Genomic DNA, 72,089 nt, shown 5'->3' on the forward strand with positions numbered 1-72,089 from the left:
AGGTGAGTCAGAGGGAGGCGTACAAGATCATCAAGGCTCTGGATAAGGATGTGTACGTGGACTTTGAGCATAGGAAGTACAGGAGAAGCGGAACTATGGGTTCCCTTGGCAACCCTGATAACCCTAGAGTCCACTTCCTTAAGGTCAAGGTCGCAGAGAGAGAATGAAATAATTGTTTTGCATATCATTGACATGTGGTAGTTACGAGGGAATTAATTTCAAACTTTTTGAATTAATAACCGGAATGACGATGTGTTGTCGTCCTGACGAAGCTATACAATATAAGGGATGGTTATTCAGGGAGAAACGTTGTGGAGATACAGGAATGCAAAAGTCCCACTTTATTCCTTCACGGCTGTCTACAAAGCCACGACATCTACGTAAGGATAATCAGTATGAACGGTAATTCGCTCCTAACCAAGAATGTGCTTCAAATATTGTACTTGTGTTGGGAATCAAACCCAAGCCGGGCGTGAGAAGCGAACACGCTAACCACCTGCCTATCCATGCGTCTCCTTACAATGATTCTGTAGAGCTGTGTGTCGTTCTTAACCAAAAATGTGCTTCAAATATTGTACTTGTGTTGGGAATCAAACCCAAGCCGGGCGTGAGAAGCGAACACGCTAACCACCTGCCTATCCATGCGTCTCCTTACAATGATTCTGTAGAGCTGTGTGTCGTTCTTAACCAAAAATGTGCTTCGAATATTGTATTTGTGTTGGAAATCCAAACCGAGCCGGGCGTGAGGAGCGAACGCATACCTACCTGCCTATCCATACAGTGATTCAAATAGTGTACATGTGCTCAGGAACCAAACCCATGTCGGGCGTCTCCTTACTTTGATCCAGTATGCGTGTCCAATGGATTCTGCACAGTACACAACACTGTAACTGGTGGAGATATCAATGCTATATGGATTCCTTCTACGCAGTATTATAGAACACTCAATGTCGCCGACGCATTGTCGGTGATTCCAAAGATAATAATGTGCAATCAGACTTGTTATTCTGGAAGGTCATTACAAAGCCGTAGACTAAGGACTTATTCTCTATCCACTTCAAAAATAGTGGCTGTGATGTGGTCTTTTCAAACGTTTCTATTGTAGTTCAATGAACGAAAGTTAACGCCACTTTGACTTTTACAAACATGCTTTTAAACCTCACACTAATTTAATCAAATGAAGCATTTTTGTTAAAAGCAGAATTTTATGAATTATTTTATATATATATAAATAAATTTATAATCATTTTTAGTAAAAGTCTTCTATTGGATTAGGGTCCGTGTTTGTCCAGTATACTCACGTCCTATGTAAATAATGAAATGATCAAAGAGAAATAGAAAGAAAGATGCCGTATTTAGCTTAGCCTATTGTATACGGGAGGCTAATCGAATGAAGCACGTTAATCATTATTTCGTGTTTCAATGACGTGATGACTTTTTTTAAATTTAATTTTCAAACTGATTCATTAGTGGGTGTCATGAATCAGTTACAATAAATTAAACTATTTTATTAAGTAATTGAACCATACCATGAGTAAATTGCCCATTTTATCACATGAGGTTAAATATATATTAATGTGATCTGAAAAGATCCTCCCAGTTGTATTGGAGCAGGAGTTTCTTTGAAGATCTGTGTACCTACTAAACGACTCCTATTTCAAAGCCGATGTGATTATAACTCAATATTTACAGGCTAATATGGCGGCAGCCCTTGACTAGGAGTACAACAAATTACTATGAACAATGACAGTAGCACGAGAGCAAGGTGCTTGTGCTGGTAATGATTCTAAAACAAATCAATGACAGCATTTAGAGACAAACTAAGTTTATAACTTAGTTCGCACAAAAATAAATTATCGTTTAGGTCTCCTGTAAGATTTTCGATTTAAACTAAGTGTGCATTACTGTCATGTTTGGCTTGTTGTTACCAGCAGTGGAATATCCAACTGTAACCGCGGAATAACCCAGGGACCTAAGTCTTTATTGTATAAGGGATCATAAACTCAAGCAGCGCAAAGCCAACAATGCAGAATGTATATGCGTCTAACGGGGATTTAGACGTGAGAGTCAACGTGTACATTCTAGTCCTATTCAACTATTTATGTCTACTATTATAATCATAGTCATGTACAGGTAAACACCTTTCAGGTAGCGTGAAGGTCGTGCGTCTGTATACATCACTTTGTTAACAAAAGCGTTTAATCTCCACGCACATCGACCTATTGCCAGTTTTCTCATTGACGGAGCGGAATTACATTACATTGCTTCGCAAAAAGAAATACCCATGAAAACGGTACTTGTATGTCTCTTTTCTCTCCCGCTTATCTATAGATACAAGGGGGCTTTATTCCAGACATATAGATTTCTCAGATATGTTTTCCCTGAAATGAAACCTATGTCTCTTAAATGTTCTGGCGTAGGACCAGCGACAGCTTGACAGGTGCCCCCTCTGGACATATATCTTGGAGTTACTGCCTATTGGGTTGTGCAAAGACCTATTGCATCAAAGCCGGGTATTAAATTTCCCATGTTGTCGTGTGCGGCCATATCAGTTAGGATTTACTTGGACGGATTGAGGGACAGATTATGTTGGTTGTCGGAGTTAAACAGCCATTTAGTGCGGCACAGATAGGTCGTACCGACTGAACGCTATGCTGAGATTAATTGCTCTCTTAGTTCTTTCATTCCTACTTGGTTGGTAACGTAGCAATACATGCTCTTACACAACACACATGTGTGTGGGTGCGTGCGTCCATGTATGTGAGGTGAGGTGAAATGGGATTTAACGTCGCGTCCAAGATAATTGCACTTATATAGCGACGTGCATGTACGTGTGTGTGTTTGCGTGGCTGCTTGTACTAGTCCGGACTGATGCCGTTTTATAGTGCTAGCTCACTGAGATACCATGCCGCTGTTTAACATGAATACCCCACTCAGACACAGTATACTGACTCTGAGCCGACCAGTCCTTGTTTTAGCCCTTTAATGCCGAGCGCCAGACAGGGTAACAACAAGTGCCATCTTTTAACGTCTTTTGGTATGACGCGGCCGGGGATCGAATCCCGGACCTTCCGCTATCCGGGTGGACGCTCTACCACTGTCCATGTATGTGTTGCCTTTCCAGCATTAACTGTATTACCCTTAAGAAAACATCAATCAAGTTATAACATTTGAAGTATTCTTGAACCTGGTTGTTTTGGCCTGTTTGTCCAAATATAACAGTTCTGTTCCGAAATTGGACACATGGTTCATGTGCTGAACATGATATCAGTTTCTGAACATTGTCTGAATTCAAAATGTCACAGTCTGAATCTAGTCTGGACACCTGCTATCAGAATCTGAACGAAGACTAGAATATGATATCCGTTTGTTGACATTGTTTGTTGTTGTTGACGCCGCACTCACCAATATTCCAGTTAAATGACGGTGGTCTGTGATGTCAGAGTATGTATCAAGATTGGTCATATGATATCAGAGTTTGTACTAAGACAGGATATAGGATATCAGAGTTTGTACTAAGACAGGATATATGATATCAGAGTTTGTACGAAGACAGGACATATAATATCAGAGTTTGTACTAAGACAGGATATATGATATCAGGGTTTGTACTAAGACAGGACATATGATATCAGGGTTTGTACTAAGACAAGACATATAATATCAGAGTTTGTACTAAGACAGGATATATGATATCAGGGTTTGTACTAAGACAGGACATATGATATCAGGGTTTGTACTAAGACAAGACATATAATATCAGAGTTTGTACTAAGACAGGACATATGATATCAGGGTTTGTACTAAGACAGGACATATAATATCAGAGTTTGTACTAAGACAGGACATATGATATCAGGGTTTGTACTAAGACAAGACATATGATACCAGAGTTTGAACTGGACTCATCTTTATAAGGACACAAATGCCGGAAGTTATTAACTGCAAGGTGTAATCCACAACCTTGCATTGCGTACAGGAAAGACCCGGTCTGTCTGAGAAGAAAGTAATGAAGTGTACAATTCAAGTACATATTTGATAGGGAAAACAGGTCAAGATCTGTCTTTGTAACGTTGCCTCAATCATTACTCAGGGACATTGACATGTTGAACGGTTGCTATAACAAAGCCACGTCTTGCCATGGAGTGGTTCCCCGGATCTCGTGTTCTGGTAGACCCTTTGTCACTGCTGCCCGGAGAGGCCCCTGGGGATATAGAGAAGCCAGTCCCCTCACACTAACCTTGGGTACACTGGGGATATAGAGAAGCCAGTCCCCTCACGTGAACCTTGGATACACTGGGGATATAGAGAAGCCAGTCCCCTCACACTAACCTTGGGTACACTGGGGATATAGAGAAGCCAGTCCCCTCACACTAACCTTGGGTACACTGGGGATATAGAGAAGCCAGTCCCCTCACGTGAACCTTGGATACACTGGGGATATAGAGAAGCCAGTCCCCTCGCGTGAACCTTGGATATACTGGGGATATAGAGAAGCCAGTCCCCTCACGTGAACCTTGGATATACTGGGGATATAGAGAAGCCAGTCCCTTCACGTGAACCTTGGATATACTGGGGATATAGAGAAGCCAGTCCCCTCACGTGAACCTTGGATATACTGGGGATATAGAGAAGCCAGTCCCCTCACGTGAACCTTGGGTATACTGGGGATATAGAGAAGCCAGTCCCCTCACATGGACCTTGGATATACTGGGGATATAGAGAAGCCAGTCCCCTCACGTGAACCTTGGATATACTGGGGATATAGAGAAGCCAGTCCCCTCACGAGAACCTTGGATATATACGTTGTACAGATATAGGTTCAATGCAATGGAGCCCTTTCGTGATTTTACATGTATAGATTTGTACAACAACGCATATGAATTGCATAAAGTTTAGACATTTAACTTTCAAAAGATCAAATATAATACTAACCCCCACTCCATGTATTGAACAATGCATGGCATGCACGATTTTTAAAGTTGCTGTCAGAGGGCAGTGTTCACATCCGAGGTCAATAATATAGATAACTGAAAATTAGTTACTGTAATAATCATGAGTGAGTTGGGTTTAAAGCCGCTTTTAACAGTATTCCAGTTATATCACGGCGTGTCAGCTTAATGTGGGAGGAAAGCCCCAAGTGATGCAGGTCTCAGGCGTTTACCATTTCGGTGAAACCCACGAGCACAGGTATGGTGCTGGCAAACCTAGAAACATAATCGGGGCGAACCAGGATTCGAACCCACAATCATATGTTTCCGGCGTGCCCCAGGGACGAAACTTTGCACAGCGAATCGCGGCGCCTTAGACGGCTGGGCCACCCGTGCCCCCGTAATAATTATGAAACGGACTATATTTTTTTACAGACACATCCATCCGTTGTCTACTGTTATAAGACGGACCAGATTAGATAGACATTTTAAAGCATACTTAGGTGAACAAGTCACACCACACTTTCAAAGTGATGTACATCTAACGACTACTGCAAATTTTACAACAACTCTAGTGAAGAACGCAATCATTGCCTGGCAGAATGTGAATTTGAAAATTTGAATTTGGTTAAATCGTAATTAAACAGCCCCATATACATGTAGTTAAAATCACATGGCTTCCTCTTAAGACCAACACCCGCACACTTTTAACCGTTAGAAGGAGAGCCCGTGTGTTTTGACGTATGGGTCTCTAACAGAACAACAATATGACATATACTAATTTTATTAGTTTGTGCCTTAAAAGACATGTAGAACTCAACATTTGGACAAACTCAATTTGCCTCAGTGGGTAAAGTACTCTCTTTAGCGTTGACCTAGGTCTAGGTCAGACAGGATGTTGGGTCCCTGACAGCCCCCCGCATGTTCTAAGACGCTTCCACCTGACAGGTATCATGCGGCAATCTATTAGGATCCAGGTAAGCGTCTTACTTGCCCTTCATAACCAGCCACGAAAATGCAAACAACGACCTGGAAGTGGCAGGTCAAAGAATGGCAGTACAGTAACGTACGGTTATAACGAACTCAAAGGGACGACTAATTTTAGTTCGTTATAACAGTAGTTCGTTATAAGCATATATACAGCATAACTACAGCAAATAGTCGGGACCAAAAAAGTAAGTTCGTTATATCCGTCAGTTCGTTATAAGCGTGTTCGTAATAACCGTAGTTTACTGTATATAGCAGGTCATAGAACGGTAGTACATAGCAGGTCATAGAATGGCAGTACATAGCAGGTCATAGAATGGCAGTATATAGCAGGTCATAGAATTGCAGTATATAGCAGGTCATAGAACGGTAGTATATAGCAGTTCATAGAATGGCAGTACATAGCAGGTCATAGAATGGCAGTACATAGCAGGTCATAGAATGGCAGTATATAGCAGGTAATAAAATGGCAGTACAAAGCAGGTCATAGAATGGCAGTATATAGCAGGTCATAGAATGGCAGTACATAGCAGGTCATAGAATGGCAGTACATAGCAGGTCATAGAATGGCAGTACATAGCAGGTCATAGAATGGCAGTACATAGCAGGTCACAGAACGGTAGTACATAGCAGGTCATAGAATGGCAGTACATAGCAGGTCATAGAATGGCAGTACATAGCAGGTCATAGAACGGTAGTACATAGCAGGTCATAGAATGGCAGTACATAGCAGGTCATAGAATGGCAGTACAAAGCAGGTCATAGAGTGGCAGTATAAAGCAGGTCATAGAATGGCAGTATATAGCAGGTCATAGAATGGCAGTTTATAGCAGGTCATAGAATGGCAGTATATAGCAGGTCATAGAATGGCAGTATATAGCAGGTCATAGAATGGCAGTATATAGCAGGTCATAGAATGGCAGTATATAGCAGGTCAAAGAATGGCAGGTCATAGAATGGCAGTTTATAGCAGGTCATAGAATGGCAGTATATAGCAGGTCAAAGAATGGCAGGTCATAGAATGGCAGTATGTAGCAGGTCATAGAATGGCAGTATATAGCAGGTCATAGTATGGCAGTATATAGCAGGTCATAGAATGGCAGTATGAAACAGGTCATAGAATGGCAGTATGTAGCAGGGGAAACGGACTGGGCGTTATGTTTACCCGACCCTAGGTCAAAGGCTTGGCGCCAGGCTAACTCGACCCTAGGTCAAAGGCTTGGCGCCAGGCTAACTCGATCCTAGGTCAAAGGCTGGGCGCCAGGCTAACCCGACCCTAGGTCAAAGGCTGGGCGCCAGGCTAACTCAACCCTATGTCAAAGGCTGGGCGCCAGGCTAACCCGACCCTAGGTCAAAGGCTGGGCGCCAGGCTAACTCGACCCTAGGTCAAAGGCTGGGCGCCAGGCTTACTCGACCCAAGGTCAAAGGCTGGGCGCCAGGCTAACTCGACCCTAGGTCAAAGGCTGGGCGCCAGGCTAACTCGACCCAAGGTCAAAGGCTGGGCGCCAGGCTAACTCGACCCTAGGTCAAAGGCTGGGCGTTTATGATGGATAAGAGCAGAAAAGAACGACGGGATCAGTATACCCAAGCTGTCTAAATAAGGATAGGAAGAATACAGAAGAATACCACTTCAACGAATGACTGAAACAATGAACTAACGGACGACATCGTAGTGTTAGGTTCATGTACATTCAAACGAATCCACACGGTTCACACACAACACTTTTAACTCATTGTCCGTTGCGTGGATTGTCTTTAGAAGTCGGCCGGTCCAGCGCTGATACTAAATATGGATTAAGGTATATTAAAGTGGTTAAAATAAATTACAACCTCACGGATGTATCAGCCCCGTAGGGCTACCGGGTTTGAAATGGTGCCCAGCAACCTACAAGGGTTGACTGGTAAGTTCTGAACGTCACATAGAAGTAATTGCGTTATAATGAATCCTTCGTTGTGGACATAACATCATGTCATAATGTTATATTCAAAAAGCTTGAGTCACCTTGACTGTTTCGCTGCGAAAAGTCAGTAAAATAGGTTGCCCTGTGGCCTTCGGGAAATGTATAAACTTGAGGAACGTGCAGTGATCAAGTGTTTGCAGAAAAAAGGGCTTGACACCAAACGCCGTCCATCAAGTGAGTGAGTTTGGTTTGACGCCGCTTTTAGCAATATTCCAGCAATATCACGGCGGGGGACACCAGAAAATGGGCTTCGTTCATTGTACCCATGTCGGGAATGGAACCCGGGCCTTCGGCGTGACGAGCTAACGCTTTAACCACTAGGCTACCCGACCGCCCCTCCGTCCCATCAAGATAAACAACACAATGGAAGGATGCCTCTTTCTATGCCACCATTAAGAGGTGGGCAGCAGTGCTTAAGCGTGGCAGGGAGTACCTTGAAGACGACCTGGAAGGCCTGTCTCTTCAACAGCATTGGAAATGATCCAGAGATTCCACGATCCGGTGAGGATCGAACGGTGAACGACTGAGAGTCATTTTGCTAGTTCAGTAGGTATTTCCCTGGAGAGGGTTCATTCTAGTGTCACGTGTACGTCTCATTGGGTTCCAAAGCTTCGGACATCAGATCAAAAACACACCAGACAATCATGTCCAAATAACAATCAAAACAGTGGAAGCACTTGACATCACCACCTAGACGGCAAAGACTGTCCCATCAAGATCCGGGCTGAAATAGATCTTCAGCAACCCATGCCTGCCGCAAGAGGCGACTAACGGGATCGGGTGGTCAGGCTCGCTGACTTGGTTGATGCATGTCATCGTGTCCCATTTGCGTGGATCGATGCTCATGATGTCAATCACTGGACTGTCTGGTCCAGAAATGATTATTTACAGACCACCGTCATATAGCTGGAATATTGCTGAGTGCGGCGTTAAACAACAAACAAACAAAACTGTTCCATCAGCTGGAAAGGTTATGTCCTGGGATGCTAGGGTGTCATCATGGTGGACTATCTTCCAAAAAGCCAGATAATTAACGGAGTGTAGTATTGGATGAAATTAAGACAAAGAGACGTTGGAAGCTGAGAAAATGTGTACTTTTCCATCGGTGTCCACCCACTTTAAATATTTTCGGTAAAAGATAGTTACAAGTAATCAGGTGATGTTTGTCTGGATTTAGGTAATAAGGTGATACGGGTATGGAAGAACCCACACTTGAATTCTTGAGGGGTTGCCATTTTGCTGAGTAGATAAATGAGGCTGATCGTACTGATGTTTAGCACTACATGAATAGCACTTTACCACTTACATGAACAATCAGTGCACAATACAATGCCAATAGACAATCATCAAATAAAGGGGTCATGTCATTTTCCCCTAATAATTCACTTGTGATATATAGAGATTATACTAGTAACACCCAACTATGCACAACGCAGTCACAGTACTGGCGCCCCTGTGTGCTCAACAACGGACACAACCAACGTAAATCAATGCCAGTTTTTAGGTTTTGTTTGTTTGTTGTTTAAAGCCGGTCTCGGCAATATTCCAGCTATATGACCTCGGTCTGTATATAATCGAGTCTGGACCAGACAATCCAGTCATTGACATCATAAGCATCGATCCACGCAACTGGGATACAATGCCATGCATCAACCAAGTCAGCGAGCCTGGCCACCCGATCCCGTTAGTTGCCTCTAACAGCAAGCATGGCTTGCTGAAGACCTATTCTACATTTTTTAGGTGATAGGTGATCTGGGTAATAGGTGATCCGTAAGTTAGATGTGGATGGGAACCCTTCCATCAGGGCGATGCGCAAATGCACAAATCAGCCATTGCCATGGCTACAATCTACGAGTTTGGCTTTGAAGTCCTTCAGCAAGCACCTCTATATTACCTGGCTCCGTCAGACTTCCAACTGTTTCCAAACCCGAAGAAAGCTCACTACACCGCGAACGTTGACATCATATAGTAGTTGTGGAGAACGTTTGAGACAGCCAAGAGAAAGACCTTTACGAAACTGGGACAAAAATCCCCTCAACATCGTTGGCAAAAGCAATGTGGAAGGGGATTATGTTAAAAAATACGTAATTTATTTTAATGTCTCCAGGTCAAATTTTTTTCTTTTTGTGGGGCTCAGAAAACTTATCAGTCATCCCCCAGATTTGTCGTGCGAGGCGAGTTAATGGACCGGCTCATCAGTCTCGGTGACTTGGTTTATTGAGTGTAATCGAACACCAATGGTGTGGATGTTCGTCGTAACATCAATCCATGGTTTGTCTGGTCCATATTATTATTTACAGGTCGCTGTGATACAGCTTGAGTATTGATGAATGTGGCGTTTAACAACAAACAAGCTGTAATTAGTCTCCACACTACCAACATATTCTCCATCAGGGGAGGCGGTGGGGTAGCCTAGTGGTTCATAAGTTCGATCGTCACGCCAACGGTCCGCTTTGATTCCCCCACATGGGTACAATTAATGTGTGAACCCATTTATGGTGTCCTCCGCCGGGATATAGCTGGTATAGTGTTAAAAGCGGCGTAAAACCATACTCACTTACTTCAAGTGCGTGTACGTAACTATCTTACGATTTCATGTCTTCTTTTCGTCAGTTTCAGTAGGCGCCTAATTTTAATTTAGATGTGACCAAAAAATGCATTCCATATTTGTCAATGTGTCAGAAACGTTAAATATCCGGTAACTGATAGGGAAGAAACATTGGTCCTATTGATTTGCTAGTGTATGTATTAGTTTTAATACCCTTACTTTACGAGTGTTATCGGCCACTACACCACTTCCAAATCCGTCGGACTACTCATTCGTAAATGAAACTGTATGGGTAGAAACAAACTTTTCCCAGACTCCGGGCGACCAAAAGTTTTATCGACTGTTTCCACAGTCACTGAAACGGACATAAAATATTCACAAACCATTCCTGAAAACTTAAGGCACAGCGGTCATGTGAGTGGTTTGACAACCAGAAGGCTCGGAGTTCATCGACAAGTGTACTAGTCAACGAACAGTTATCGCCATTTCTTCATGTCCTTTCTGAAATATTCTGTGTACAAAGTTGACTGTACCAATAACTTTTTAATGCGCTTATTTCCGTGGAAAAAGTTTCAGTAGATTTCTGTTATAAGGATACAATAGGGAATCAAAACAGGGGAAAATGAACCAGTTGTAGCCAGTCTTAACAGCACGTGCCACGTGATCTCGCGCACCGCTTCAGATATGGTTGGTCCTCGGCGACAACTGGTCGCAAGCCAGTGAATCGTAGATCACGTCTTAAATTATAAGAACAAGTTTCGTAAATAATCTGAACATGTTAACATGACAAGACAGACGATAGAGTCATTGTGAAGCCTACACGCATCCCAAGGACCGCTACACCAGGGCCGCGACGTGGTCGGACATTCAAGTAAGTGGGTGAGTTGGGTTTAACGCCGCTTTTAACAGTATTCCACTCATATCGCGGCGTGCCAGCTTAATGTAGGAGGAAAGCCCGAAGTTATGCAGGTCTCAGACGTTTACCACTTCGGTGAAACCCACGAGCACGGGTATGGTGCTGACAAACCTAGAAACATAATCGGGGCGAACTGGGATTTGAACCAACAATCTTGGTTTCTGGCGTGCCCAAGGGACGCAACTCTGCACACCGAATCTCGGCGCTGAAGACGACTTGTATCAAATGCTCATCTTTTGGTCTACATCATACAAGAGTATGGTTTTATGCCACTTTTAGAAATATTCCAGCAATATCACAGAAGGGACACCAGAAATGGGCATCACACATTGTACCCATGTTAGGAATCCAACCCGGGTCTTCGGTGTGACAAGCAAACGTTTTAACCATAACCATAACATAGATGCAGCGATAAAATTAATTTACACCTATTTCTGTATGAGTTCTATGTGTTTCTTGAACATGATAAATACAAAACAAGGACTGACAGTTCATTATTCTGTTTATTGCTTTTGGACAACTAATAAATCAATAATAACATAACAATGTTATTCACCAAACACAACCACTTTCTTCGGACACATTCCAACAAACAATGATAGTATGTAGGTACTCTTTCACTGAGACATTATGCCAACATTCATTGAACTTTAAAATATATGTTTATGAAGAGCATTCACATGTTCACTGGGGTAAAAATACTGGGCATGGTATACATAACTCAAATAAACACATACACACTGCAAATAACAAACATAAAAAAAGACTGAATATCACATTAATTAAAAACACATTTCTCAATCCAAAATGGCCTTTGTGTATACCTTGTTAACCCACATACCTTAGTAAGGTATGAGGCTATATTTATTCCAGTTTTATCATACACCTGAATATTACTCTTCTCTGTTACTGATGTCTTTAAATGGAGGAATCATGTCCATACAACTGAAAGGACTGGGCATTCTGAAGTGGTCTGCGTTTTGATTATGTATATTATTATTACTATCATTATCATTGTGTTAGCATCAGCATGCCAAACACAAAAGGCATTACAAAAGAAACATCCAACAATAATGAATCATAAAGATTTACTGAATAGATATAAAATTCTATTAAAAGGTTTCCACATGTGGAGGCCACACTGCAATCCAGTCAGCAAATTCTGATTGAGCAAACAGTTACTTGTGCCTTGAATCTGATTGGTCGATTATCTGTGACTCTGGGAAGGTCAAAGAGCATTATGAGTCTATACTCTGGGAAGGCCAAAGAGCGTTATGAGTATATATTCATGAGATGGAAACACTGCAACATAGTGGCCCTGTCTACATCCTTCTCTCAACTTCAGTCACGTTTCTTGGAGGACTTCTCTATAGCAGGAAGAGCTGGTTCTGGGTTCTGTAAATAGATAAATGCGACTAACAGGATCAGGTGGTCTGGATCGCAGACTTGGTTGATGCATACCATCGTATCCCAGTTGTTTAGATTCATGCTCATGATGTCAATCACTGGACTGTCACAAGGCATAGAATAAAGGGTGGGATGGGGGGCGTCCTATGCATTCTCATCAGTCTCACTGTCTATAAGCCCTGGGGCAATAATATAACTGTATACTGCCGTCTACAAGGCATAGAATAAAGGGTGGAATGGGGGGCGTCCTATGCACTCTCATCAGTCTCAGTGTCTATAAGCCCTGGGGCAATAATATAACTGTATACCTCTGTCTACAAGGCATAGAATAAAGGTGAGATGGGTGGCGTCCTATGCATGGGGTAGAGAATCTCACATGTTTTCTAGCTCTTTCAGCTTCACTGGCAAAGTCAGTCAGCATTTGAAAGCAAGCCAGCACTGATGTTTGACAATAGAACTTCACATTTCGTCCAAAATAACTACTACAGGAATTATTTATGTATATAACACCAATTGTATTTGATTTCTTTATTCATACCATAGTGTGACTCTACATTATCGTGGTATTGGAAGATCTTGTAATCCATACCCCTTGTCTACTGCTTATTTATGCAAATCTGAGCACGATATGTCATTGCTTGATCGAATAGTCATTGCAGAATATACAAGTAATAATATTGAGTTGCACCCCCCCTCCCGAGTAGATAATGGCAGGTACTTTATTTACCAATTTTGCTAAAAGAAAATCAGCAACGATCACTCCTAACTGATAAATTGACTAATGCAATGATAAAGCGTACCATGCTATATATTTTTTGCAAATGGAAATAAAGTTTAAATGAGCGCCACCTCGATCTAGATTGCCAATTTGTGATTTAATTACAGGAAATAATAAAAGACATGTTCTTATTTTATTACTTCACAAACAAACTAGTTTACAGGCACCAATCTGGTATTGCATCGTGTCAACACAAAATAGCATTGTGAGTGAGTTGGATTTAATGCCTCTTTTAACAGTATTCCAGTTATATCACAGTGTGTCAGCTGAATGTGGGAGGAAAGCCCGAAGTTATGCAGGTCTGGGACGTTTACCACTTCGGTGAAACCCATGAGCATGGGTATGGTGAACTTCTTTTTCCCCGATCAGTTATCTTGATGATCAAACAATTTCATGAAAAACGTTTGTCGCCATCAGGATTCGAACCCGCTTAGTCCGCACGGAAGGTTAACGAATGTAGACTTCTGCCACAGCAACTTAGGAGAAATTGTATGAAATTAACAACTAAATATTTACTCACATCAGGACTTATTGCTTATCCGTTTATGAACTGTGTATATGTTTTATGCAATTTTTATACAGAATGTTACTCTGTGCATTCTAGTATTTGTAGGTACTTGTGATTTGGTAGCTTTTCGATCAACGAAACGAACAGACATACAAGAAATTACTATTATCTTGATCAGGGCTGTTTGCTCATAACAGGCTCATCAACATGGCAAATATAATTTAGGTGATATATAAATATGCTTGAGCTGGTCCAAAATGAATGGTATAGTTGCCCAGGGACATGCATTTCATAAGCCAAATTGGCAAAGTGCGAGGTGCACGTGCGAAAGGCTCGGGGATCATATTTCACGTGCTGCTTGCAGGGTCAACTCACACAGTGTTCTCACAGTTGAGCACAGAGTTCCTGAATATCTTTCAAAATACCTTTAACAAAACAATGTTTATTAAGCATTGCTATAAATGTTGGACATGGTTTAAGTATGTTAGACCTCTCGGACCCATGTCTAATCATTGAAATAGGTAATTAAACCACTCGGCGCTGTGCACCTCCTGGTTTGATTAACTATTTAAACGATTAGACACTGGTTCCTCATGGTCTAACCTATACCTAGACAGCAGTATATGCTACGTACCTTGTGTTTAACATAGGACAGAAAGCAGTTCCAGCATAGCGTCAGTACGGAAACGTATGCAACGCGGTATTGAGTTGGCAGGAAGTAGAAGTTGATGAACTGCGCTGGCGGCCACACAAACCAGTCAACCTGAAGTGAAATGAACAATGTTTTCATTATTTACACTCATTTATATAAATACTAGTGGAATCACAACTTCTTTTCCTTTAACAGCGTGACCAAGTACAGGACTGACCATATCCTCCAACGGCACATCCTCATTTCCTGGTCTGAGGCTGATGATTGTTAGAGGACAAAGAACATCCACTCCCTCCAAGTATCCAACCAATCTCATAAATAATCAGATCTTAGTCCTCGCTACCGCTTAACAAAGATCTGAGGACATCCCATTACGGGTCACGTCAGGCCGACCTTGCTCGAACTTTGACCGACCAATGGAATGACCATTCAGAAGGCAGCTTTCTCGTGCTTGAAGGCACTAATTTCAAATGGCTTCAAAACATATTTTGACAAATTCTCGATTAAAAATTTGAAATCTGAACAAAAGAACATTCTGGAATGGGTAATAGATGGTCTAGATTGTATGGATTCAGTTGGTAAACCCGTAACTATCGTTCGGAATACCCGTGTTAAAGTTTTCGAGGATGCATGATTAGAAATCACATTCCGACTGTCACTTTCATGATCTGGTAAGTGACGCTCTCATTGGTCGGATGAAAGGTTGTTCTGACGTGACCCCTACTGGGATGTCCTCAGATCTTTGTTTAGCGATTTTAATGAGATTGAGTATCTAACATGTTCACAGGGTGTATTGACTTAATAACAAAGTACCAAATATCAATAAAGTGGTATAACCAACATATATCATCTAACAGATCTTATCTCGCAAAGTGCATCAAAATCACTTAATATTTGAAAAAATAATAATGTGCAGCCAACAGCCCTTTAGCTCTTTGACAAATTACTGAAAGTTAGCTTACCAGATAAATAAACAGAAACTTGTCGCTCAGTTCTTGATAAATTTCATGACCACTTTTTCTCTCCAGGGCACCGATACCTGCAACAGAGATGTTATCAACACCTGTAATCTACATTTTCATGAAAACATTTCATGCCATATTTTCTTGGTTACAAGGAGTATAGTTTTAGAAACTAGAAAGGTGTTTGTATTACATGGAGAAACAAAAGTGATAACAAGAACAGCTTCCTCCCTTAATTTTCAAGATTTTTAACCATATAATACTTGGCAACACATAACTGTCCCCCCCCCCCCCCCCCCCCATGTTACCATGGTTACTGACAAAAATTCCTTCATAGCATCCCCCATGGGCTAGAACAGGTTCCCACCACATGATTCTTGTAATAAGAGCTTAAAGGAATGGGCAGTCAGTGACTTGTGTTAGAATGTGTCTCTGTAGGACATGGGATTGAGCTCTGGGGCACTATGGTTCCCTGGTTTGCCTGCTCCAGCCTTGGTCATATACACATAGCCATGACATGGCCGGCTGTGGTGTTACGCAACATTCACTCACTCATTGACTCCTCCATACCTGTAATATAAGCTGTGAGGAAGAATGGGGCAGCAGAGAATTGTTCCGCGAGAATTTTCTTGGCAGCCACCTTCCCTCCTGTTCCTGTGATCACCCTGTCCAACACCTTGTACCACACATGATTCAGAGGAGCCATCGCCACCCCCAGGATAAACACACGACCTGTAACACACAATTATACATGATTCAGAGGAGCCATCACCACCCCCAGGATAAACACACGACCTGTAACACACAATTATACATGATTCAGAGGAGCCATCGCCACCCCCAGGATAAACACACGACCTGTAACACACAATTATACATGATTCAGAGGAGCCATCGCCACCCCCAGGATAAACACACGACCTGTAACACACAATTATACATGATTCAGAGGAGCCATCGCCACCCCCAGGATAAACACACGACCTGTAACACACAATTATACATGATTCAGAGGAGCCATCGCCACCCCCAGGATAAACACACGACCTGTAACACACAATTATACATGATTCAGAGGAGCCATCGCCACCCCCAGAATAAATACACGACCTGTAACACACAATTATACATAATTCAGAGGAGCCATCGCCACCCCCAGGATAAACACACGACCTGTAACACACAATTATACATGATTCAGAGGAGCCATCGCCACCCCCAGGATAAACACACGACCTGTAACACACAACAATACATAATTCAGAGTAGCCATTGCCACCCCCAGGATAAACACACGACCTGAAACACACAATTATACATGATTAAGAGGAGCCATTGCCACCCCCACGAGTGCGTATTATACACAAATAGATAAGTGTACATTGATCAATCGGAAGGCATTGTTCACTAGCCAATATATTAGCAAATATCGCCATGGGCGCTTATAAGAGCAGGGCCTTATTATGTCGAATATGGTAATCAGGTTTTAGATATCAGGTGAGCTACTGATGGATAATGAATGAATGAGGGGTACACTAGAAATTGGCTTCACAGATGGTCCATGCTGACTTGGTTGATACATGTCATCATATCCCAATTGTTTGTACCGATGCTCATGATGTCCATCACTGGATTGCCTGGTCCTGAATCGATTATTTACAGCCTGCTGTCATATAGCTGGAATATTGCTGAGTGCAGCATTAAACAACAAATAAACCCCAATACACTTCCAGCTATATGACAGCCAGCAGCTTGGAAATAATCCAGTGATTGATATCATGAGCATTAGGGCTGGGACGGGTAACTTGGGTACTCGGGTCGGCCTGAGTTGGACCTGGGTACCCACAGGACTACCCAGACCCGTGCTTAATAACGTGATATATATTGTTTAAAGACAAAACTTATCTAAAACTCTACGGTTACACTATAAGTCACTAATGTTCCCATTTCTTTCTGACAATGCACCCATTCCTTCTGACTTTTATATGTTTGAATAAGGATAAACCTTCATGCAGTAAACTTCAATGTATGCATGACCAGATCGTTTTACACATGTATATAAATACATTTTGCCAAGGCTATATGGTCAAACTTTTACAAATCGGACAGTTTGTACCTATCTCTAAAGATCTACAGCGGGTATCCGGGTAGGGTCGGGTAATAGGGTATTGGGTACCCGGGTAGTAAATTTGGACCCGTCCCAGCCCTAATGAGCATTGATCCACAACATCGGCCTATGCCGACATGCTATCAACCAAGTCATGAAGCCTGATAAATTATAAACCAATCAGTTATGTCGCCTCATATGAAACAATTCTGGGTGATGTCTAACCAGGAAACACCATGGGATTGGTTCTTACTTGCTGTGCCTTACAGGAGGCCGGGCACATCACAGCTGATAAATCTGTATCCGTGTATATAATATATGTTCATCCTGATTACAAATGTGAGCCTCCATATGCGCCCTGTATACTAACAAATATCGTGATTTGTGAAACATAACATTACCCGTTCTGTGATAGTTATAAGGTTGCTTCTCGCCACCCTCAGCATGATGTTCGATGTGTTGTACAAAACAGTCGCCGAGAGCAAGCAGGGAACTGTATGTGGCTATATTTGTCAACAACAGGTGCTTGCTGAACGATCTCTTCACAAAAACGCTCAATTTCGACAACATTGTGTGTTAATGCTAGATATAAAACATAACTAGCTAAAATCTAAAAGGCAGAACCAGCATTTCGTCAGAAAAACTCCCTGACCTCAATTGTCCTACCATGACTTTTCAAACGTTCAGTCATAGAACACGTGTATATTTCATGAACTCGTCAGCAGTTAGCTCCCTTTGTTTATGAAACGCATCGGTATCCTATTCGGGTTGATTTACAAAATGCGAAATGGTCTTTGTTCACAAACGAAACATGAATCATATGTATTTAATTTTAGATAACATGCAACAAATGATGTAAAAAATGTGAACACTCCACACCAGACGCTTTGATCTTGGTCCGTCACTTTTGCTAAGTGTTAGTAATACTTTCAAAAAGTATATGAGTAATTTCGATTAAATTCCCCTTAAAAGGATGATGCATGGAGTTTTGGGGTTCCTCTTCACGCTCTCATTAACCCCCCCCCCCCCCCCCCCCCCCCTCACCGTGGATTGCATGGTGTTGGTTTTCTATCTGTTTGGGGGGTTTGGTCGATAAAGGTTGCTTCGGCTGTTAATTACTTTCATCTTTTAATCTCAAAATTTAGTGGTTTGCTGATAAATGGACTGCCATTGGTGGTGAAATGGGGTTTAACGTCGCGTTCAAGATTATTGCATTTATACAGCCATGTGCATGCACGCCTGTGTGTGGCTGCTTGTACTAGTCCGGACTAATGCCTACTTTAAATTGCTAGCACACTGAGATACCATGCCGCAGTTTAACATGAATACCCCACTCAGACAAAGTATAGTGACTCCGAGTCGACCAGTCCTTGGTTACGCCACTTAACGCCGAGGTCCAGGCAGGGTAACAACAAGTGCCATTTTTACCGTCTTTTGATATGACGCGGTCGGGGATCGAACCACCTACCACTAGACCACGGTGGACACTGACATTGGTAATGAAGCACATCTCGCTATACGGTCCCAGACTCCATGGGGGTAATTACGTAGCCTGTGGTTATGTTAACAAGGTACCTTTATCTCATCACGTCAACAGGTACGATAACGTCATTCAAACCACAATAATCAGTTTAGAAGTATTACAGAAATAAAGACTCACGGAGATTACGGTCAACCAGCTGACATTTAGCAACTGTGGGGAGTTGAGAATATTAAAATATTGTAATAATGCCAATTACGTTTGGTGTATTTGCAAAGAGCGATGATTCGGTGTAATGCCTTATTATAAATAATCCATGCCAGAAAGCACGACATGTTGTCATTATATCAAGTGCAATCACTCGTTAGAGAATCTAGCTTTCTGATTGGCCGACCAGTAGGGATTTCATGACGTCAAGAAGTTTGATGCTACGTCTCGTGTTTGTAAAGTTTTAATTGATCCTGTTCGTGCTTTTAGTAACCATACTTGAAGTCAGAAACATTCAATTCCCAAACACAAATATTTCACCGAAAATTAGTGTTGGAACTTATGCAGTCGTAATGATTAAAGCGTTGCATGTGTCAGTTGGGGGCGAACTGGATTTGCCAGTTGAAGAGGGCACGGGTGGCCCAGTCGTCTAAGGACACTGTGCAGAGTTGCGGTTTCTCAGCTCAGCTAACACTCCTCGACTCGTAAGCAGCATCATATAGTGTATATGGAGTAATGGTCTCTCCCCCATGTCTTTTGCATAACCAAACAACATGTAGTGATGATTAGGTGCGTAGGGTAGCCTAGCGGTTAAAGCGTTCTCTCGTCAAGGCGAAGGCCCGGATTCGGTTCCCCTTATTGGTACAATGAAACCCAAATGACTCATTTACTAACTCACTTCTGCTTAACTGAGTGGAGTAATGACGTTTGTACTTTAAATAAACACGTCCTCATTCACTGCTTTAACCGTGTATACGTTATTTATTCAATCACAGGGTCAAATTTTGATGGAATAAATATTACTTTCAAAATGAAACTGTTTAAAAGGAATATAATTTCTACATGAAGAATGAACACTCTAATGTGTGCACAAAAATACTGTATAACATGTGCAAATCCAACTTCACCGTCTTCGTTGAAAGGACTAGAGGTCATCCTCGGTAGGGTGATATTGATGTGTTCACATAGAACATCCCTCTTGTGGAGGATCGAAAGGCTGTCAAAAGTGAATGGTCAAAACCGAAATTACAAAATTATGATGCTCTGAACTATAAAAATAAATAAACACATAATCATTATAATAAATACATATGTCTGAACATTAATCATGCCTTTTCTTGACGCCTGTGTGTGTGTCGTGACTGAGTGAAAACCTTGTTTGTACTTACCGTATTTCCTCTATTACACGCCCGGGCTTCTATTTATTTCGGACAAGCCTTTGACCCGGCATCAATTGGAGGCCCGGCTTCTATTTTTACCCCCATTTCACTATGACCACGAATGTCCCGAATCGTCACGAAATGGAAATATTTCAATTGATCGACCCGGAGGCCCGGCTTCTAATAGAGTCCCGGCTTCTAATAGAGTCCCGGCTTCTAATAGAGTCCCGGCGTCTAATAGAGTCCCGGCTTCTAATAGAGTCCCGGCGTCTATTAGAGTCCCGGCGTCTATTAGAGTCCCGGCTTCTATTAGAGTCCCGGCGTCTATTAGAGTCCCGGCTTCTAATAGAGTCCCGGCTTCTAATAGAGTCCCGGCGTCTAATAGAGTCCCGGCTTCTAATAGAGTCCCGGCGTCTATTAGAGTCCCGGCGTCTATTAGAGTCCCGGCTTCTATTAGAGTCCCGGCGTCTATTAGAGTCCCGGCTTCTATTAGAGTCCCGGCGTCTATTAGAGTCCCGGCTTCTAATAGAGGAAACACGGAACATAATAACAACAACTGATACTGCAGCAAAAATGATGGCAACGGCGATGCTAGCTACTGGGGTCCTCATCAACTCCCTCTCGGTCACTGGTGATGTGTGTATCTCTAGAAAAATCATTAAATTAGTTGTAGAGACAATACTGGGATATCCAAATGAAGCGCTGCACAATGCAATGTTGTAATAACTAGTTGTGAAGGTTTGTCTCATTGCCCGTTGGCTTGTTTAATGGTATTGCCTTTATAGTGTAATTCTTAGCCACTTGTCGAATGCAGGAAGAAGAAAAACAGGCACTGAGCGTGAACCAAGTTCATACTGTGCAACCGTTTCCCTTATTTATATCAATATTGTGCTTCATTCCGACAGGAGTCTCGGTCATGAATTACGTATGTGATGTATGTGGTATTTTATACCTTGATGATAATTTGTGATATTGACCGGGTGACTGGTGAAACCCTTGTTTTGAATCTGTGCCGTCACGGTCAGCGTGTAGTTCCGCCATTGGTCAAGCTCCGTCAGAACGAGCTCAACATCCTCTTCTTCAGTGATATTAGTTTTGACCTGTGTTAAATAAACTGAAATGGGTGATTCGGGTTTGAACACGTTTTCGGTTATATTATGGCGTGTTATCTTGATGTGGGAGGATGGCTCAAAGTGATGCAGATCTTAGACGTTTAACGCCTTGATGCAACCGGCGAACATCCGGGTGGTGCTGACAATCCCAGATACCTATCTGTGATTCGAACCTGCGATTATAGGTTTCTGACACGCCTAAGGGACGCCACTCTGCACAGCGAATTGCGTGGCTTTATGGAAATGGCTCTGTCGCTTTAGTTTAGGAGCAGGGGATACCCGGAACCCATCACATTACTCGAAAAGGAAGGCATATGGTAAAAACAAAATTTGTTCAAGCATTTGTTTCTTCTTGAAAATACAGATTTCACTTACATGTTTGATATTGACCGAGTAGGTGACGGAATACACATGTATCACAGTAGCGGTATCTGTCAAAGGGTTTCTTCCATGCTACCTGCAGAGCAGTGCTGTTAATGGCCGTCACACGCAGATCCCTGACTGGCCCCGTTGTACGAGAAACAGACGTCAATCCTGACAACCAGAATGTATATTTTATACTGGTTCCCACAGACAGCGGAAGGTCGGTGTTTTGACAAAAGACGTTAAAACGTTAAAACGGAATCGTGTATTCAAGACGTTAAAAGATGATACTTTTTGTTACCCTGCCTGGTGCTCGGCATTGAGGGTATAAAACAAGGACTGGTCGGCTCGGAGTCAGTGTACGTGCTGTGTCTGAGTAGAATATCCATATCAAACCTCGGCATGGTAATTCAGTGGGTTAGCACTATGGAACCGGCATTAGTCCGGACAAGTACAATAACACACACAGTGTAGCATTTTGTGTGACTGGAGTTTTCCATTTTGGTTTAGTCTTCCAATGTCCATTGGGACGGTGGGGTAGCCTAGTTGTTAAAGCGTTCGCTCGTCACGCCGAAGACACGGGTTCGATTCTCCAATGCAAATGGGTAAAATGTGTGAAACCCATTTCTGGCGTCCCCTGCTGTGATATTGCTGTAATATTGCGAACAGCGGCGTAAAACCATACTCACTCACTAACTCACTCCAATGTCCATGTGGGTTGCTGGGGCAGCCTAGTGGTTAAAGCGTTTGCTCGTCACTCGAAGACCCGGGTTCGATTCCGTTCTGGGTACAATGTATGCAGCTCATTTCTGGTGTCCCCCGCCGATATATTTGTGGAATATTGCTAAAAGGGGCTTAAAACCATACTCACTCACTCATTCAAAGTCAATGACAGTTCTAACAGAACAAAGAAAAAAAGCCAGAGAAAATATACCAAATAGTAACCATATTCTGTTGCTCTGGGGGCTGTCGGGTAGCCGAATGGTTAAAGCGTTCGCTCTTCACGCCGAAAACCCGGGTTCGAATCCCGACATGGGTACAATGTGTGGAGCCCATTTCTGGTGTGCCCCGCCGTGATATAACGGGAATATTGCTAAAAGCGGCGTAAAACCAAACTCACTCACTCACTATAATTTAAAAATTAATAGAGCATCCCACAAACAATTCTATACCGTAGGACATTATAGAAATGATAATATGCCTGACATATATTTAGTATATTGGTGGTTCAGTATGAGTATGTGCGTGCATGCTTGAGCGCACGCGTATGTGTGCTTGTCTTCTTAACATCGATAGATTCTTGCATGTTGAGCCGTTTACATATGGTCGTCGGAGATACTGTTAACACGTGTGTGAGCACACAACACATAACGCACTCACAGCAGCACATGAACGTCCATACTCCACAAGGTAAAAGTAACTGCAGCTTCGTGCTCAAGTTTGTAGAGAACACAACTCTTGGTATTTTCGGGGATTAAGACAAGAGAGAAACAGGTTTGCTCCAAATGTTTGAAATATCCACCAGGAAACATCGTTGAGCACCCCAACAGGAAACATCGTTAAACACCCAACCAGGAAACATCGTTGAGCACGACACCAGGAAACATCTTTGATCACCCCACCAGGAAACATCGTTAAGCACCCAACCAGGAAACATTGTTGAGCACCACACCAGGAAACATCGTTGAGCACCCAACCAGGAAACATCGTTGAGCACCCCTACAGGAAACATCGTTGATCACCCCACCAGGAACCAACGTTAAGCACCCCACCAGGAAACATCATTGAGCACCCAACCAGGAAACATCGTTAAGCACCCAACCAGGAAACATAGTTGAGCACCACACCAGGAAACATCATTGAGCACCCCACCACGAAACATCGTTGAGCACCCACCAGGAAACATCGTTGAGCACCCCACCAGGAAACATCGGTGAGCAACCCACCAGGAAACATCGGTGAGCAACCCACCAGAATTAATCGGTCTAATAAATATTGCCATAGAATAGTAACATTATGTCAGTAAACAACCGATTTCGGTTTCTGCATGTATTTAAATGTGAGCATCTCACAAAGACGCGCGTGTTTTTTTAAGAAAAAATAGAGGATACGATTTGTTTTAAATGCCATTATATATGGAAATATATAGTTAGAGGTAATTAATTATTTCCAGGTGAATATTCCATAGATTGAGTGAAATGTTTCTCTCCTGGCGAGGGAAAGGAGATATTTTCACGAATAGCATAGCCCCGTTACACAATGAGAGAACAAGATTTCACTCGACACAAGCAATATCCTATTTAGTATATACTTTTTGTGTAGTTGTCTAACAGAAAATTCAATCATTTAATTACAAATGTAAATTGTCCCAACCTAGCAACCAGTTACGTTTCCTGTGATTGCGACTTAAAATGTAGTTCCATTTATGCAAAATCTTAAAACATATATACAAAAATAACAAAAAATAATTGAGATCAATAAAAGCCTTTATTGTACATTTGGATATGATTATATACAACATCAACTTCAGCAAAAAATGTTCTTGAATTCTACGAGATCATTGTTGGAATCGAGTGAATACATGCTGGTCAAGTAACAAAATGGCACTTTGCGGTTGTTATGTGTCGATTCCCAAATTGAAACAATATGTAAACCCAGAAATCTGTCCGTAAAAAGGACCTAGAATGAAACCGACAAGCGGTTTACAATCAACAAATGTATTACAAAAATTAACTAGGGTTACAAATCAATACAAAATACTGCACAGAATTTACAATGGCAGTACACAATAGAGTGGTAGTACAATATTCAGCGGCAATACATATGATGGCAGTGGTAAATATCAAATACAAAATACAGTGGTGATGGTAAAAGTCAGTGATAATAATATATATTCAACCAGCGGCAATAGTTGAAAGCTTACGAGATGGGCTGGTAGGGAATCAGGGATGATGAACAATCCTCACATGAAAGCTGGGTTCGAAGCGATGACAAGCGTGAGAGACGAAATGTGTGAGACATCCGTAAACACGCTCTTGTCCCGTTATATATACAACCTAACAAGCTACTGGAAGTATCCATACAGTCCCCTCACTAGTCTAGCATCACTCGAACATTCCATATGTTTCTATAACACACTATCACCGTCCGTAGTATATTGAACTGGAAGTTTACATACCACACTAGCATCTAAAAATAGTAACTTCATGACGACTGGTCACTACCCAAAAAACAATACAATGAGCGTCTACCGAATCTCAACAAAAACAATGCAATACAGATACAATCACTGTTAAACAATAAAATACACCGCCCTATAACATGGTAAGAACCGATATTAACTCAATAAATGACGATCTGTCACTTTTCTGCCGTGAATGACAATGTGGAACTGATGTAAATGGAATGTCAAATATCCTCTGTTTTCTAGCAGAAGACCTCTACGATTAAGGTGAGATCATTTGCGGGGAGGTAACACTTGTAAGAAAATATAGAAGTGTTATGTCCACTGCAGTGAAATATCATGTGTTATTTTCACTGCAATGAAAATATCAAATTGTTGTAAACTGAAGTATATAATAAATACATACATGTATATTCCCGTGGAAATGTGACCCTACAACTCTTGCAACGTTGTTATAACCCAAGAGGTAGAAATACCCATGGCAGTGGTAGGCAATACATGGTGTTTCATCGCAGCAGTCGTCGCTATTGTAGAATCAGAGGTGGCAGTAATTAATTTCCATTAAACAAACAATCACTCGACGGAAGTTGGTTAATCTCGAATAATAATCGCTGACATAACTAAAAAACCGTTTTGTGATATTTCACGTCGAATAAAATTATTTTCTTCATTGTTATCGTGTAATGACATGGCCCTATACTGAGGATAAGAACAGACGATTTAACGTCTCACAACAATGACAAGATGTGTGTCAAACATGCTTGCTTCCCTATCACATGTACCTCATCCAATCATACATCCAATTATTTTCCACCCATTTACAGGTCGACTACAGACGTCAATAGTCCTGGCATATCGGCTTAAATACTTCCGAACATCAGTAAATAGGATGACATCTAACACTGTCTTGACAGTTGTCAATTGATGAATTGTCATGAAAAAGATATATCCAATTTATCAAATACCATGACACATTCCTTGTCAAGAAAAGGTAAAACCAGTCAAACTGGTAACCATCATTATACCATATACTACACAATAATTGAGAGGGATATTGGGTGGGATGTTTCATACTGTTACCTAAAAAACAAGTGGTGTAGTTTCGTAAATAGCAACTGGTCTACTTGAAGCGTGTGCTTTTATTAACTTCAAACGAAGCTGAACATACTCCAGTTGCAGGTCTATATGAGATGCTACTTGTGTGACACCATCTCCAAGCAGCCAATCACACACATTCAGGTCCCACGCTCAGAATATCCCTTTCCAATGTTAAGTAGTATAATTTCACAATGGTCCTTACCCTCTACGAGTGTCACTGAAAATCCTCAAGTTTCAGGGTTATTGATATACTTAAAATCGTAAAATATTTCTCAAGGAGTATCTATAATATTTCTCAAGAAGTGTGTGCTCGAACAAGGAATATACGAAAGTTGGGATGACCAAATTGTTCGGCTTGTTTCAGCTTCCACGTAAATAAATAATAGGAAGGGAAATGAAAACTTAATGCTATTGTCAAAATTTAAAATTATTTGAATTTGTGTTACTTAAGCGTTCACAAAATGCATGCTTTTCTTTTCCCCCAAGTGTCTGTGCTTATCTCTACAGTACTTGTCGAATCGAAATGACCGCAATAAGATGGATCGGATGTGTGGATTTCTCAGAGGGGTATTCATCCTCGTTTGCGACAAAACATTATACAAAGAAAATGGACGCGTTGAATTCATAACAAGCTAAACACATCCCCTATATCTCCAGGGCTCGCATTTCGGTGACCCTACAATCATCCCTGGACCCATTCGCAATGATTTTCTTTTACATTTTACAGACCAATGAAACGTCGAGGTAAAGGAAAAAGAATATGGATAAGGGAGGTAACTCGTGTTGACTAGAAACCAAAGCCACCGCTAGTATTTATGGACATGAAGACACCCTTTCAATCAAAAGCAATTTAAGGGCTTTCTTTTTCGTGATGATGTTGATATTGCCAACCCAACACTGAGGCTGGTTGGTACGCATTCTGATTGGTACGTTAGACCTAGTAGCGTAGCCAATTAAATTGGCTAAAGGAAATCAAGGGCAGGTAATTTAAGATCGCGAAAACCTCTGAATGGGTCCAGGGATTGGGGTAGGTTCACCGGAATGCGAGCCCTGGGGATATAGAGGACGACTTGAACGTAACACAAACGAATCGCGCAATGAACCATGATGACACCAGATGTTTGCGAAACTGTGTTCTGTCTTACTGAAGGTCGTGATCATATAAATTGGTCCTGTCTACGGCGGCCCAAGTTAAGCAAATAATTCTCCCTCTAGTAAACAATATAACGTTGACCACTGTTGCAAAGTGTGGCAAGTATCTTAAGGGAACTGGTCGTCTTATTATGCATGTGGACATTGAAACACACCAGGTTGCCAGAGAAACGACCGAAGAGATACAGATCCTTGCTAACGCCTAGACCTTATAATCAGCACGCCTACTACCTGTAAGGAAACTTCTGAAAACAATGTACACTGGGTAAGACAGGAAGGCGATTGAAGTATCTACAACATTGCTACAAACTGGCAATTCGTCCCAGAAGATTAAGTAGGACGTTGCATCTACCTACTATCTACCTACACATCTAACATCAATGACAGTGCGTCGGAAACATATCTAAATACAAGGCGTCGACGTTAGAAAACAATCAATGTCGATAATCTGCGGACATATTATCCATTGGGCGCAAAAGTCAAATAAGTTGCGAAAACTATATGAATGGATCGCTGAAATCAGTGATGAGTGAGTGAGTATGGTTTTACGCCGCTTTAAACAATATTCCAGCAATATCACGCGGGGGACACCAGAAATGGGCTTCACACATTGTACCCATGTCGGGAATCGAACCCGGGTCTTCGGCGTGACGAGCGAACGCTTTAACCACTAGGCTACCCGACCGCCCAAATCAGTGATGACACCAAATGTTCGCTAAAAGGGCATGCATGGACGTCCACACGCCAAATCATCTTACGTTCGTTCCAGTACAGGAACTAGGAACTCACATCATACAAAGGTGCTTGTCGAGCTGTGAGATATGACGAGATCCATCCAAGTCAATACTTGCTATATCCTAATGGCATTCATGACTTATCGACAGTCCAAGGGCAACCATTGCTTAGTGTAACCTGCTTGTAGCTATAGGCTGACATGCCAGTGTAAGTGGAACAAGACCATGTCTCGACATGCTCATTCTCCTCAGGCTTTTCCTGGGATGTTTCAACTTCATTCTCCTGAAGGCACGGTGCAGACTTGACATTTTTCTCCATTGAGTTTTCTGCACAATCGCGCGGTTGCATTTCACCTTCCAGGGCTGCGTTTGTGTCTGGACATCTCCCACAAATAGGGTCCTCTTCACAGATGCCATTTACCCCGTCTTTCAATTCAGAAAGCTCAGCTTCATTTCTGCGCCTGCGTGACTCCTGCTGTAAGAAAAGACGCGGAGTGATTACTATTTCTACCAGGACATTTTACCGCAACCACCTCCTCTTACATTAAATAGCTACATTAAATGAGATTCCGGGTAAGAATATAGGTCCACAGCTACACATGCTTGCCGTAAGAGGTGACTAAATGGATCGGCTGGTAGTTGACGTGGTTGATACATGTCATCGTATCCCAACTGTAGACCGATGCTCATGATGTCAATGACTGAACTGTCTGGTCCAGACTCGATTATTTACAGGCTGCCGTCATATAGATGGAATGGTGCTGTGTTGGGCGTAAACAACAAACAAAACAATACAATCTTACATCATTACCTCTAACGTGTATTATAAACTGATGAACGATAGATATGCAACGCTCAGTCTAAAGATCTTAATAGTTTCGTTTGATCAAAGTATGTTTCCTCATAATGAGTGCATTGTCACATTAACTTGTCACGACTTTTCCCTCCCATCATTGCATTCCAGCTGTTTGGTCCCCATACCCAATAACAAGTAGAAAATGTGACACTATGTTGGCAGTTCATGTAAATTGATATTTACTAGGTAGGGGTGACAACCAATTCTGCAGTCACGAGACACCAAGATTGAGCTACAGTAAACTACGTATATAACGAACACGTTTATAACGAACTGACGGATATAACGAACCTACATTTTTTCCCGACTATTTGCTGTCGTAATGCTGTATATATGCTTATAACGAACTACTGTGATAACGAACTAAAATTAGTGGTCCCTTTGAGTTCGTTATAACCGTAGTTTACTGAATATACATTTGGTAAACCCTGGGGCCTCCATACAATACAAGCTGAATCAACCCTCCACTGAACTGCCCTTGCATTGCCCTGTTGGACCATGTACAGAAGACCCGTGAAGATTCCGGGGTAGAATAGGTCTTCAGCAACCCATACTTGCCGTAAAACGCGACTATGCTTGTCGTAAAAGGCGACCAACAGGATCGGGTGGTCAGGCTCGCTGACTTGGTTGATGCATGTCATCGATCCGAATTGCGTGGATCGATGCTCGTGATATCAATCACTGGATTGTCTGGTTCAGACTCGATTATTTACAGACCACCGTTATATAGCTGGAATATTGCTAAGTGCGGCGTAAAACAACCAACCAACCAACGATGTACAGAACCTCAGTACTCACCTGTAGAAATGACCTATCGTTTCCCCCGGATACAGATAACGGCATCATCTTTGGGAGGATGATTGTGATGCGGTCACATCTGACACGCTCCTTAATGAGGACTGCAACTCTATCCGAAATGAATGTTATGAAATGATTTAACAACGATGTTAGCAAACATGAACAGATCCAACATGGTTTTTTTCAAAGAACCTAATTATATTATATTGTATTGTATTGTATTGTATTGTATTGTATTGTATTGTATTGTATTGTATTATATTATATTATATTATTGTAAATTAATGTTTTGTAGCTGTAAATAAATTATATTATATTATATTATATTATATTATATTATATTATATTATATTAATGTTTTGTAGCTGTAAATAAAATATACAAATAATAACTTTCACATGGCATCAGCCGTCATGTAGATGGAATATTGCTGAGTGCGGCGTTAAACAACAAACAAACAAACATGGCATCAACGTCAATCCTTAACTGCTTCCTCCATCCCGTGAATACATGCGTTCGTTATGGTGTGTTGTAGTGATGTGAGTCTATTTTTAATCTGGTAATGAACGAGGCTGTGTATAACTCACGGGCGCCAATGGCCCTACGTGCATGAATGGAGTGTTGACGATGACATGGCTTCTGTATATTTCTTTACTTTGTTTGATGCAATGTACATCTTCCCGAGGCAAGGGGTTAACTGACTTTAAAAGTCCAGTTTCCATCCTTGCCGAACTAGGCTGGAATTCCATGGCTCGATTGTAGCGCCACCAGTGGCTATTACCAGTTATGTCCCTTCTATCATATTGCTTGCATTTGCTTCAAACAAAATGGCGGCGCCCGGTCTAGGCGGACTTGTCGATAATATAGATCTACACATTGTTATAAAACGAGTTATACCTCGCGAAATACATCAGATTGCTTGAGCACCTTGATTTAAAACATGAAAGGGATTGAAAACATGAATATCTGTAGACGCCAAGTACAAATGCTTTGCAAATCATGCAATTGACCTAAATCTGCACAGCAGTTTACGAACCGGGTATCGATTTCGTTACGCGATTTTGATTGGACTATGCATAGACTCGTTAGTCCAGCCAACACAACTCTGAACTCCCAGCCTAGTTAGGCAAGGGAGGAAATTGGACTTTTATAGTCGGTTAACTCCCTTGCATCTGGAAGATGTGCACTGTTAAGAAATTAAATGAAATTGGTCGACCAAGAATGTTTTTGTCATGTCCGTTTATACATACCCAGCAATCAGCACAGCGGACATTGCAGAAAAGACAACGGTAAAGACAACAGTCGCTACCACTGATTTCTCTGGCTCCCTCTGGGCATCAGAAGACGATGTTTGGTTTTCTTTTTTAAAAGAAAATATATAAATCAGTGTTTGGATAATCACATGCAATCATTTTGTGTTTTCCCTACTTGAATTGTACCATGAAGGTAAACGCTTTAGTTTATCCCTAACAAAGGACACTGTAGTGCTGTATCCCATTCGATCACTGTTTGCAAAAGTATTTAATTATCCTCACATCATTTAAAACGAATACATAGGACAATGTTCTTCTAGGTTTATATCATTATAAACATCTAAGATGCATGACATTAGAGACAAAAATGTGCTCGCAAACCTGTCATCATACTCCAACAAGCAACATCCCTGATCATACCACATGTATGAAAATACATACACATCCAATCAAATTCAAAACAGCCCAAATAATTACCATATTACCATTTCAATTCATCGGTAGCTGGTAAACATCTACTGTCTACGACCCACGAGCACAAATAGGGTGCTGACAAACCAATCAGGGCGATTCTAGGATTCGAACCTACTTTCAAAGGATCCTGGCACGCACAAGGGAAGCAATTTGCACAACGATTTGCGGCACCTAAGACAACTATGCTACCATTGCGGCCATACTTCGCCTTGAACCCTTAAATACCACAACCCTATTTTGTGACAATGCTTGCCTTCATATTTGTGTTTTCTTCCTTAATAAAACGTAAACTACAGTAAACTACGGTTATAACGAACACGCTTATAACGAACTAACGGATATAACGAACTAACTTTTTAGTCCCGACTATATGTTGTAGTTATGCTGTATATATGCTTATAACGAATTACGGTTATAACGAACTAAAATTAGTAGTCCCTTTGAGTTCGTTATAACCGTAGTTTATTGTACATGCTTACTGTCATCTAAAGTTGAAACTGTTTGCGGTAGGCTGCGGAAGCCCTTCTTGCGTGGTCGAGCCCTCACTGTGACATTGTAGTTTCTCCATGGCAACAAGTCACTTAAGACTATTTCAATGTCCTCTTCTTTGGTCCTCAACTTCTTGATCTGCGTATGGAGTATTGACTGGGTATGGGTTTAAGTCGCGTTTAGCATATCTCAAAATATGGTGGCGAGAGGGACCAGAAATGGACTTCACACATTGTACCCATGTGGTGATTGAACCCTGGCATTCGGTGCGAGGAGCCAACCCCTTAACCACTAAGCCACCACACCGTTCCGTTTGCTTACTTATGAATACTTTCCGTTTTAACGGCGCGGTTGTGAAAATGATAACATGACAGTTGGTGGACAGGCTTTCCTTTAGTCAGCTTGCCCTTTACGTCAAGCAATATTCAAGCAGCTCTATCCTTTAGTGTCTATATTCTGTTCTCAACTTTTGAGGTACAATGGAACATGCTCTTTCTACCAAGATTGTTAAGAGCGTTATACGACTCTTGTTCAAAAGTTGTTCCATCAACATTCAAGGCCTCAGTTTAGCTTTCAAAGGGTTTATGATGGACATGTGGAGGACATTTTCAAATGTGACGTATCAGTAACAAAAATTATGTCCGACTCAATTACTTATTTTGATTTGTACCCTATGTTCCCGTGCTTTTTCAGGTGAACACTTGACTTGACATTGCGTGTGTTTGTGACGGTGGGGCAGGATACGCTCACCTTAACGCGAACACCTGAAATCTGTTTGGTAGTGGTTCATAAACACATGCTCATGAAATAGCTGGAATCGTTCGATCGATTCTGCCTTTATGAAAGATTTCTTATGAATATGGAAGGTTTGTCTTGTGTTTCAATTCTAGCGTTATACCATATTTTGATTCAACGTTTATTTATTTTAATACACCATGTATTCACCTACCTGTTTTACTGTGTCCATGTACCTGACAGTGTATGCATATTTATCATAGTAGCGGTATCTGTCATAGGGTTTCTTCCATGCTACCTGCAGAGCAGTGCTGTTGATGGCCGTCACACGCAGATCCCTGACTGGACCCGGTTGTACTAGAAACAGATCCATACATTTCTTTATCTTGTAAATTTATACCAGTGTGGTAGAATCCAGGAGATAATGCACTGAATAGCCATCGCCACTTGATGTAGAATCACCAAAAATCGCGATGATTAATTAAAGAAGATAGTTGCACGAGTGCTAATACTAATAACGTGAAAACACGCCATTCCCCCTAAAAGGAAAATAAATTACAGTATTGACAAAAATTGCAAAGTGCGCTTTTCAAGAAATGCCATTTTTGTTGGATAATGCGATAGACATCATCAATGAGTTTGATAGTGCTGAGACTTTTGTTTGTTTGTTGTTTAACATCGCACGCAGCAATATTCCAGCAAAATGACGGCGGTCTGTAAATAATCGGACCAAACAATGCAGTGATTAACATTACGAGCATCGACCTACCCATTTCGGCTACGATGACACGCATCAACTTGGTGAGCGGGCCTGACCACCCGATCCTGTTAGTCGCCGCTTTCGACAAGCATAGTCGCCTCTTATGGCAAGCATGGGTTGCTGAAGAACTATTCTCTAACCGGACCTTCATGGATCGGACTTTTGTTTGAGACAGAACATATACCACTCAACGTTTGATAGAGATATCCAGAAATGCCATTCTATTTAAATATGCACGGAACAGAATCAGTTTTGTGTATTTCAGTCTACGCTACCGGACATTTTTGTAGACCATAGAATGTACTATTTTTGTAAAACTATCAAATCATTATTTCCCCGGATTTGGGGGAACAACTTATCTTTTTCCAACGATTCACAGATACTCGGGTGCTTGGAGCATCGTTCTTGTGTATCTGGTCCAGACTTGTTTATTACAGAACACCCTACACATATATAATACTCACTGTATTCTATAGTTCTGATCTGTCTGCACATCGAGACTACTTCTGTGGGGTCACTTCCGGTTAGGGTGATGTTAATCATGTGATAGTCGTCACAGAACGTCAGACTATCACAATTATACACACATTTACCAGCTGAGGTGTTGCAGGCCAAGCCAGAGATGACATCGGGACACGTGTCATTCAGTGTCTGCTCTTCTCTGCCAATGTGAAAACAGAAACATTATTCATAATAGTGCAGAATGAGGCATTTGAATCACAATTATGTATTTGTCTTGTAATTTGAGGAGCCGGTGCTGCTTTACTAAGTCTTTTCTGGATCCACAATCATTAGTTCGAATCCCGTTTTCGATCCAATTATGATTGTTGGTGTCATAGTAACCGTGCGCATAGGTTTTCCAAAATGGCAAATGTCGTCGACCAACATCACGTTGAGCACAGTCTCATCAAAATCAGATCTAATTTTGCTACCGCTAAACAAAGATCTGAGGAAATCCCATTACAGCAGGTCACGTCAGAACGACCTTTCATCCGACCAATCATAGCGTCGCTTACCAGATTGGGAAAGTGACAGTCGGAAGGTGTTTTCTTATTACCTCGAAAAGGTTAACCCTCATGGTGCCTGGACGTCAGTCGGCCTGCAAACCGCTCAGTGTCGCACTGTGCTGACGTCGCGGTTACAAAAACGTATATATCAAAATTCACAGTTTAAAAAGGGCATTTTCTCGGGACCATATATGGTCCCCTGGCACTATGCGGGTGTGAAAAGTAAGGGACCATATATGGTCCCGTGGCACCAAGAGGGTTAACGGGGAGTTCCGGCATCGTCTTTCTCTCGCTTTGGTGTGATAAACATTATCAACGGAAGATCTCCATAGCCCGTACTGCCATATTATCTAGGCCATCCGAATTTTCTTTTGTTCAGGTTTCAAAGTTTTAATCTATATTTTTCAAAGCGTTGTCGCCAGTTTGAAACTAGTGCCGTGAAGCTCGAGTAAGCTGCTTCCTGATTGGCTAATACATGTTTCATTGGTCGGTCAATGGGATCGATGTCATCAGCGAGAACTGGTTTTAATGAGATTACGTTGAGCTGTTCAAAATGCCGCTAAAGCCACCTCACTCACTAACTCAATGAAATTTCGAGAAATAAGGGATCCAATATGTAAGGCATGACGTTCAACGAACAAACTCATATTGTCATTAAAACACAAGGTTAAGAGAATATGGCAAAGAAAGTTTACTAGACGCCCCCTCCCTACCTGGTAGTAGATTAATATACTCCATAAATTGTTTGTAAGTTGCGGATGTTAACTACTTACGTGGACTGTGAACATGTCGTACATGTCGTGAGGTTCCGTTCAGCGTCGTCCGGGAGGTCGTAATTGCAGGTGAGGATCCTCTTGGCGTACAGGACGCAGCTGATATTCTCTGGTTTGGGCGGAACTGATGATGATGAGGAGCAGGATGAGATATCTTCATCATGATAATATTTACTATGAGTGAGTGAGTGTGTGTGGTTTTACGCCGCATTTAGCAATATTCCAGCAACAACACGGCGGGGGACACCAGAAATTGGCTTCACACATTGTACCCATGTAGGGAAATCGAACCCGGGTCTTCGGCGTGACGAGCAAATACTTTAACCCTAGGCTACCCCACCGGCCCTGTTCACGATGAACAAAGGCCAAGACGCCTTTCCCTACAGACATTCACAAGGAAGATTAAGTACACTCTACACCATACATTGGACAGACCTGATGAACTGATTGCCCCTGCAATGAAGGTCACATTGACGTGTTTAGCGGAACCCCCCAAACAAGATAGATAATCTTGGCTTAACAGATTCCAGAAAGACAAAGACATACACTTATTTCAGCATAATTAAAGCTACAAATCGTTACAGAACTGTGAGTAGATTACGAAACAGATTTCTCTGGAAAACTGCACGAAATATTGTGTCATCAACAGGATAACCGTCATTCTTAAACTCAAATGTTTACAAATATGACCTAGAAGTTGAAGAATGATTTTTAATTATTTTAAAACTATATTAAGGGTCACGAAAACTCAAAAGGCCTGCAGTTGGATGCTTTCAATAGAAGAGTGAATGAGTTTAGTTTAACGCCGCTTTGAACTGTATGTCTGTGATACCACGGCATGTCAACTTCGTCTGGATGGAAAGCCGAAAGTGATGCAGGTCTTCGACGTGTGTCACCTTGGTGTAACCCACGAGCACGGGGATGGTGCTGAGGCTATATGATTTGTGTTTGACGCCGCTTTGAACTGTATGTCAGTAGTACCATGGCATGTCAACTTTGTCTGGATGGAAAGTCGAAAGTGATGCAGGTCTTCGGCGTGTGTCACCTTGGTGTAACCCACGAGCACGGGTATGGTGCTGAGGCTATATGATTTGTGTTTGACGCCGCTTTGAAATGTATGTCAGTTATACAAGTATCACGGCGTGCCACCTTGGTGTGAGAGGAAAGCCCGAAGTGTTCCAGTTCCTGGATGTTTACCCCTTTGGTAAAACCCATGAGTAAGGGTATGGTGCTGACAAACATAGAGTAAGAGTCTGCTCATTGTGCAAAGTGGGCATAGAGTTTTATTTGTCTGTTGCTATTTATTATGCTTTAAGAAAGACCTACAATAATATGGGTGCCATCTATGATAGTCCTTCACGAGGTGAGGCAAGGTGAAATGGGATAAAGTGTGTGTGTGTGCGTGCGTGCGTGCGTGCGTGCGTGCGTGTCTACTTGAACTGGTCCGGGCTAGTGCCGGTTGTATAGTGCTAGTCCACTGAAATAACAGCTAAACATGGATAACCCACTCAGAAACAGTATACTGACTCCGAGTCGACCAGTCCTTGTCCTTTGCGTGTGTTTGGGACGGGTGCCGACGGTGGAGCAAAATACATTTACCTTTTCGCGAACACCTGGTATCATCACTATTTGATGGAATCGTACAATATTAATCGACATTTAGCGGAGATTTCTTATGACAATGGAAAGAGTTTTGTTGCTTTTATTCATCCCCTTAAAGCGCCAGGCAGGGTAAGACAGTTCATCATAACATACAGGTCCCGTTTAGTCAAAAGTAGGCCAGATAACAAGTACTTTTAAAAGCTGGCCCGGGTAGGGTTTCCGGGTGATAACAAATACTGATAGAGTATGAGTCAGTGAGTGCGGCTTATAACAGCTTTGCACTCTGTTTCGGTTATGTCACTGTCGGCGTGATGCTAGAGGAAAGCCCAACGTGATGTTGGTCTTATAATTTGACGCGTAACCCTCCTCGGGGGCACGGGTGGCCCAGTCGTCTAAGGCGCCGCAATTCGCTGTACAGAGTTGCGTCCCTTGGGCACGCCAGAAACCTATGATTGTGGGTTCGAATCCCGGTTCGCCCCGATAATGTTTCTAGGTTTGTCAGCACCATACCCGTGCTCGTAGGTTTCACCGAAGTGGTAAACGTCTGAGACCTGCATCACTTGGGGCTTTCCTCCCACATTAAGCTGACACGCCGTGATATGACTGGAATACTGTTAAAAGCGGCGTTAACCCCAACTCACTCACTCACCCACTCACTTAACCCTCCTGGTGGAACCCAGGAGCACGGGTAAGGTGTCCACAACCTAGACACATAAGCAAGACGAATCTGGGATTTGAACCCACGAGGGTTATTGGTTTGTTTGTTTGTTTGTTTGTTTGTTTGTGGATACCTTTGTTTTCTCCGGCAGTTAAGTTGTGTTAAGTAAAGGTAATGACATCTCATGTAAAGAAATGTGGTTCTTTAAGAAGCAAGGTATACAAACTGTCACACTTTACAAAGACCCAGGGGCAACTTTAACCGTTAGGATGCCGTGGAATCGCACCAATCCATGCAAAGATGCTATTACTTTCAACCTTCAAAAAGACCGCCTCCGTGGTCTTGTGGTAGAGCGTCCGCCCGGGGAGCGGAAGGTCCGGGGTTCGATCCCCGGACGCGTCATACCAAAAGACGTTAAAAGCTGGTACTTGTTGTTACCCTGTCTATCACTCGGCATTAAGGGGTTAAAACAAGGACTGGTCGGCTCGGAGTCAGTATACTGTGTCTGAGTGGGGTATTCATGTTAAACTGCGGCTTGGTATCTCAGTGAGCTTGCACAATAAATCGGCATCAGTCCGGACTAGTACAAGCAGCCACACACACATGCATGCACGTCGCTATAAGTGCAATAATCTTGGACGCGACGTTAAACCCAATTTCACCTCACCTCAACCTTTCAAAATTAAAAAGTTGTTAGTGATCTTTCATACAATTAACAGTGATACGAATATGGATTCTCATACGACAACCCATTGGCTAAACCTACATGTAATTATTCAATACAAGGGATGTAATTGGCAGAAGCTAAAATGAGTTTATTCATCCTACGAACGAGTGTGAAACATTTGTGTTAAGTAACTGTTAATGACATTGTGAAGTTTTCATTTCCCGAAATCATATTTGGATAGATTAGTCGTACGTGGAAGTTGAAACGAGCTGAACAATTGGGCCATCCAAATTTTCGTTTTTCCTTGTTTGAGGACGTAGTTAGATATTCCTTGAAAACAATATTATCAGTTAAAAGCGCGACAAAAACATTTCCGTAATCACTATAATCATAAATAAAAGCGTCATTTCCATTTCCACAACCGTAAGAAATATCTACTGAAAAAAAGAGTCAAATTATATATTATATATAGTATATCGGGAGCAGTATCAAATAGCGATCATACCAGCTGGTTGCGTATCCTGTCCCAATCGTGACACACGTCACAAACAAAAGCAAAGACAAGTTGATTGTTAACCAACAAAGACAGACACGAGCACATACCGTAAAGCCAAAATAAGTGAACTGATCGGACAACACTTTTGTCACTGATGCGTGGAAATGATTGAAAATGTCCCCTACATGTCAACCATAAACCCTTTTCAAACCTTGAATGTTGTAACCCTGGTGATACAACTTTTGAGCAAGCGTCCTACGACGCTTTTCTGAAATTCTTGTTGATTGGTTGGTTTGTTGTTAAACGCCGCACTCAGCAATATTCCAGCTATATGACGGCGGTCTGTAAATAATCGAGTCTGGACCAGACAATCCAGTGATTAATGTCATGAGCATCGATCCACGCAATTGGCATCGATGACATGCATCAACCAAGTCAGCGAGTCTGACCACCCGATCCCGTTAGTCGCCTTTTACGACAAGCATAGTCACCTTTTACGGCAAGCATGGGTTGCTGAAGACCTATTCTACCCCGGAATCTTCACGGGTCGAAATTCTTGTTAAAAGGGCATGCTCGATTGTACCCCAAATGTTGTGAAATGTAGACACCAAAGGGTAGAGCTGCTGGAAAAGTCCTACAGAAAGGGAAACATTTTGGCTTGAAGGGGCACTGATCTAACGCAATTCCCCGGACTGGTTGTTGCCTTTGTTATTGTTTTTTCCCCCATGAGTACCGGGATGATACGCAACGCAACTGAGCGTGACCAGAGACTGGGCTACCGTCTGCAAGGACAGCTAAATAAACTTGGAGGCTGGAGGCAATATTTTTTTTACGCATTTTTGCATAAACACTGATTGGTTAACTGTGATCTATACAGATTTCGACAAAGGGCGCATGTTAATTAATTTCTTCAGCCTAAACAAGCAGACAAAAAGAACAGCGGAGCTCATCGGATGTCGTCATTTGGAAATACCCCAGATGGTTATAGTTTTATACTAAAGAAAGTAGCCATGCAGTGAAAGCATTTTCGGATTTCGGCTTGCGTCGATAATACGATTACTACTCCCTTGTTGACATCCACGTTTTCTCGTATAACCCTTCACTTGTGTATTTGTCGTCATTCACTTGATGCTCAGTAAATGAATTTATTACAGGTACAATTAGTGGTAGCACCACTTAGATTACCTGACAAAGGTTCCCATTTGGCATTTATTGTGTCTGGGGTAATTATTCAATCTAAATCCAGGTTTGAAGTGAGGTGAAATGTGTGTTATGTAATATGCACGTGGCAGCCCAGCAAGAGATGAATGATCAGTTGATTTATTTTTTTGTAAATCAACGGATCGTTCCTAGTCATCAAAGGATTAACAGAAAATACGTTGATTGATTAATGACTGTTATCTTGCACAGTGGATATGTCAAGAGTGAGTGTTTACATGTCTAGGTTTACTAAAACAAAGGGAATACACTCATACCATGGCGTGAAGTGCCGATGTAAAAACAACATACTTTGTTCAAAGGGTTAACTTATAATACGTTTATTGATTGATCATTGTTATCTATCACTCAATGGATTTTTTAGGAACCGTGAACGTTATGAAAATAGTTGTCACGTGGGCTTTCTCAGCCGACCATTGAGACTTGACACCTATGTAAAACACCTGAAACAATCCAAGTGATCAGTTGAGAAACGAACACGGGTTATAATATCCCGAAACGACATATATCTTTTAACATATTTGATTGTTAATGAGACACGTGACATCGAATAAGTTTCTTTGTACATCTGCAGACGAGTGGGATATTGTTCCTTTGTGTGGATATTCACGGATACATTCCTCGAACAAGGACGCTGCCTAAAATTTATACACATAAATTTGGTAGGTTGTAATTATAATATTTACATTTTGTTTTCCTTCATTTGAACCGATTCGTTCTTGTTTCTCCACGTCTTGGTTGGGAAATTCTTCAATGCGCGATAGACGTTGTTTTCACAGGTCTTTTCCTTTGTAAGCGTGTATATATTACCGTCAATTTGAAAAATGTGATTCTCTCAGGCAATTTATAAAATGTGTAAATATTTCAGTCATTTTGACTAAAAAATCTGTCCAGATTGATTAAGACGATCAAAAGGGCCTACAAACATCACAACAGATTATTATGAAGGATTAGAAGCCAAACAACATAGAAATGTACTTTTCTCAACGTAACATTTTCAGTCTCTTGGTGATGACATTAAACATCAAAATGTTTGGAATTCGTTATCATAATAATACAGATGGAAATGTTTTTCAGTCACTTTGTAAAATAACTGAATATTTAGACGTTTAATAAATTTGTTACACATTTGACAGTAAACAAAAATACACACTATAAAAAAAGCAATGCTCAGGTGAAATATGTACTTTGTGTTGCAAGTCAAAATAGTGTAAACGAAAATCGCAAAATTACCAAGCAAGTGACTTATCAAAAATTCGTCACCATTACTGATGCTACCCACAAAGATACCTACATTTCCTTATTATCTCGAAACCTGTATTTCATTTTGTTCATCAATGTGACCATACGCCCTTATTACTACCCATAAAAGCGACTAATGCGCTTACGAATGGCGCAGCAGAGGTCGCGAACTAGTCTAGATTTCTGCTACACATCCGGGTACTCACTGGGAAAAAACAATAACAAAGGCAACAACCAGTCCCGGGGAATTGCGTTAGATCAGTGCCCCTTTAAGGCCTTCGAATGCATAAAGAAACAGATATGCAAGCAGGAGAGCACAATTGGTGTCCATGGGGATGCTTACTTCTCCCCTGAACGTCCTTTCCTCATATTTCACATACCGTATTCGACATAATAAGCGCCCAGGGCGCCCTCAAAATTCGAAATAGGGGGCTCTTATTAGAATACTATTTTGGTGAAAAACAACAGAGTTGAAAGATCGTAAATTCCGTGGTTTTATGCTGATCGCTTGAAATGTTTATATACGACAGATATATTTTTCCAGATTTAATTTCCCATAATGAAGAATGCATATAACACACGTATTATACACGAATACATAAGTCTTGCGTACATTGATCAATCGGAAGGGGTGCTAACTGGAATTGTTCACTAGCCAATATATTAGCAAATATCGCCGTGGGCGCTTATTAGAGCGGGGCGCTTATTACATCGAATACGGTAGATGTAAGTTATGAAGAAAACAGCATTCAATATACGGTTTTCTCAGTAAACTTCAGATGTCATATCTGCTTAAAGGTTACATATTTGACGAACTGCCCCGTCACAAATGACCCAAAGTTTAAGGAATGAAGTTTTTTCCTTAAGTTTGTCATGTGGGATAGTGGTGTACAAAGTTGAAAAATCACATGTTTTGACATAATTGAACTTGGTTCTTTTCTGAGATTGCAACTATTCAAGCGAATCCTTTTAGTTTTTTAGAATCCACATGGTATGAATTTAACTTGTCACAAACACATTCTGTGAATATGGAGAAAGTCCTCCGTTGAAAGTATTAAGGATTCTCACAGGAATGGTACATTTGGTACATTTGCTGGACCCTGCAATGTATCTCTCAGTGTAGTTGTACGCTCAAATCTGAATATTAAGGTCACGCGTGCCAACACTTTAGGAGAGAACACCCAGTGATAAACATCGAAGAAAGTGAATTATAAACTTTTGGCGTTTCTCTACATATCACGGGTCGATTGATAATGCTAAGGTTCCCTCGTCCCTGGGTATGTGCTGCTACAAACCACAGGCCTACATCTGGGGGCCAGGGGCGGTCGGGTAGCCTAGTGGTTAAAGCGTTCGCTCGTCACGCAGAAGACCCGGGTTCGATTCCCGACGTGGGTACAATGTGTGAAGCCAACTTCTGGTGTCCCCCGCCATGATATTGCTGAAATATTGCTAAAAGCGGCGTATAACCACACTCACTCACTCACTCTGAGGGCCAGCGTTAATCTGTTTATTCGAGAACATACTCATGGTCCAAAGTATTCATCCACGTCGCGGTGAGGTAGCCTGGCGGTTAAAGCGTTCGCTCGTCACGCCAAAGACACAAGTTCCAATCCCTATATGGGTACAATGTATAAAGCCCATTTCTGGTGTCCCCCGCCGCGATATAGCTGGAATATTGCTTAAAGCGGCGTAAAACCATACTCACTCACCCAACGTCACATTGACTTGGCTATCTTACCTGCATCTGTCAAATCAAACGAGGTTAATACGGCAGCAAAGATGATAAAGGTGACTTTAACGAATGGCATGGAAGCTTTCATCAATGCCATGGCTGTCAGCGGCTTCAGGTAACTAAAACATTATAAATGTAACATACAATTATTATTTTTGTAACATACACATGTAGTAACCCAACAACCCTAAAAGATTAAAAAGTAACCAATACATTTGTTTTCGCAACGTTATTGTTCTTTTTCTATTTGTAAATTAACGTTTCAGAAGCAATATTCAAAATCACGGGAGGGTGTGTGTGTGTGTGTGTGTGTGTGTGTGTGTGTGTGTGTGTGTGTGTGTGGCACGGGTGCCCCAGACTAAGGCTCCGCGATTCGCTGTGCAGAGGACACGCCAGAAACCTATAATTGTAGGTTCGAATCCCGGTTCGCCCCTATGATGTTTCTAGGTTTGTCAGCACCATACCTGTGCTCGTGGGTTTCAAAGAAGTGGTAGACGTCTGAGACCTGCATCACTTCGGGCTTTCCTCCCACATTAAGCTGACACGCCGTGATATAACTGGAATAATGTTAAAAGCGGCGTTAAACCCAACTCACTCACTCACTCACTCAAAATCATGGCGGCCTGTAAATAAAGGCATCTGGTCAAACCCGATACCCTAGTGATTGATATTATGAACAACGCCCACTGTCATGGTGACGCACAATCAACCAAGTCATTTAGTCAAACATTGGCAAATACTATTATGCAAAAACATTGGTTCCAATATTATTCTACAACAAGCAATATAATCAAATTATATAACATTATATATTCCTCATGGAATATGACCTTACCTGGAGACATCTACAAGACACCCGACATGTCTGAATCTTAATAAAATATTCACCGTCTTTGTGTCAGGCCTGCTACACAGGGACATAGCAACCTCACGGGTACTTATCAAACTAAGGGGCAGGAAATATAACTGCAGAAAACTCATGTTAGACACACGACACGATTGACCTTGGCTTGTCGCAATGGCCGACTAAATGGATAGGGTGGTCAGGCTCAGTGACTACTACTACTACTGCTGCTGCTACTGCTGCTGCTACTACTACTACTACTACTACTACTACTACTACTACTACTACTACTACTACTACTACTACTACTACTAGGGGCGGTCGGGTAGCCTAGTGGTTAAAGCGTTCGCTCGTCACGCCGAAGACCCGGGTTCGATTCCCGACATGGGTACAATGTGTGAAGCCCATTTCTGGTGTCCCCCGCCGTGATATTGCTGGAATATTGCTAAAAGCGGCGTAAAACCATACTCACTCACTCACTCAAATTTTTAGTCTACCTTTGTCTTGGCACCAACATTTTTTCCCCTTCCCGGAATTGTATGTATAATTCACTCTTTCCAAATGTTGAGTTATGGTAATAGATACATCATTGACAGGGGGCACGCTGTTTCTACCATTGCTACTACCACTACTATACTAACCATTATTACTACAACTACTTCTTCTACCATACTACAAGTATTACTACAACAACAACAACTACTACTACTACTACTACTAGTACCACTACTACCACTAATACTAGTACTACTACTACTTCTACTTCTACTAAGACTTCTACGATTGCTACTACCACTACTACTAACTACTATTACTACAACTACTAATTCTACCATACTACTCCTACTACTTCTACTACGTTTCAAACCATTACTAGTACTATTAATACTGCCGCTACTACTATTATATGTTAGGGTGCGTGTTTTACGGAAATAAAAAAACGTGAGATTGGGGTGCATGAAATCATTATCGCGCGTGTCGCTCATTACTCGTAACACCATTTGGAATGAAGAAAATATTTTAAAAGGGTAAAGAAAAGTCTGACTACAATACAATGCTTATGATAAATTGGCACAGATGTCAAAGTGATTAAGTGAATGGTGTTTTACAACCAAGTCAGAAATATACCAGCTATAACAAAGCGGCATGTTGTCCCACCTGTGGCAATACAGAATAAGAATGACCTTAATCCGTATTTCGTCTGATGTGTACACTTTTGATTCAACCTCAATGTTTGTTGTAAAAGGATAACGAACGCATCGTTAAACGTCCACAATTCGATGAACAACTGAAACATTTACTAAAAGTGTAACTGTTCTGAAAAATGGTACAAACAAATTTAAAAACAATAATTACAACCAGCATTTTCATTTTTACGACAACCAAATTACCAGAAAAAAATCCCATTAAAAAAAGAGTCCGGTTGGAAAGTGTAACTTCCTACAAAAATCAATGCAAACTATATGTCCCAGTATTCACGTCGTTTACAATGTAGTTTTGTTATATCATGTAACATCTACTCGAGTTAAAATATGCATTACGTAACCATAACTGTATGTATTACTACGCATTTTAAGGACACGTGAACTTGCTAAGTCACTCTTCTGACTTCAGGGAACTACTGCATTGTTGCCCTTGGCTGAACAGTGATCGTCTCTACGCGGTAAGTAAGAAGTGTCAGTTAATTAAACGAAGCTTGCCATGGTTCATTTGTGTCAAGACACCGCTCAGTACGTGTTTCTACTGCAAGTAGACGACACTGATGTACTGGCAAACGTATTTATTTGAGACATGACAGGTACCATTTTACAACACACATGTGTTAGGTCTTTAAAAGCCTAATCCGATAGCATTCGTTACATATTGCGAAAGGTAGGTTTACACAATGGGTGGCGAAAGTTGTGTAATAATAGGTCCGTCTATCAATTAACACTAAGCTAATGAGTGTCACAATATGTGCCCAATATGTATATGATGTACGTGTGGGGTAGGTTTTTGGGATGGCAAGATCCACCCTGATGACGAGCGAGCGAGTGAACGTTGGGCATGAATCCGGTTGTGGCTCGAATCCGGTTGTTGCTCATGATTCACTGATCTCCCCTTCAACATGTTCAAACCTTAGGTATAGTTGTGTAATTGTTATGTGCCCTGCTAGGGCAGGACTAGTATCCCCGTACTTGTGTCGGGGGTCTTGAGTAGGCCTAGTACCTATCCACAGGACTACCCAGACGCCGTCATATAATTGAAATATTTGCTGAGTACAGCATTAAACAACAAACAGCACAACCACTGCCCAGACCTCTGGTTAGTCACTTTATTAGGGCTGGGACAGGTAACTTCTGGGACAGGTAACTTGGGTACTGGTAACTTGGGTACTGGTAACTTGGGTACTGGTAATGGGTGTGTCCTGAGTAGGACCCGGGTATCCAGACCCGTGGCTAGTCATGTGATATATTGCTTTTAAATGACATTATGACAATAACTATAAAAATCCATGGTAACCATGGTAACACTAGACGTTGCTAATGTTCACATTTCTTCATGACTATGCATTCTGACTTCGAGTACAGATAAATCTACTGTCAACTCTTGTGTAGTTATGACCAGATTATTTAATACGTGTATCTAAATAGTTTGGCAATAGTTTTTGCCAGGAGTCCAGTAAAATAGTTCCCAATCAGATTTTTGTAGCCTACCCGGGTACAAATATGGACACGTCCCAGCCCTACATGTTATATAATTATTGTTTGCAGGCAACAACTATAAAACCCATTTTTACTTTACAAGATGATAATGTTTGAATTTCTTTCTGACTATGCAGGGGGCACGGGTGGCCCAGTCGTCTAAGGTGCCATGATTCGCTGTGCAGAGTTGCGTCCCTTGGGCACGCAAGAAACCTATGATTGTGGGTTCGAATCCCTGTTCGCCCCGATTATGTTTCTAGGTTTGTCAGCACCATACCCGTACTCGTGGGTTTCACTGAAGTGGTAAACATCTGAGACCTGCATCACTTCGGCCTTTCCTCCCACATTAAGCTGACACGCCGTGATATGACTGGAATACTGTTAAAAGCGGCGTTAAACCCAACTCACTCACATTCTGACTATGCATACATTCTTTCTGACTTTAATCATGTTATATGTTTATATGTTAATTTTGAGTAAAGATAAAGCTTCAGTTAACTTCAGTGTATGCAAGTTCAGATAATTTTATATGTGTGTCTAAATAACGTAATCTTTGACAGGTATTTACAAGTTGGAAGAACACGAATTATAGTATACTTGACACATTTTGTATGGATAACAACTTTTACTCTTTGTAATGACGTTTCCGGGCTATGTCTTGTCCCATCAGCATGATCAGGTGAATACTGAGTAAGCATATAGAGTTAATATATACATGGTGATATGTTTTCACATGGTAGGATAAATGTACAAAGATGGCGATATGGTGAGGAAACCAATGAGTTGACGGGAGAGAAGCCATTTGAGTACAATGATGCTGTAGCGATGGGTCTTGGTGTAATAACAAGGAGCTGACCGTGGTAACATTAAAAATATGTGACAGTTAAGTTTGTTGTTTGTTGTTTAACGCCACATGCAGCAATATTCCAGCTATATGCCAGCAGTCTGTAAGTAATCGAGTCTGGACCAGACAATCCAGTGATGGACATTGTGAGCATCGAACCAGGCAATTTGGATACAAGGACATACATAAACCAAGTCAGCAAGTCTGACCACCCGATCCCGTTAGTCGCCTCTTACGACAAGCATAGTCACCTTTTACGATGTCCATTTGCGGTTGATGATATGATTCAGGTGGAGTACACTCTGGTTAGATATATGCCTGGCATTAATGACTAAATCTTTCTTTGGATTTCAATACTTTCTTGAAGTGTCCTCTTCTTCTTTTTATTGTATCTAAATAGTTTTGGCTAGGGATCCAGTAATGCAATTCCCAATCAAACATTTTGTATCCAACTCTTGATACCTACTGCGGGTATAAGCCCTTGGGTCCACTTTCAAGTCAAGCACCCCTATACACATGATACATAAATTACAATCAGAAGGGTTAAATGCAAAACGAAGTGTTTGGCCTGTAACACATTTGGCCTACATCTCATTTGGGAAACCGCAGAGTCTAAGCTATTAGTTCAGTTGTTTTATGATCCTTTCATACCCTGTTTTTAATCCATGGATTAAATTATCCCTTTGAACAAGATAATCTTATGATTGAATTTAGAATGTTCGTAAAAATTGAAACAAATTGACTACAAATGGAATTAATCCTCCTATGCTATTTGTATCAATAGTAAGATCTATGGGCAATGGGGTAGCCTAGTGGGTAAAGTGTTAGCTCGTCACACGGAAAACCTGGGTTTGATTCCCCACATGGGTACAATGTGTTCCATTTCTAGTGTTCCCCACCGTGATGTTGCTGGAATATTGCTTAAAGCGGCGTAAATCCAAACTCACTCACTCACTCTATATGCATATCCTAGTGATAGTCCAGCAAAGTGACCCTGAAACTGAGAGACGTAAGTTTGGTTAATGCTCTAGGGATGCGTCTCTCTGGGCACATTGAATTACAGTGCCTTAGACAACTGATGGGCATCAGTGCCCACCTGAACCTGCAACTAGTTAAAGAATGCTGTCAAGATTTGTATATTTGGCCTGTATATATCACCTTATAAGTAGACTGATATATTTAATAAAGGGAAAAAGTAACATACGATAAGTTTTGTGGCAATGGTATTGTGAGGATATCCTTATTACCACAAGTATACTTGGCAACTAATCTAATCGGTTTGTATATTTCAAAGTTTCATGGCTCAATTTTTATAAAGAAACCTTGAAAAAGAAAATTATGTATGGTTACCAGAAGGGTTGAAACAACTGAGTTTTTCCTAGTTTTTAGTCTAGTCTAGTGTAATCTATGTTTATTAACATTTCAAAAAATCGTGATTAAATAAACTGCTTATTTTTGCAGTCATGTCGTTTGGTCTGTTTGTTGTTTTAGTTGAATGCCTCACTACCACTCTGTGGTACAGTGGATAGAGTCCTCGGCATTATGGGTATAAAACAGGGACTGTAGACAGTGACCTGTAAATAATCAAGTCTGCACCAGACAAGCCAGTGATCGATGTTATGAGCATTGATCCATGCTGTCAACGACCCGCAGTCAGCCAAGCCACTTAGCCTGACCACCCTATCTATGTCACCTCTTAGTCCAACATAGGTTGTTGGGGATCTATTCTAACCCTAAGTCCTTAAAGTGCCATGATTGATGTTTGTCTTCGCTAAAAGATATGGTTGAGACTCCGAAGGGGTAAATATTAGATATTATATGCTAGCAGGATATAAATTCACGGGAAATAAATTGATGAAGTGATAAATATGTGATGATTAATTGGTTAGTAACAAGCTCATTTACATTAGAATGGGTATTTTGGACTCAAGGTTGTCAAATTTCTGTTTACAGATTTGACTGAACATGCTGTATTAGAACCAAAAGATACAATCGGAGAATTATTATTTTTTTCCAACTGCATATTCTTTGGATTAGAAAAATATTGGATATATACTACTAGGAACACTTCAGGACCACTGGATTATATAAATGTTAAACATGTTAATACCACAGATTAACTGTTGGAAATATATAAGAATTTGGTTGTCCTTAACTTTATTGAGTAGTATATAACTTCAAATTTGAAACAAAATGTAATTGTTAACGTTTAAAATAATATTTTATTGCCACCGTGGTGACAGTCACTGAAATTTTCTTGCCTTCAAATGCTGGTTTATTAAAACAACTTCCAAATTGAAATAAAAAACATCTTTAGAATATCATTGTTTAATTTAAAAAGGAGACCTTTATTTTACCATATGACTGGAGTAGTAAAGAGAATAGGCCTAAACACCTAGTTTTACACTATCGTATTTGCCAGATTACCTCTGAATTCAGAAAAAAGGGACTTTAAATATATTTCCCAACTTCTAACAAATAGTGTTTTTTCTTCCTAATTTGCTGGCCATGAGCTAGTTCAAGTTCTTGATGAATCCCATGATGAATGTCAGCTAGTTGTTGAACATTCTAATTGACACCTGAGCTACAGAAACACTGCATAGTACAGAACGACAAGGATGTCATTGGATGTCTTCGTCAATACTAAATATACATGTGTCCCAGATTCTAACCTCCCCTACCATGTATTAAAGAGCCGAGCACTATTGCTGAGTCACGCTTGTTCTTTGGTGTGTGTGTGGCTTAACAACACACTCTTCTTGTTCACGTACCCCAGTTTACTGAACCTTGACGTCATGTAACTCTGTTCACGTGTTTATACATACTATCTGCATGTGAAGGTCTGCAAGGTTTGAGAGAAACAGCAGAGTGAACATCTACATCATCAGCCAGGTAGTGTGCGTTATTGACAAGATTATTGATTACATTGTTGTATATAATCCACGCAACGATCACGATCTGCCAGGTAGTTTTAGTAATGACCTGCTAACTAGTGTAGGGTTCATTTGTGACTGTCCTTCCATTTGACTTGAAACATCAACAAGTTGTTTGGGGAAGAACTGATAATCCTTGTTGTTTCTCTTGCCGTAGGCGAGCAACCTAGGGGCCATGTTTTTCCTGGTATGTTAGCAGGCTACGAGGGTGATGCAGGTTATATTTACATAGTATACAGTACATCAGTCTGCAGTAGAAACTAACAGTTTTAGTCCACTAGTCCTTATAATGACAACATATAGTAAAACTCTTAAAAATGGCAAATTTCTACTGGTCCTTATAGTAATACTACCTTAACTAGTGGTCAGTTTGGCAAAGACTACAGGACGAGTGCCAATTTCTATGGCTGTCACTTGTGTCAGAAATGACCAAGCGCATGTAAAATGATTTTACATTTGTGTGTGACTAACCCTTACTTCTCCACACAAAATCAATATTTGAACACACTCAATACCTCTAAAGTTTATTTACCATACTACATCACTAATCCCTGTTTCATGTGTAATTTGTCCTGCTTTTTGAGTCGTGACATCAGCAAACTGTGGGTACTTCAAGATTTTATGCACATGTTTCTAGGGCTGGGACGGGTAACTCGAGTACCTGGGTCGGGTGGGTACTGAGTAGGACCGGGGTACCCACAGCTCTACCTGGACCCGTGGTTAGTCATGTGATACATTGTCTAATGACTAAAATTATCTGGAACTCTATGGTTACACTACAAGTCATTAATGTTCGCATTTCTTTCTTACCATTGCTTACTATGCACCCATTCCTTCTGATTTTTCATAAGGTTGAATAAAGATATATCTCAATTCAACTTCAGTGTATGCATGACCAGATTGTTTAATACATGTATCTAAATACGTTTTGCCAGGGCTATGCTAAAAAAGTTCCCAATCGGACATTTTGAGACATCTCAGTGGGTACCCGGGGTAGGGTAGGCTAATCATGCTAATAGATGGGGGGGGGCAGGTATCCGGGCAGTAAATTTGGACTCATCCCAGCCCTACATGTTTCTATTATGTTTTACAGCAATGGGTCACTGTCAGCAGACAGGCCTATGTTTTTCAACTTTGATAAATTTACATGACCGGAGTGCAACCTGGTGTTGTTTGCGGCAACTTGCTTTTCATGTCTGGAGCAAGTTAAATCAATTTCCTTAAATCGAGCCCCGACTGTTGCCTGGTTATTGAAAAATTGTCCACCATTGTCATAGTAACAGAATTAGAATCTGGTTAGTTGTCAGCATGGTCACAAGCTTGACATGTTTTTTGTCAAACAAAACTCCACACATCGGCCCTTCTGGTATAGAGGTGTGTCACATGTACTGCTATAGGAGCACAAGGCGTTGTGTATTCAGCTAAGCTTACTCAGCTGGGTGCTTTAGTACTTGGTTTTCAGATATACCTACTTAACATTCCATAAATTTGGAATAAAATTATTGAACAGAAGGGAACAGTTGTTCTTGGTTTGTTTTGGTATAGCTCGTCCAAATACACTCATCGCTTAACATGGAAATGCTCACCCATTGCCATACCACTTGCGCATGTTCTTTTTTTGTAAATTTCGTGCTGTTCAACGAAGTTTACTGTCACATACAGAGCATGAACAGCATGAAATTTTGCTAATATTAGAATGAACTTCAGTTATCGGGAAGTTGAAACCACTGGTCTATTATTTACACTTTCGTTGAATATACAGAAAAAAGTGTCATTTGGGGGGAATTTGTTCAGTTCTGTCTTTTGTCTCATTACATGTCTGACATGATCTTTTTGACTTGTTGTTTATTTAACGGGGAATAGGAACTGCCTCATTCCCGATTAGCATTTTGGAATCTGTCAAGTCTGTTCATCTGGTTAACATGGTTATATATCTGAATTCAGTAGGTATAATATAGCGTGATATGAGAAAGTAGTAACCCTTTGACCTATCAATAATTAACTTGATTAATAACATTTTTCATTTCTTCTCCTTGTTTCTCATGTCTGGCAATACCTTAAACATATTTCATAGGTCTTAAAAAGCATGTTTGAAATTTTACTTTCAACATGTTCAAAAATGATTCAGTTTCTACAAAAGAACCGACTGGCCTTGCCATGCTTATTACTCATTATGATTGTATGAGTAGTTCAATTAAACGCTGACCGCCTTTGTGGTCTAGTGGTAGAGCATTCGCCCGGAAAGCGGAAGCTCCGGGGTTCAATCCCCGACCGTGTCATACAAAAGACGTTAAAAGATGGTACTTGTTGTTACCCTGTCTGGCGCTCGGCATTAAGGGTATAAAACAAGGACTGGTCTGCTCGGAGTCAGTATACTGTGTCTGAGTGTGGTATTCATGTTAAACTGCGGCATGGTATCTCAGTGAGCTAGCACTATAAATCGGCATCAGTCCAGACTAGTACAAGCAGCCACACAAACACATACACGTACATGCACATCGCTATATAAGTGCAATAATCTTGGACGCGACGTTAAACCCAATTTCACCTCACCTCACCCAATAAAATGCTATAGAATCATATATTGATTAATATTCAATTTCCATGCCCTAATATCAGAATATATATAATTTGTTGTTATATTTTATTATATAATGTTTTTATTAAAAAACATCTGTTCCTTTTTCTGTATGAAAAGAATATTTTTTGAATGTTTTTGGCTATATGATAGTGTTCATAACTGTTGTGTACATCATGCTAGGTGCAATATTCATATAATCTCATGTAATCAAGTATTGCCTGGCAAGGCTGTGATCACTGGTGTACAACTGGTCAAAGTCTCCAAAGTCAGTTGTTAGATATGTTAATGAGATTGTTCTTTTTTCATCATGCTCATGTCACTGAAATATTCAGGGTGGTTGTGATAAATAAGTATTTTGATATGTCCGTATCCTGTTTCCAAACTTACGGTTTGTCACGTGCTGTTCAGTATTTGACATTAAGCATGGCCATTGTCATAACGTTAAATGTTCAAAGTTTACAATGCCACATGGTCTCTAGCTTTAATTATTCAAGAATCCCAGAATTTCTGAAAGTAATACACTGATGAATCTTTTTTATGACATGAGAACTCTGCAGTTATAATAATATATTTCCATTATGAACTATCCAGGATAAGTATGTGTACTTGTAGTTATGAAAATTCTTTCTGCAAATATCTATTGTAACACATTCCATTTTATTTCTGGAAACCCATTTGTCCAGAAACTCTCAATGCTGTGGCAGGTCTGGGTTGAGGTATTTACAAAATTCTACATGCTGTTGTGGCAAGTTTAACATAATGATAATTCTATAATCAACAAACAAAGCAAACTAAATCAGGTAGAATATGCAAAAACAGGGTGAACCCTTTATCTGCACCACATAGTGGAAATGCAAGTGTCCTCGTACTTTTACTATAATAACCTTAGTAAGTGGTTAAAGCGTTGACTTGTCACTTCGAGGACCAGGGTTCGATTCCCCACATGGGTACAATGTGTGAAGACCATTTTTCAGTGTCCCCGTCATGATATTGCTGAAATATTGCTAAAAGTGACCACTCACTCACTCACTCACTCACTCACTCACTCACTCACTCTCAATCACTCTAACTATCATAGTTCAGGGCAAAACTATACTGTATTACACTACACATGGGGGAAGAGCAAACTTTATTTCTTAAAGTAACAGTGTACATGTTCCAGATTTTAGTAACAGCAAACAAATAACCCTACATTTCTTAACTTTTCTCTGGACATACATTTCTTTAGCCTGACTAATTCTGCCTATCAGATTCACGGATTATTGGTCACTTTACCCATAAGAACTGATATACATCTGTAGGTGTGTAAACAACATGCATAAACATGCTTTATAGATCCACACCACACCCAGACCAATGTTTGATTCAGCAATCGATAAACCTTGTTAGCTGTTGATTAACTTGATTAACTTGATGTTGTCAGGTTTCCGTGGTAACCATGGTAATCTTTACCTTTAGCATTATCATTAGGTCATCAGTAAAGATGACAAATAATTCTGATAATCTGAGTTAGTTCCTCAGTTGCAGTATTGGAGGTAGACACACAGCCAGACTGACTTTGCAGGACTGGGAATATTTTCTGAAAATATTTCCATTATTTTCCTGAAATTTTCATATACAGGTAAGCTTCTATCACTCATGCTTACAAAGAACATGGGCTGTCAAGCTGCATTCCATTTGCATGCCAGAAACCTATAATTATGGTTTCAAATTCTGTAATTGTCCTGTTTATGTTTCTTGCCTTGTCAGCACCATGCCTGTGCTCGTGGGTTTAACCAAAGTAGTAACCAAATAAGTCCTGCATCTCTTCAGGCTTTCCTCCAATATCAAGCTGACATGGCGTGATATAACTGGAACATTGTTCAAAGCAGCTTTAAACCAAAGTAACTCACTCATGTAATTATTGTGGTATTACATAACCACCGTTTCCATTAAATTTCTCATGGATGAGGGAGTGAGCATGTTGAGGGATTTGCCCGTTCACCAGTTCAGAGTTACAAACTTGAACATGTTCAACATGATGTCGCGTCACTAAGATGACAGGAAGCTGGAGTTCTGATTAAAATAAAGAAATTTTAAGTCCTTTTTGTGTAATTATATATCACACTGATATGTAGAGAAGGATGTTTGATGGTTAAAAAAACCATACAATGTTTCCTGAATCCTTTGTGCATCCTTCGCATGACAGGAATTACTATGTACGAATCCCAAATCCCCCAAACATTATTATAGTGGATGTTGAAAAAGTCAGAAAAATATCACACCCCTGAGGCATGTTGTTTGAGTAGATGTTGAGATATAATCACTCATGCCCTTTGTAGGATCTGTATCCTCCAGGCATCACTTGTGACCATCCTTATCTTATACTGTCCCCCTAGTGGGGAATAACATCCGTGTTGCCTTCCTTTGTCCTCGGGTCATATTGCCTATATCACTCCATCAGGTCATGGCTATTCACTGTTACTGTTAGCATGATGAGGTAATACCTGATAAGTGAAGGATATTATTGCACAGTCGCTGTAAGAAGACACTCTACTTCAGTGAAACCTGGTAAGTCCAGACCCCATTGTTTGTTTTAGTTTTTTGTTTGTTTGTTTAAAGCCACACTCAGCTGGTGTTCCCTCGCCATCATATTGCTGGAATATTGCTAAAAGCGGTAAAACCATGCTCACTCACTCAAACATTTGATGTCAGAGGTCTTGTGTGTGAAAAGTACAGCAAACAAGCTTCCATAACAGAGGGATTAATGATGTCATTTGATTATGATGTCATGGTGCCTGATGGTATGTTATGTGTGTCATTAACAGGGCTGGCTAAAAAGATCAATAATTGGAATTATCGTCGATGGAAAGTTATATTAACAATTATCATTTATGAAATTGTTGGCATCAATAATAAGTAACGTTAACTATTGTGATGAAACAAAGTTTAGATTTACCAAAACAGACTTGTTAATGTCAATAATGCCAAGTGTTGAAGACGGAAATCAATTGTTTTTGTTATATCTCAAATGTCCACAAAGTAATCTCTGCATCTCTGCATCCAGGGTGGAAACTGGACTTTTATAGTCAGTTAAACTCTCTTGCCTCGGGAAGATGTCTCTGCATAAACATGATAAATGTGTCACTACTCACCAGTGACGTGAAATATTTTGATTTTATATACCTGCTTAAAGTTACTTCACCAACATTTATCATTAATTGATCAATATTTTTGTTAGCAATTATTGATCTCTATTATCTATATCGATAGCCAGCCCTTGTCATTAATGTTATTGTAATGCATTTGTGTCACCTGAGGCCGGCTGAGATTGCTATTCATGTTGGCAAGTCTTGTCCTCAAGTCATGTAACTGACTAGGGGCTTCTACCCTTGGCCTGCCTGGTGAGCCAGAACAAGGGACATCTGCACTGGGGGCCATGGTGAAGGACACAGGTATTGTGTTGTTCACGGTTATATGGAACGTGTCATTGACATGTGATACCCCTTTACCATGTTTGCTATGGTAACCAGACAATATTATCACCTTATTAACATTATTGCCAATACTCACTATCATGTTGGGTGACACATGATTAAGAACCTTTACAAAGTATGTTCATATTTTGTACTTTTGTAGATCTGATGTATGTTGATTCATTGGAAATGCTTGTCAAAGACCCTTGTATAACTAATTAGAGTACTGGTAAATGTCTACAAAAGAATTTCAATTTCGATGCACGATTTTGATTGGACTATGCACATGATGCATAGACTTGTTAGTCCAGCCAAATTGTAACTCCATAATACCAGCCTAGTTCGGCAAGGGTGGAAACTGGACTTTTGTAGTCAGTTAACTCACTTGCCTCGGGAAGATGGTTATGAAGTAGGTTGAGGAACAGTTTGGACGCATTTGTCATGAAAACCAAACCAAAATAACGTTTAAAAAACTGCAGCTAATGATGACAAATATATTTCCAACAGGCCATAAGGACCCATTAAATTTGAAACAAGGGCCGCGACCTTAGATCTACCCTGCCACGGACCTACAGGCAGTTGCTTATTTCAAACACTGAACAGACTGCATATGATATGCACTGAAATAATGTTGGTAGCCCTGCTTATGTTTCGTTGATTGCCCAATATCCTGGATGAATCAGCCTCCATGACTCAAGTATCGTGATCAAGCAGTATATGCACCCAGCCGGACCTAGCACCGAGGTAGGATGTACCCTGTCCTCGCACACCCGTGTGGCACAGTCATATGATACATTCAGTTCAGGTGGTTTATTGGTGTATAAATCCCGTATTGTTAGGTCAGTGTGCCCAGTGTATAGCTCTCCATGGGACATAATACTGCCACCAATGGTTATTTTGGTACAGTTGTCGTGACTATTGATATATTGTTATTGTCCAGGGCTCAAAGTTACTAAAGGAGCAGGGCTCGATTTAAGTTAACTTGATTTAACCATGGACCCTAAATAAAAATTAGGTGTCCATGATTTATCTTGCACCAGGTGCATGTTGACATGAAAGAGCAAGTTGCAGCAAACAAAACCAGGATGACTTTGGTCATGTAAATTTATCAAGTGGAACATAGGCACATCTGCTGCCAGTGTCACATAAATTAATGACCCATTGCTGTAAAACGTAAAAGAAACGTGCACATAATCTTGAAGTACCCACAGTTTGCTGACGTCACAACAAAAAGCATGACATATTACATGTGACACTGCAATTAGTGATGTTGTATGGTAAATAAATTTTAAAGGTATTGAGTGTGTACACAGATTGATTTTGTGTAGACAAGTTAAGGCTAGTACACACAAATTTTCATGCACTTGGCTCTTGTAGATATAAATATTAGGTTGCAGTTTTCAATAATAGGTTGAGTTTGTGCATTTTTTATGTAGATAAATTGAGCCCTTGGTATATAACATTTTTAGCAAGAAACCGATTCAGACTGATAGGAGTGAGTGAGTGAGTATGGTTTTACGCCGCTTTTAGCAATATTCCAGCAATATCACGGCGGGGGACACCAGAAATGGGCTTCACACATTGTACCCACGTCGGGAATCGAACCCGGGTCTTCGGCGTGACGAGCGAACGCTTTAACCACTAGGCTACCCGACCGCCCCCAGACTGATAGGAACCAAAGTCCCAAAGACCATATAGAATCCAAAGAAAGCGAAAGTTTCAAAAGAAATGACTGCTTAAGATTGTTTCTTTCTGAAGAAATTAGTTTTTGTTTTGTCACGTTGTTTCTTCTGCACTTGCAAGTCCATGATTTGGCACAAAGATCTAGTCAAGTACTGCACATGACCATGCTGACTGATGGACCTTAACCATACTATTTGTACCACAAGAACACAGTGTTAGGGAATTACCATTTGATATTCTGGTAGGGGCCTGGGATTTTGTTTCTAGATTAGATATTTTTCCAGCTACAGCTTCAAAACCAAATATATGTGTTACTTTAAACTATGAGAATGAATTCTTTTTAAGAAGAACACCTTGAAACAGTGTAGTTTGCGTGGCAGACAATTACTTCTTCTTCTTTTTCAACAATCTGAAGCATAATTATTTTTTTGAAGAACTTTCAGTTTATTTTATGATGATATCGAATGGCCGGTCTTCATCATGTTCATGCTTTCGTGTTGATTGAAAATAATTTAAAATTGACCTGAATCAGTTAATCAGCATGTACATTGAGGAAATCTGAAATGTTCTTGAAATACTTGCAGCCTAAAAATATATGATGTTCACAATATTGTTTGTTTATTTGTTGTGTAACGCTGCACACGGCAATATTCCAGCTATATGACAGCGGTCTGTAAATAATCAACTCTGGACCAGATAATCCAGTGATTGACATCATGAGCGTCGAGCCATGCAATTGGGATACGATGACATGCATCAACAAAGTCAATGAGCCTGACCTCCTGATCCCATTAATCACCTCTTACGACAAGCATAGTCGCCTGTTGTGGCAAGCATGGGTTGCTGAAGACCTATTCTACCCTGGATCTTCACGGGTCGATGCTCACAATAATGCAAGTAGTGTTCATTGCAGTAGGATGAAATTATATATCACCATATACCTACCAAGAAGGTCATTAGGGCTGGGACGAGTCCAAATTTACTACCCGGGTACCCACCCCCCTACTACCCGACCCTACCTGGGTACCCACTGTAGGTCTCATGAGATAGTTAAAACATGTCCGATTGGGAATAGTTTGACCGTACTCCTGTCAAAATAAATTTAGATACACGTATAATCCGATCTGGTCATGCATACACTGACGTTGACTGATGTTTTATCATATGCAAACATATAAAGTCAGAATGTATGTGTGCAAAGTCAGAAAGAAATGAGAACATTTATCACTTATAGTGTAACCATAGAGTTCAGGATAATTTTTGCCATTAAACAATATAATCACGTGACTAGCCACGCGTCCGGGTAGTCCTGTGGGTACCCGGGTGCCAACTCAGTACCCACCCGACCCGGGTACCCGAGTTACCCATCCCAGCCCTAAAGGTCATGCTCAGGGTACTTCTGCTTCTTTGTGTTTGTATGACATGCTTGTAAGAGCTTGTACCAATGTTTTCAACTGGAAATAATAAAGCTTGTAATTGGCTATAAATGAATTGAGGGTCAAGGTCATAAAACCAGAAGCGCATAAAACTTTCTCATTAAGGTAGCTAGAGGTTTTGAAATTTTGTTGTAAAGTTGTCTTGCATTGGATAAACTACAAGCATAGGGGCTTCCTGTTATAAGGTTGTCTTGCATTGGTCATATGTTTTCCCAAACCAGAAGTGATGTTGTGGAACAGGAACTGCTTATTTTCTGGTAGCTAGAGCATGTAGGGGCACAGGACAAAGTTGTCTTGCATTTGACAACATCAGGGATCAAAGATGCATATAGATAGATATTGGCGGTCATCTGTCACTGTTCTTGGTGGGAATGTTTTGACGAAAATGTGCTTGCTATCTGGGTGGGAAAATGACAGATAAGGCAATTATATTTTTTAACTTTTTTGACTGATAAGGCAATTATATGTTTGAACTTTTTGGACAGATAAGGCAATTATATATTTGAACCTTTTTGACAGATAAGGCAACTATATATTTGAACCTTTTTGACAGATAAGGCAAGTATATGTTTGAACTTTTTTTTACCAGATAAGGCAATTATATGTTTGAACTTTTATTTAGGGACTGGTCATTTGTTATGGGTATGGGAGTCATGATTTCATTTTACATGGTTTTGGGGCCATGAAAAAAGTTACATAAAATGGAACGTGTGAGTTGGTGGGGTTGAGGAAAATATGATGCAGTCTTAAAACCAATCTCACCTCCCACCCCTTTTAATATATGAACAGTACCTAACTGGAATATTGTTCATTCAAAATGCAGCATGCATGAATAATTAGTATTTATAGCCCTTCCAACAGTACAATGGGGGTATATGTCCAATACAAAGCTATGGACTACTTTTGAATATTTCATGTTTCTAGCCAGCCAAACAGGTATTCAATGTCCCCAAAAAGGTGAATGTATTCACCCAGAAATTATGCCCCATCGTTTGTTTAGGCAGAAAAATAAACATGGTTTGAAATATTACCTACCATGCTTAGTGAGTATGTCAAGTTTGTATGATCTTGTTGGTAGGGCTGGAACGATACACCAACTGTGCGATCTGATACGTATCACGATACCTTGCTCACGATGGGTGAAAATATGTACCTTTTCACTTCTCATTTTCACTTGTAATTTGTGTTTAGCATGTTTAGTGTAACATTTATTAAAGAATACATTTAAGGTTAGAATCGATACTTTTTACTTAATGTGCAATTGTGATCGATACGGTGTATTGTTCCAATACTACTTGTGGGTATGTTGATTAAACCACTCAGTGTCTGAAGTAGTTTGTACTTGTTGGTTAACAAGAAAGGTGGGCTGGTGAGTGAGAGAGTGAGTTGGGTTTATGATGCTTTGAACAGTATTCCAGTTATATCAGTGTGGTTCAGCTTAATGTGGGAGGAAAGCTCAAATTTATGCAGTTCTCAGACATTTACCACTTTGGTGAAACCTATAAGCCTGTTTATGGTACTGACAAATCTAGAAACATGTTCAGCGCGAACTGGAATTCAAACCCACGATCATAAGTTTCAGGCAAGCCCAAGGGACGCAACTCTGCAAGCAAATTGCGGCGCGTTAGACAACAGGGCCACTCATGCCCCCAAGGGCTTGTAACTCAACAATGTAACAGGCCCCGTCTTGAAAGTTGCAGGCCTGCATTTGTACATTCGGTATATACTAGAGTAGGTAAAGAAACTGCCTCTTTGATTAGTGAAGGTAGGTGAGTTGGGAATTCCAGGATTAGATCTTGTCATTCATGCCCTGCGGGTGGATGGTTTTCAGATCAAATATCCATTTGAGTTCAATGGATCGGCATGTAGCCGTGCTCTGGACTGATTCAGGGTCTGTTTTAAGCTGTTGTATGATTTGATAATATAGGTCTCTGGTTGAGTGTCCTACAGAGTTGAAGTGTTTTGCGACAGGTTTGTCCCTTTGGTGGTTGATATCCGCAAAGTGTTCTTTGAGTCTAATACAGAAGTGTCGTTTGGTTTCACCTATGTATTGTTTACCACATTTGGTGCAACTTAGCAGGTAGATTATGTTTCTGCTTTTGCAAGTGAAATGCAAATGACATTTATATTGTTTGCCTGTAGTGTGGCTGCTGAAGGTGTTGGCCTACTTCATATTTACGCAGATTTTACATAGTTGACTCTAATGAGAGCACCTACAGCTCGAAACTAGTAACTAAGATTGCTCTTGGGTTTTAGCCCAAAACCTTTATGCTTCTATGATTAGTTTGATTCCTGAAATGAACCTTTCCTATGCACGCTTTAAAAGTTCGTAAGCTCTGAATCTGATAACCAGGAAATGTTAACACAACTCTGAAAGAAATCCAGTCGCAATTTGCGTTATGGCATATGTGTTTTATCAGTACAGTAAATCTACTTGGCCTCCCAAAGTAAATACAGTAATAAGTGCAGGTAGAAACATATTTCACCTATCACCATGATCACGTTAGAAATGTTACCAGCCATGGGACACGGGCAGGCAGCTATTTCAGACACTGAATCCACATGATATTTAATAGTCCCAAGTCAGCATGCTTTTCTGTTAGGAATTGCTTGGCCATTGTTAACATTGTTACCATTGTTGTCATTGTTGTTATTGTTATCATGGTTAAATTGTTACTAATGTTAGCAAGTGGTGTGTGATTCCTCATATAGTGATGATTATGTAAGATGAGGAGATCGGGAAAGGATCTTCTTCTTTTGACTCTTGTAATATTTCAAGCTGCCATAAAACTGAGGAGGTTAGATATATGTTACTTTTTGTTCGTTTACAGGAAAGAATGTGACGACACTCAAAGACTTAGACTAACAGAGTGAAATTAAACACCGGCGCCATGGGTTTCGGTAATCAGCTCCTTCTGCTATTGTGGAAGAATTTTACTCTAAGAAAACGACAGCCGGTGAGTTGGAATGACCTGTATATGTAAAGAATTGTCTCCTAGATCATAGGAGTCTCTGGGATATAACAATCAAATTGGCTCCAATAATTTCTTGCATTCATTATCTAGAATGTATTTAGTGGTATTTACTTGTTATTTTCATCAAATAATAATCAGGATTATAATGTGTAATTATTTTGAAATATTTTTTTTATTTTTAACAATTTGTAGGTTGCTCTTTTAAGAGAATAATATTGAACTTTATATGAAGCATAACTACTTTGTTGGTATATTTACACAGAATAGTGTTCATATTTCTTATTATATAACTGGGTATACATACATACATACATACATACATACATACATACATACATACATACATACATACATACATACATACATACATACATACATACAGTCTTATTAAGGTATGTAAGTAATTGCTTTGACCATTTTTTCCCACACTTTGCAATACAGTTGTTCTTTGTGGCTATAAGATGTTGCAATATCTTTGATTGCTCTAAAGAACATCAAAGTTAATATAGTACTAGAGATATAGATATATTGTTTATTGGATAAATTCCTATTATTCAAGAAGTTGTATCCAGTATATTATTGCAAATTCAATGAAAACGATGTTGCAGATATTCTTCAATTTATTTAACTCCAGAATCTTTTGCACCAATTTTTCTTTATCTCACTGTAGATTTATGTACTGAAATGCGATTCACATGTCATAAAATTATTTCTTCAGAAGTCAAGTTAGCTACCGAGGATTGTGGCTATATTTTTCAAGGGTTTTGTTTGTTTTCTATCCCCTGACTCATTGAATTTTCAAATTTCCTTAAAACTCTTTCCTTGATATAATTCCTATTTTTATTTTTTTTTTCTCTCTTAAACTTGTTAAGTATGGTTGATATTATACATTTCAAGGACATTGTAGGAAATGAAAAGGCTTAAGCGATTGTACCTTGGGCCTCGTTTCATAGGCCGATCATAGCACTACTACTGTCACAAGTCTGTGTTAAAGTTTAGCGGTTTATGGTAGTTGTAGCACTATGATCGCATTCACGTATGCATATCATATTGTGTGAAAAGATTGGGACATATATTACAGGAGACAAGGTGCTATGTATCATATTGTGAGATAAGATTGAAACAGCTATCCTATGTGACGAGTTGCTATGTATCATATTGTGAGATAAGATTGAAACAGCTATCCTATGTGACGAGTTGCTATGTATCATATTGTGAGATAAGATTGAAACAGCTATCCTATGTGACAAGTTGCTATGTATCATATTGTGAGATAAGATTGAAACAGCTATCCTATGTGACGAGTTGCAATGTATCATATTGTGAGATAAGATTGAAACAGCTATCCTATGTGACTAGTTGCTATGTATCATATTGTAAAATAAGATTGGACCAGGTGTCAAATGTTACGAGTTGCTATATATCATACATCTTCCCGAGTCAAGAGTTTTAAATGACTTTAAAAGTCCAGTTTCCACCCTTGCCGAACTAGCCTGGAATTCCTGGGCTCGATCCTAGCGCCACCAGTGGCTATCACGAGTTATGTCCCTTCAATACCTCTCCTATGGACCAATCAGATTCCACCTCTCATACCACATGCGTTTGCTTCAAACAAAATGGCTGCGCCCAGTTAAGACGATCTGATCGATTATCTATATCTATATTGTTATAAAACAGGTCTTATACAGCGAATTGCATCAAATCACGTGAGCACCTTGATTAAAAACATGAACAGATTTGGAAAATGTCTGTTGGCGCCGAGTTGGCGGTGCAAATCCTGCAATCGACCGAAATCTGCATGACAGTTTACGAACAGGATTTCAATTTCGTAGCACGATTTTGATTGGACTATGCATAGACTTGTTAGTCCAGCCAAAATCTTAACTCGATAATACCAGCCTAGTTCGGCAAGGGTGGAAAATGGACTTATATAGTCAGTTAACTCCCTTGCCTCGGGAAGATGTATATCATATTGCTTGATAAGACTGGAACAGGTATCATATGTGACGAGTTGCTATACATGTATCGTGTCATGATACAAGTATCCTGCGATGTATGGTGTTGTGGGATGTGTGTAATGCTATGATGGATGTGTCTGTTCCATGGGCAGTTGCGTGTTGTGATCGAGCTGGTGTGGCCACTATGTCTCTTCCTGATCCTGGTGGGAGTCCGGACACGACCAGATCTCATCATAAACAACCCAGAATGTAAGTAAAGTCTTTATTCAGATTAATTCATGTATCCCCCCCCCCCCCCCCCCCCCCATTCATGTATTACTCCATTTCAGTAATTAGACTTCAAACAGTACAAATACTAGAAGTGATACACAATAAGAAAGAAAGTCTGACAAGACTAAAATAATTTTCATTCTTTTTTTATATCTGGCACCCACGGCAATATTTGCTAATATATTGGCTAGAGAACAATCCCAATTAGCACCCCTTCCGATTGTTCAATGTACACAAGACTTATTTATTTGTGTATAATACGTGTGTTATATGCATCCTCAATTATGGGAAATTAAATTCTGGAAAAATATATCTGTCGATATATCTGTTGTATATAAACATTTCAGGCTGTCAGCACAAACCACAAAATTTACGATCTTTCATGTCTGTTGTTTTTCACCAAAATAATATTCTAATAAGAGCCCCCTATTTCTAATTTTGAGAGCGCCCTGGGCGCTTATTATGTCGAATACAGTACTCTGTATGTTTCTTGATTTCAGAGAGAAATGTGGACAATTGAACCCAGAATTGTAGACTTTTCAGCATGTTCGACACTGGAAATGATATGGCTATCCACTTGCTAAAGGTCTCCAAAAGTCCTCACTCAAAAAACAATTTTGTTTGGTTTTGTTTTATTACCATACTTATATCCAGTATATCATAACTCGGTTGACGGTTCACATTGGTCACAACTGTGATATAAAATATAATAGGTCATAACTGTAATATATCTGATATAGATATATAATGTATATTGAGAATGACATATAATGAAATATCTTAAACTGACAATTCCACTAACTAGATATACCAATACTCTGGTTATTATATTTGGTATTAATAAATGCTAATTATTGGAAAATGTCTAGACTTAGACAATATCATGAATATAGTGTTTATATCTTGTAAATTGCTCTGGTACTGCTCTGGTTTTAAAATGGTGACATGAATATCTCAATATGTTGGAGAGTCTTATGTGTGAGTTAAAGTTTTCACTTAAAAACAATTTTTTTGATTTGGATACAGTTATCTTTGTGAGTTAAACTTGCAAGGTGTAGTCTGTCAAATGTACACCTTTTCATTTTAAGTAACACTTACATCTTCATGATCTTGAACCTGATAGATAGATTGTCTTTATTTCCTCCAGTACTGAAGATACATTATATATAAGATACATTGTAGATACATGAATATACATTAAAACTAAACAAAGTAGTTACATGTCATGGTAAAGGGGGTATGAACAAGTGTTGCCACTTGTTAATGTAATGAGAGACTAGTAACATAGTTTCGCCCCATATCTCAAGCTCAAGGTCTTTCATGCAATCAGGCAGTCCGCCTAAGAGGAAAGACATGATAACATCATCATCATTTGACCAAAGGTCAACAAAGGAATTCGCATCTGTGATATCAAAGATATTTTCGAACATTTCATTTCTTTCTTGCATATTTATAGTACATGACATAAAAATGTGTTTGACTATGTCATGGGCTACAGTTCCGCAATGACATTCTCGCGATTCTATCTTGGAGCATCCTATTTTGACCATATTAGACGGGAACATAAAACTTTGAAGGAAATCGTAATGAAAGTTGCCAAATCCTGTGTTGACCTTCTGATCTGATACCAGTATATCTTAACAGGTCACACATTTGTTTCAATAGCCTAACAGAGTCTACATTTCTTATCTTTTCATTCACAAGACTAGTCCATTTACATTTACTGTGAACATTACAATTAGCTATGTAATCATTCAAGACATGGAAAAGATCGTATTTATGTACAAGGCGCAGCATGTTAAAACAGGGAGATTTATAACATCTTTTGTCAAAGTCTGGTTGACATTTGTATTGCCCAAGTCTGCCAATAAACAGTTGTTTGAAATAGAAGTCGCAGCTAGATCGACACAGTTTACCAAATAAGAGCAGAGCTTGTTTATCAATGTATGCCTGAATGGTAATAAGATCTAGACTATCCAATACAACTTCGCTTGGCACATGGCAAGATAACTCTCTGTAGTATTCGCACAGCTGCAATTGGGTTCAACCCACCGAAATACAAGCCATTGTTATGATTTACATTAATAAGTCTTTTCAGTTTTTCACATGCAATACGCGAGCGTTCGAGTGTTGAGATACTGTCACTAAGGCATACACCAGCATACGTAACAAAATGTTTGTGTGGCAATTCTATCTTTCCACAGGAAACATGAGGGTCGGGTACATTATATTTACAATGCAAAAATACTACGACTGCACTTTTATTCACATTATAAACCAGACGCCATCTACACGCATAATTGTTAGCAATATCTAGCAGGTTTTGCAGTGCTGATGGAGAGCTACTGACAATGGTTGTATCGTCTGCTAGCAGTTGACCTGGATAGTGACCCCAAGGTAAGCGGAGGCCGTAGCCAGAGCAATCAAGCTTGCAAATGAGATCATTGATATACACTGTGAAGAGCCAGGCCGATAATACATGTCCTTGACCAACACCTTGATAGATGGAAAATACATCTGAGTTGTAGCCTGCGTATGTAACATATGATTGCATGGACGAGTAGGCATTACGCAAAAGACGCCATGTTTTACCAGTTATACCCATGTCATATAACTTAACGAATAAGCCATCAAGCCATACTCTATCAAATGCCTTTGCGTTATCAAGAAATGCACAATAAACAACTGATTTTCTTTCTGTATAGTATGCAATGTTTTCGAGGAGGCTGAAGCAGGCTGTTTCAGCCCCTGCATTTTCGCGAAATCCGAATTGTAACGGATGCGGAAAAACACACTTTCTGTTTACCCACTTTTCAATTCTGAAGAGCAGGAGGCGTTCAAAAAGCTTACTGAGGACAGATGTTAAGGTAATCCCTCTGTAATTGTTTGGGTCAGCCTTGCTCTTACCATGACCTTTGTGAATTGGTAAGATCTTGCCTACGTGATAAGAAGATGGTATATGTTCATATTTAATTATAGCATTGAACATTGTAGTTAAATGGCCAAATAATGATCTACCTGCAAATTGGTCGTTAATGTGATACAGGGTGTCTTCATTCTGTCTATCAAGCCATGTTTCACACACAAACATTAGATCATCGTGGTCTAATCTGGAAGACAGTTCATGCTCGCTTTTAACGATGCCTCGTATATTCCATGTTGCAAGTCTGCTTATGAGCATTATTAGAAGTAATGGTAGCATCACTTGAAGTTTAATACATTTCCCCATAATTATTTATTGCTATGGAATGTGCGTGATTTTTCCACACTGAGGCGACACACTGATTGATATTGTGTAAGTCGGATTATATCCCTGCCATTGTTTCAGTAGGGAGATCTTGTGGATTATTACACCCCTCTCCTTGGCATAGTTAGTAATGGCATCTTGGACAATATCAAACGACTGTTTCGCACAAACATATGACAATACAAATCGTTTAGTTCTGGTACGTGATGCCCCCGAGAATGCACGTTTCCATTCTTGGGAGAAGTTAACTGTGCGCTGTTCATTGGTGTCGATGTGTTCCTCAATGGACTGGTTATCCTTTGTTATCTGCAGGGTGTCGGCCTGCCTGGTCTGTGGGGGTTGAGTGACACGCTTGGCTTGAGCTGAGGCCTGGATCGGGGGACACTGGCTGTGGGCTGGTGCGTGGGGTGATGGAGACAGGCGCTCAGCGGGGGCGTGGATGTCAACAGTTATCTCCCTTTCATGGCGGGATATTCGAGTTTCTGGTGGACTCTTGACAGCTTCTGAGTAGAGAAGCTTATCCCTCGTATTCATGCAGTCTATTTTACCATCGATTGCGCTTGTTCGCTTGTTGATTGATGACATTGTCTCGCACAGCTTGTCTTTCAGTAAGATATTTTCACAGCTTTTGTCCTTCAGTTCACGTTTTAGTGATGTAATCTCACTGCTCTGTCGTTCAAGACTGGAGGTCAACTTCTGCACTTCTACTGCATAGGTTTTGACTTCGTTATTTTTCTCATCCCATGCTGTTATTAGTTGTCTCATATCACTCTCATACCTCTCTTGAAAATCTTGTAGTTTGCCATTAACACACTTCATCTGTTCTTTCAGATCATCATGAAACATAATAAGTTTGCTCACAATGTCACACATTACATCATTATTTGACCGATCATCACACACACTATCGTTGCCGACAAGGTGTTCTCCGCTTATACTTTTAGAGCGTACATGATGTTTCACACGACTGAGGACTTCATTTTGAACATGTCCAGGGATACATCTTTTGATATATTTGTACAATAGATAGATGTCAGATGCATACTTCTGGGAAACCTTTTGTCCACCACGATGCACACGTCTTGCAAGTATACCTTCTGGAAAATCACTATTTTCTTTCTTTGCAATATCGTAGAGTGAGAATCTGACGTCACTTAAGTATTTTTCATCATTTTTGTAAGCATTAATTCATGTATCCCCCCAGTCATGTATCCCTTCTCCCCCCATTCATGTATTACTCCATTTCAGCAATTAGACTTCAAACAGTACAAATACTAGAAGTGATACACAATAAGAAAGAGAGTCTGACAAGACTAAAATAATTTTCATTCTTTTTTATATCTGCACTCACATTAAGAAAAGCTACAGTGCTTTGAAAATTACCGTATTCAACGTAATAAGCGCCCACGGCAATATTTGCTAATATATTGGCTAGAGAACAATCCCAATTAGTACCCCTTCCGATTGTTCAATGTACACAAGACTTATTTATTTGTGTATAATACGTGTGTTATATGCATCCTTAATTATGGGAAATTAAATTCTGGAAAAATATATCTGTCGATATATCTGTTGTATATAAACATTTCAGGCTGTCAGCACAAACCACGAAATTTACGATCTTTCATGTCTGCTGTTTTTCACCAAAATAATATTCTAATAAGAGCCCCCTATTTCTAATTTTGAGAGCGCCCTGGGCGCTTATTATGTCGAATACGGTACTCTGTATGTTTCTTGATTTCAGAGAGAAATGTGGACAATTGAACCCAGAATTGTAGACTTTTCAGCATGTTCGACACTGGAAATGATATGGCTATCCACTTGCTAAAGGTCTCCAAAAGTCCTCACTCAAAAAACAATTTTGTTTGGTTTTGTTTTATTACCATACTTATATCCAGTATATCATAACTCTGTTGACGGTTCACATTGGTCACAACTGTGATATATAATATAATAGGTCATAACTGTAATATATCTGATATAGATATATAATGTATATTGAGAATGACATATAATGAAATATCTTAAACTGACAATTCCACTAACTAGATATACCAATACTCTGGTTATTATATTTGGTATTAATAAATGCTAATTATTGGAAAATGTCTAGACTTAGACAATATCATGAATATAGTGTTTATATCTTGTAAATTGCTCTGGTACTGCTCTGGTTTTAAAATGGTGACATGAATATCTCAATATGTTGGAGAGTCTTATGTGTGAGTTAAAGTTTTCACTTAAAAACAATTTTTTTGATTTGGATACAGTTATCTTTGTGAGTTAAACTTGCAAGGTGTAGTCTGTCAAATGTACACCTTTTCATTTTAAGTAACACTTACATCTTCATGATCTTGAACCTGATACGTTTTCACAAGAACCCATACCCAATATGACACTGCCTGCAACGAACTGGCATCCTGATCTGCACATGCTCAGGTCATTTATGGAAGGTGTATGCATGTTGACAGTGAAATTCTAACAAATTAAATAGTGAATTTTAACAACATTCAGCAATATTCCAGCTGTATCCTCACTGCCTCTAAGTAAGCAGACAAACCATTGACCCAAACTAATAGATGGGAGCATTCTATGGATGGGGATTCCACAGGTCATACAGGTTGTGTCATGGCTACCTGTAACTATGTAAGCAGACAAACCATTGACCCAAACTAATAGATGTGAGCTTTCTATGGATGGGGATTCCACAGGTGATACAGGCTGTGTCATGTTAGGGTTTGGTTCTTGTACGCCTAGTGTTTGACAGATTTTTGTTACACACTGCAAGTTTCTCTGTGACCGTTTTGATTACAGACTATCAGAAAAGGCAATGTTTAAGGCTACTCAACTGTTGCAGGTCACTTTGATGGCAAGGCAATGCCGTCCGCGGGGACGCTGCCGTTCCTGCAGTCGTTCCTCTGTACCTTCAACAACACATGCCACCAATCGGTCACTGCGGACGAGAGGGCAGGAACAGTGGACAGCTTCAACTCCTCTACGTATGTTCACATCATAGGATGTTAAGCTTAAGGGTTCACTGACCTCTGACAATTCACAGGGACTGCAAGTTGCCTTTGTTTGGTTTGGTTAATCCTTAGATGGATGATTTTTGGGTATCTCAACTGATCATTCCTCTCTTGCTGTGCTGTCACTTGCATATTGTGTAACATACACTTCACCCCACTTCAGACTGGATTTAGATTGAATAATTACCCCAGACACAAGAAATACTACCACTAATTATACCTGTAATAAATTCATTAACTGAGCATCAAGTGAATGATCACAAATACACAGGTGTTGGGTTATACCAGGAGTGAGTGAGTGAGTATGGTTTTACGCCGCTTTTAGCAATATTCCAGCAATATCACGGCGGGGGACACCAGAAATGGGCTTCACACATTGTACCCATGTTGGGAATCCAACCCGGGTCTTCGGCGTGAAGAGCGAACGCTTTAACCACCAGGCTACCCAACCGCCCCGGTTATACCAGGAAACATGGATGACAGCAAGGGAGTAGTGATCGTATTATCCAATCAATCCGAAATCCGAAAATGCTTTCACCACAGGGTTACCTTTTTTTGTTCAACTATAATCATCATGGGTATATCCAAATAACCACCAATGAGTTTGAGCCGTTCTTTTTGTCTGTTTAGGTTGAAAAAATCAGGGATGTGAAATCTCCGCGGAAACGCGGAAAATCGCGTTTTTTAAAAAATCATCTTCCGCGTAAAAATTTAATAAAAATTAAAAAAAAAACACTCCGAAAAGTATGATCGAAAACCGGACAATTCCCGCGGATTGTCCTGTTTTCGATCAGAGCTTTCACCAGCATAGGTTTTCGGACATCATACGTTTTCTGTCACGAATACTTGCACTATAACGTGGGGTGTGGCGTCACACAGGCTTGTTTTTAAGATAAAGTTGTCTTTTAGCCTGTAAGTGAATGAGATGTTTTACAGTTGTTCATGTGATAACCGAGAAAACTATGAATGTTTCTTCAGCGTCCAAAACCCCATGTCATGGGGATATATGTTGTATTAATGTCTTATGTTTGCAATGGAGTTTTGTTTTTTTCATCAAAAGGTAAGTACAAGGTAATGTTTTTCAATATGCTTCAACATGGGGAAAGGGTCAGACATTGCACGCTTGTGACAGTTGTCCTTGTGTCT

At 40.4% G+C, this 72,089-nt stretch overlaps 3 protein-coding genes across 7 annotated transcripts in view; 1 reads left to right on the forward strand and 2 right to left on the reverse strand.

The window, feature by feature from the left end:
* Nucleotides 1-11,827: 11,827 nt before the first annotated feature.
* On the reverse strand, nucleotides 11,828-18,471 carry LOC124136170 (mpv17-like protein 2). Its single transcript, XM_046502020.2, has 5 exons — nucleotides 18,159-18,471; nucleotides 16,221-16,382; nucleotides 15,651-15,727; nucleotides 14,671-14,799; nucleotides 11,828-12,738 (listed from the first exon to the last, which is right to left on the reverse strand). The coding sequence occupies exons 1-5, from the start codon at nucleotides 18,325-18,327 to the stop codon at nucleotides 12,685-12,687; spliced, it is 591 nt and encodes a 196-aa protein (XP_046357976.1). The 5' UTR covers nucleotides 18,328-18,471; the 3' UTR covers nucleotides 11,828-12,684.
* Nucleotides 18,472-28,197: 9,726 nt separating this feature from the next.
* On the reverse strand, nucleotides 28,198-29,982 carry LOC125381888. Its single transcript, XM_048399228.1, has 2 exons — nucleotides 29,902-29,982; nucleotides 28,198-28,722 (listed from the first exon to the last, which is right to left on the reverse strand). Exons 1-2 carry the CDS (start codon nucleotides 29,947-29,949, stop codon nucleotides 28,381-28,383), a joined length of 390 nt encoding a protein of 129 aa, XP_048255185.1. The 5' UTR covers nucleotides 29,950-29,982; the 3' UTR covers nucleotides 28,198-28,380.
* Nucleotides 29,983-45,427: 15,445 nt separating this feature from the next.
* Nucleotides 45,428-72,089, forward strand: part of LOC124136169 (phospholipid-transporting ATPase ABCA1-like) — a 90,663-nt gene continuing 64,001 nt past the window's right edge. For 3 of the 5 annotated variants that reach the window (XM_048399619.1, XM_048399617.1, XM_048399620.1), the window contains exons 1-4: nucleotides 50,122-50,271; nucleotides 62,299-62,424; nucleotides 64,553-64,649; nucleotides 70,775-70,916. In XM_048399619.1, the coding sequence (XP_048255576.1) occupies nucleotides 62,359-62,424; nucleotides 64,553-64,649; nucleotides 70,775-70,916 (305 nt within the window). In that variant the 5' untranslated portion in view covers nucleotides 50,122-50,271; nucleotides 62,299-62,358. Of the gene's footprint in view, nucleotides 45,515-50,120; nucleotides 50,272-62,298; nucleotides 62,425-64,552; nucleotides 64,650-70,774; nucleotides 70,917-72,089 lie in introns of those variants that run through there. The other 2 variants (XM_048399618.1, XM_048399621.1) reach the window with 2 other exon arrangements.

Source organism: Haliotis rufescens, unplaced genomic scaffold (assembly GCF_023055435.1).
Source record: "Haliotis rufescens isolate VD_foot unplaced genomic scaffold, xgHalRufe1.0.p SCAF_2, whole genome shotgun sequence".
In the NCBI taxonomy this organism is placed as follows: domain Eukaryota; kingdom Metazoa; phylum Mollusca; class Gastropoda; order Lepetellida; family Haliotidae; genus Haliotis; species Haliotis rufescens.

Excerpts from the sequence above, each read along its gene's own strand:
- LOC124136170 (XM_046502020.2), bottom strand. The coding sequence starts at position 18,327 with ATGTTGTCGAAATTGAGCGTTTTTGTGAAGAGATCGTTCAGCAAGCAC. Across the intron at positions 15,728-16,220 it reads CCTCACAGCTTATATTACAG|GTATCGGTGCCCTGGAGAGA; the intron begins GTATGGAGGAGT and ends TCTCTGTTGCAG. Across the intron at positions 14,800-15,650 it reads AGTTTCTGTTTATTTATCTG|GTTGACTGGTTTGTGTGGCC; the intron begins GTAAGCTAACTT and ends ATTTCACTTCAG.
- LOC125381888 (XM_048399228.1), bottom strand. The coding sequence starts at position 29,949 with ATGATGCCGTTATCTGTATCCGGGGGAAACGATAGGTCATTTCTACAG. Across the intron at positions 28,723-29,901 it reads ACGATAGGTCATTTCTACAG|CAGGAGTCACGCAGGCGCAG; the intron begins GTGAGTACTGAG and ends CTTTTCTTACAG.